Source organism: Nasonia vitripennis, chromosome 5, assembly GCF_009193385.2.
Source record: "Nasonia vitripennis strain AsymCx chromosome 5, Nvit_psr_1.1, whole genome shotgun sequence".
Lineage (NCBI taxonomy): Eukaryota > Metazoa > Arthropoda > Insecta > Hymenoptera > Pteromalidae > Nasonia > Nasonia vitripennis.
The window spans coordinates 5,566,723-5,638,811 of NC_045761.1; the positions used below are offsets into that span (position 1 = coordinate 5,566,723).

The 72,089-nt window shown below is 47.3% G+C and overlaps 1 protein-coding gene across 2 annotated transcripts; it reads right to left on the bottom strand.

Moving 5' to 3' along the window:
* Positions 1–22,971: 22,971 nt before the first annotated feature.
* Positions 22,972–24,342, bottom strand: LOC103318001. Of its 2 annotated transcripts, none has more exons than XM_008219001.3 (3): positions 23,919–24,338; positions 23,247–23,409; positions 22,972–23,172 (listed from the first exon to the last, which is right to left on the bottom strand). In XM_008219001.3, exons 1-3 carry the CDS (start codon positions 24,076–24,078, stop codon positions 23,100–23,102), a joined length of 396 nt encoding a protein of 131 aa, XP_008217223.1. In that variant the 5' UTR covers positions 24,079–24,338; the 3' UTR covers positions 22,972–23,099. The 2 variants fall into 2 exon arrangements, with proteins under 2 accessions (XP_008217223.1, XP_008217225.1); XM_008219003.3 differs by having other exon boundaries at positions 23,004–23,172; positions 23,967–24,342.
* Positions 24,343–72,089: the final 47,747 nt, after the last annotated feature.

A 72,089-nucleotide genomic window follows, 5' to 3' on the forward strand; every position in this document is an offset into this window, starting at 1 on the left:
CGGACAAAGTGGACCGCTGCGTGGATGAACGTGCAAATGTGTGTATATCGCGCGTCAAAGGGACACTCGCCGCATCACGCACGAGCGATGACGAACACCGCAAAGGGATTATCGCCTCTTGCTTTATTTGTGCGCGCTGACTTCTTTCGGCTTCCCGCGTGTGTGTGCTCTGGCTGTATTCATTGAACGGAAAACGTTTAGCGGAGCGTTGTAAGCCCCGATATCTGGTAAAATCTAGCCGGACATGTGTGCAGAGTTCGCAAAATGATCTGCGCGCGCCGTCGATTGTTAGGAAAATTTGTCGCGCCTCTGGCTCTCGTCGATACTGTCGAAGCATCCCTTTGAAGGGACATTGCGGTGACGTTTTTTTCGTTGGTGCGCTTTCATTCGATTTTCTTCGGCTCTACCAGATGTAAATTTTGCTACGGACGCTCGCTCGCGGTGGACGCGTTGATGGTCAGTTTTGTTTGCGTCGAATGGATTCGTTCACCGAACGCTGGATGTTGCTTGTTTTTGATACTTTATATCGTCAGATCCGTCGAAAACAGTTTCTCGCGTAGTTGTCGAGGTTCAAAAAGGAGAACGAAAACCTTCAGCCCGAAATTATACTCCGCGCAATTCAGCGTGAACGGGTAAGCGTTCCCGTCCGCGCCGAAAACTTTTTACTACAAATGAAAACGGCGAAAGTCCCGCGCAACTGCCACTGCATAAATCCCGCAAGAAACACCATAGCTAGAGAGAGGAAGAGAAAGAGCGCAGATACCTCAGTTCCCAGCGACGCTCCAAAGTCTCTATCGTTTTACAACAGGCGAACGCGCGCTGCTGCGCTGGAAAAAGCCCGAGCTAGTGTGTGTCCCTCGCACACCGTTTCGCGTGACTACTTCATAAACAAAAGCGGCTCGTAGCGTTGATCGCAATGGGCGATTCTTCTCTCGACGCCCCCGAAATCGTCGTCGCAGGAGACTAGCGCGCGCACCATAACCATATCGACGACGCAACTGACTGCCTCGTCGTCGTCGTCCTCCTGATTACTCGAAAACGCGCGCAGTCCTTACTCTCCATCCGAAGATAAACTAATCCCCGTAACCGTCGGCGTTACGTTTTAACGGTGATTGCGTCACAACCCTTTTGCCCAAGCTTCTCGTTCGGACAGGCGCTGCATCACACTTATCTCTCCCTTCCTCCCGATGGGAGGTGCACGGATTTCGGGCTGCGTGTACGTGTGCCCCGCACACTGGAGCTTGTTAACGGGCATTGTTAATTTGATTCGCAGTCTCGAGGCATCGACGAGACAACGATGACGACGACAGTGTTCTCGTGATTAGACGGCGACACGACGCGCCGTGCGCTGTTTATACGCGTGTAGAGCCTCGACTGATGAGGATTGCCGGGGCTAGGGGATAAGTCCCTGGAACGACGACGTCGCGGCGGATGGTACAAAATTGCCGATTTATACCGGGTGTACCGAGGGATTAGGGACGCTGAGACGGCCTCAGCGGGGGATGTGCGTCGAAAAAGAAATCGCGCGGACATGCAAATTGAATAGCTGCTGGATTAACTTTTACGAGGACGAGGGGATGGAAAGTTTTCGGGTTTCGTCTAATACAAGGTTGCGGTGTGTTGACGCTGGATAATTTTTTAATGAAACCGATCGATTCGTTATGAGATTGGACAATACGGTATCTGTTTATTTGAAAGCTCGAAAACAAATGTTTGTCTTCGATGCGATCGGCCAGCAGCTTCGCCTCCAGTTACAGCGCGCGGCTGCGTATCAACAAAGCCAACACATCAATCGCGGGCTATCGCACATAGCGTCCCTCCGCAAAGGGATGCGCTGCGCAGAATGACGAAAAGAGAAATCGAGAGGGAGCAGTAAAACGATCGGCAGATTATCGAACAAGTCCCAGCAGCGAAAGGTGCCCGAGGCTCGGTCGCGGTAATCCTCTATCCCTCCCTGAACTCGCGTGTGTGCGCAGAGAGACGACTGTGCCAGCATAGGTGCCCGGGGCGCTGAGTCTGCGCCTGTCATCGGTGTCCGAGTTAATTGCCATTTCCATGCTCGAATAAATTAATCAACTTGGCTGTGCGCGCGGGTCTGTCTGCGACGTATCGGTGACGATTTCGCGGCGCGAGCTCCTGGTCAGTTTTGTTCGACCGTCCTCTGCTGCGTATCGTACACACTTTATTTTTCTGCTCCTGTCGTTGAACCAAGTCAGCTGCGCTTAGCGTGTTGGATAAATCTGGTTACAGGTGTGAGTCTGGTCCGATGGACGGAGACGTTTACGTAAACGATTTTCAGCTGAGTATTTTTTGTGTTTTTAGGTGTGACCAGAGTATAATAATTTCACTTGTTCGATATTTTGAGATTGCGGCGTACCATACCGAGCCCATACCACTGATTGTGTGGATGAATCATTCTTGCTGGTCGTACTGAAGTGCACACCATATTTATTGAAGTGGTGATGGTCAACGTGCGTGACGCGAATTTTTTTTTGTGGCGATTCTGGTTGCGAATTTTTTTCATTTATTTCACCTTGATATAGCAACTGGGTTTGTATATATTCTTTTGAATTCATCTAGTTCAGAAAAAAATGATTGACACTGTCGGTTTTTGGCAAATTCAGCTTAAAAAAAGAAACAATTTCAACTGACATCAAATTCATCCCACGAATCTGTTTTTTGCCATTTTTAGACGAGCCCCACAGCTTATTGGAAACCGAAGTGGTCGCATCTATTATAATGATGTGATTTGAATTCATTGTTAAAGAATACATTGTTAATGCACAATAGAATCTCTAGAATATACTAATCAATATAACTCAACCTTTCTACTAGAATGGCCAATAAATAATGCCAGGGTGACACCTAAGTAAATTAGCGCGAAACCCCCAGATCTGCCTCGACTCGTCATAAGCCGAAACCAATTACATACACTTCACTGGAGATAATTAAAGACGCAAGGCGGCGAATATCCGCTGATCCTATAATGGCATTTGCACATCAATTTCTCTATACGCGCGCACCCGGGGAAACGTCTACACAAAGCGTTACAAATTTTCTCTCCTCTTAATAGACAATCGTCTTTTGTCAATTTCATATCACCTAATCCTTCGACCCGCGGCAAATCCTTGAGTTCGTCTCGAGTGCGTAGATCCAGGGAAAAAGAGAAAGACGAATGATTTATTCAGTGGGAGTTGCTCTCGCGTGGAAGCGACTCATGCATAACAAAGGTATGGCGCTTACGCGACTTAAGGGTGTGATTTGCTTGCGAAATAATTTACCGAATATACGGAGATGCGCGATCGGTCACGTGGATAGATTACACGGATTAGAGGGATTCATATGAAAGTATAATCTAAGTCCATGTTTTCAAACATTGTCATACGAAGTGCTTATTGCATTACGAGCTTATAGAGAATGCTAGGATATTGAATTATAAATACATTGTTTTAGCGATATTGATATCGATGATAACAGTTGACACGCGGACGTCAGTCATTCATTCGGTACACCGCTTGGATAATTCGTCAGCATTTAATAAAGCGTTCAGAATCACATTACGCAAGCAGATTTACATGCACAAAGCTAACGCGACCAGTGCGCACAATGCTAAACAAAAACCAGTCACGCATGAAATAACCATCGAGAAAGATATTTATATTTGAAGAATACGCGCGCGCATATTCGTAATGCTAGGAAAATCCCCCGCTATACGCCCCGTCCGAAAATCCACGCGTGCCGCATGACGGAGTGTCGTTATTAATCTCCGGACCAGTCTCTGTACACTCCCCCCTCCGATATATATCCGTTTTCGGCAGACACACGCGGCGAGCGCGCGCGAGCTTTCCGGATATACTTTCGTAAATTGCTATCTGGCTCGCGCGCGCGGCTCCTGTAACGGCGCGTCATTACTCCGTCGGCAATTAATCCGACACCGTGCGCGCGCGGGCGAGCGTCAGAAGAGAGCGAGCGAGCGAGCGAGAGAGGAATCCGGTGTATAATGTTACAAATGACATCGACGCGGAGTTCGGGAGCTCTGCAGTGGGAGAGAGAGTGTGTGCGTGTAAGGGGGATCCATTAGCCGCTGGCCGAGTGCGATGTCATTAGTTTTCGCGCGCCTAAACCGGTCATTAGTCGCGATTTTGGCCTTTTTCTTCGGTTCTTGATCGATCGCGTGCTTTATTGTCCTCGCGAGCGAGCGGGGATTGAGCCGCTAAGCTCGCCCGCTCAGCTTTTGTTCTCTACTTAGCGAGACAAAGCTTTCGAGTGATTTTTTTTTGTTTGAAAAAAGCTTTTGATAATATAGATGAGTTTGTTGCGAATATTCGAACGTGTGTATATGGAGAAATATTTTATCGAAATGCCTTTTGGTCTGACAAAACAAGTCGCGCGACTAAGCCCGAAGAAAGTTATCCGAATTAATTGGAATAAAGGCCTCGCCGCGATTTTCACAGTCGCGCGTCGTCGTAGCCGACACACAGCAGCTCCATTTGCAAGATGAAGAGCACACCGCCGGAAGCGAGCGCCTCTTTTCTTCTCCATCCACTTGGAACTCGGAATATATATCAATCCCGCACGTGTATAACATTGAAACTCTCGCCGGGGGCGGCGAAGCAATCCTTTCAAATCCTCTCGAGACCATTTTTCTAATTTTATGCTCGCTACCTCTCTGCGCTTGCTCGTCGCTTTTACTGTATGCGTATACCGAAAGGAGAATATACTACCGCGTGCGGGTTAGATTTTAGATGCGCCGCTGGCACTCTCACGCGGATTTATTCTTCCCGTCGCCGTTGCTCATCCCGTGCGCATCGTCTCTTTGCGTATTAGGCCGAGTCAAAGGAGGATTCGCTGAGACGAGAGTCGCTTTTGGGTATGAAATTATCTTGCTTCGATGCGCTGACCTGCCGCAGACGAACCTTTCTATTGTCGAGTTTACTCCGCGTGGAAACGTGTCCTGATTGTTTGGGAAATGATTTTCTGATTCTTTTGCTTTTTCTGTTGTCTTGGTAATCGCATTTACGGAGTATAATGAATTTCGAATCTCAGAGAATTCAAAATCTCATTACAGCGACTTGTTCAGAATCTAATCATTTCACAAGCTCTATCGATGGTCGACTGCACGTATATACGTTCCGTATACGTCGAATCGGACACAACCCCTTCGTGAATAATTCATATGAGCATCGCTGGAACGCTCTTTCGATCATATCCCCATACCACAGTGCGAAAACAGAAACACCTACTGAATATTTTAATTCATATCTACCTGTTTACATGTTACGCTTTTAATATACGCCCCTTTTTAGTGGAGACGAAAACGTTAATTGAAAATTGAAACTTTCCCTAGAGGCTGCGCATCAAACTGTCATTAGATTGAGCTCGCATCCCAAATATACTCAGCCGAGATTTCGCGGCCAGTGTGGTCGGCTCGGATCCACTCTGGGATTAGGCTCCCGTCCTGGCGGAACCTCCGGTTTTTCCCGAAGATTTCGGTGCGCCTCGGCCGGCAAATCCTATATCCGATAACGATGATTCGATATAGAGTTGTCGCGCCGCTGCGGATTGCCCAATCGGGTTATCATAATATTTTTACTATTATCGTGACGCCGCCAGACGCGCTTCCTCCTCTCTCGTGCCCTGTCCGAACTTTTGCACGGTGTTTTTTTTTTCTCGCGTGTATACACATATGCGCCGTATGGGGGAGCTGAAGGAAAGAAGGCGTCGCGCGCCGGACGTTACTCAAATTGAATAATCGTGTCGGCCGCGGGATATGCGCGCCAATGCCTGGCCCCCGTATTTTACCTTTCTTCTTTCGCTACTCGATTTTTCTGCACGTCTGGTTGATGGAATGCTATACTGGTTTTATTATTTTTATGTCCGTCTCTCGGATGCCCGAAGCTGGAATTTTATTCACGTTATTGGGGTTATGCGATTATTTGCACTTTATATATTTTTTTTCCGAGCTTTGTAGAGTTCGATGATTTGTTGTGCGTCAGTGAATATGTTCTGAATCGACGATGATGCTGATGATGATGCCTCCGATATATTGACGAACAGTCTACCTCTGCATGTATTTTACTATTGTGTACTGAACCGAGGTCAATATTTGATATGAAAAAGCGTACGGTTTGCGGATGGACAGAAAATTTCTCCCACGAATTATGACCGGTCAGTTTATCGCCGCATCACGCAGGGCTTACACATTGAACGATCATCGACACGCGTGGTAATCAGCCGTTGCTCCCGGCGCAATAACCTCAGGCGTGCGCGAGTCTCTCTATTCACATCACACAGCAAGAACGACGTCGCATACGCTTTTAAACATCATGTTCACACGGACGTTTTGAGTTCCTCGAGGGATGAAGAAGCGGGAGCTGCAGCCCTAGGGGTTTAAACTCATACATGTATCCCGGGCAACGAGCTCGTCGCGCGGCTGATAGGCATTAAAATAGCCCGAGCGCATCGATCAAAGCGCCACTGACAGATTTTAAATTGCGCAAGACGATGATGTCTTGTCCCCTCCCGAAAAACCGCTGCGGATTTTTCGAATCGGAGTTTGATGCTATAATAGTTTCCCGTGCCAACCCTGCGTCCTGTTATATATTATAAAGTATAATTTCCCTGTTCCCGAAGGAATATGAGATGTTCGTAGCCAGAGGTCATTTTTCATGTATTAGCCAGTTTTATCGGAAGTACACTGATATCGAGGCGCTTCACAAATTATTCGATATTTAGGGTTGTATCTCTGTCGGAATAAATTTAACGATATACGATAACATTTGCTGGATTTTCCAGGCAGATAAATCAGAAAAAAGAAAATTAAACTTTATCTATATACCATTTCCAGAAATGATAATGTCTCGATTATATCCCAAGCCTGTATTTTCGAGTCGACGTTGTTTTCGTAGCTGCAGGTGCTCATTAAATAGCCGCGCTGACACAATAGCTCGTCAAAGGCAAAAAGATACTCCCAAAAAAGGCCTTCGCTCCGACGACATTCAGGGGTTAAAGCCATCGAGTAGCTCGCTTTGATTCCCGTCGCATCTGCAGATAACAAAAGACACCTCGCCAGGAGTAGACAGAGACCATAAAGCGCGCCCTGCACAGAGGAGCATTAATTAACGTGCCTCTGACCGAGAGGTATATACGTCGCGACACTTTGATCTAATCCAGACTGCACGGCGACGGTTACAATCATTCGCACAACACACGCGGCTTTGAAGGACGGTCAAAGCGAGCAGCTAGCGCCGCGAGTCCGATTGTTTTTGCAAAACGCGGCGGCGGAAAGTGACGAGAGTTCGATAATGGCATTCGAGGCTAATCGGTCTTTGTGAGCGCACGCGCACGCGCTTGAATGAGTTGATTAAATTCGAACACCTCTGCTCCCTCGCGGCTCGCGCCACTGTCTCCCGTCGCGGATCGCATGCCGACGTCGCAAGCCCACGCGGTTTCTCTCGCGCGCCGGGCGTTCAAATATGCTTATATTGGCTTGTGCTCAAAGGACGACGAGCCTCCGCTCCTCTCCGCTGACAATGGTCACGCATGATAATAGCGTGCCATAGGCTTGCTGACCCCCCTCGCTCGGAACGCGCGGTCATTTGGAAGAAACGACGAGGAAAATTAAAAAATCCACGCGACGCCAGTTGGACCGCGCTTTATGACGCGATTCATATTTTTAGCATTCGCTTTTATTATACTCTGCTGATGGACGTTTTAAAAATTTAAATACGGGGTGACCCCTCTCCCTGCGCAGCCGCGTCAACATTTGTTTTCGAGTATCATCAATTAAGACATTTACCCGGCGGAGTAAAAACTCTTCGGCTAATGAAATCACACGCTGGCGGGTCACTCGCTCGCAAAGAACTCGGTTCAAGATTAATGAGAGGAGCCTCGTGCCGAGAGACCCAGAAAGACTGCGCGCGGCGAAGATAAAAAGTAAGAAGGAGAGCGAGAGTGGAAAAAAGCGACTCTATCGCCTCCCAGTCATTCTTCAGAGGAGTTGAAGCGACAACGACGCCGACGCGAAAAGAGAACGGCGCCTCCATTAGCGCACGAGATAAGAGACTTGCGCGCGCTAACATAGTCTAGAGTCGAGGCGCATAAATCCCCGTCCCTTAGCGCCAACGCACAATTAATGCGCCGCCCCCCGATTTTCGGGCGGCGGAAATTAGCCGAGGAGATGCCTCTTAATTTTTCATCGGCCGGCCATATAGCGCTTCTCCGTTTCTGTATCTGAGCCCCCCGTTTCCGCGCGTTCCGAGCTTGAATTAGAAGAGGCGCTTTTTCTACGCCCCCGCAGCCGCCGTATGGACTCGAGGAGGAAGCGCTGCGGCCCGACAGATAAGCTTTTTCTATCTGTGCGCGCGAGCCGCGTCCATTGTCGCCCGGAGCTGCAGCGGAAACATTGACTGATCTGCGAGACACCCTTGGAATATATAATTAGCGATCGGGAGCGCGCCGTGTCTAGCTCAGGAGATAATGGGAGAGCGTGATTAACGAGCGGATGGAATGCCACGCATTTCTGGGGAAATTCGGTCTATATTATCGATTATTATTGTTACTTTTTCCGCAAATAAAATCTCGAGAGCCAGTTGCGCGCAACACATGGGTTCAGTGAATTTTTTCCATCGTCAATATTTGAACTAGACCTAATCACGCGTGTCGACCTTCCATTCAACTTACAAAAACGCAGTCATCGCGTGCGCGTGGCTCGTTTTTCCCTCGGTCAAAAAAAAAAAAAAAAAAAAAAGGAAAAACGGCGCGAAAAAGCTCAGGAGCGCGTGCGACTGGTTGTTCTCCCCGTGTTCGATGCCGCTCGTCACGCCGAAAGTGACGAGGGGTCCGAGAGGACGCCCGCGGTGACGTCACCGCGCGCTAGCGGCGCAAAGAAAAGAAAGAGCAAGAGCGCGTGTCGTGATTGATTGGTCCATTCAAATGGTTATGAACGCCGGTAAAGGAGCGCGCGCGCTTTCCTCTCTCGCACGAACCGGAGAGATCGATCCGTCTTCCGTTTGTCATACGCGTGGATAAATAAATTATTGCAGTCGCGGGCGCGGGGCGAGAGAGCGAGAGCGAGCGTAAGCGAGGCTAATGGCGCGCTTTTTCTGCTGCGCGATCCTCTCTACACTCTCCGGGTGATTATTTTACGGTAGTTCTCGCTCTCTCGAAGGGTTATTGATAGGACGCTGATGAGCCCGCTCGCGCGTCGAGACGCTCCCGCGATGTTGGCTATTCGTCCAACTGATGCACCTTTTTTGACGAGGTGTGGCGGCGTTGCGTTGAATGCGTTGATTTGCCTCGAGATGCTGAGATCCATCACGAGCTGCTTGACGAGGTATCCGGAATGCCGAGAGTTTTATTGCTTGTTATAGATTCGTCACGTTAGGATCGGTTCTATTGGGATGGACAATTTGGTAAACGATTTTGAGTAGGAATTATTATGGCGTTGTTAAAGATTTTGATTAGGCTTCGTGTCTGTTACGATAGTTATAAGCTGAGTAATGAGTTGTTCACCTTTAGAGCACGAGAGGCAATGCGATAACTGAAATGAATTAAGAATAGTATGGTATACTGTTTAACTTTGGAACTTTAATTAAAATACCGAACTGTATAGTAACGCACCATCTTCTCTTGTCAATAAAGCTTTGAGAGCCTACAGAAACATCTACGATTGTTTGCACGATCCCCATTATTCACTGTCTACGTCGATGCCACTACGCTCGAAAACTCACCTTTTTATTATTCTTTTCTTAAACCTATCTCAGTTGCCATCGTCTGCTTTTTTCTTTCTCACCTAAGCAGCTGATTAATTACTTCACGCGTAACAACGTTGACCCTTCTTGTACATCTGGGTTAGAGCAAACGCGAATCAAATCGTAATAAATGACGACAGCTCGTGTGCTTTGCATAATTTCTTCAAATTCATCATGATCCGGTCGAATTTGCCATTATAGAAGTCACGAAAAATAATAAGTTATGCTTTCAGTCGATTTTGAGACATCTGAGGCGACATACAATCTGCGCAGCTTATATGTCCAATGAATATGGAGCCTCGAAATCAATACACCGCGAGTCCGTGGATCGACGTGAAATATTTTCCGATATATTATCGCTTATTACTCGACCACCTGCAACCAGCCGGCGTACTCTATTCGCTGCAGAAGCATCGCGTTGAGCCCATCATCCACTAGGAAAATGTATCGACCCCCCTTCCCATCCCCTTGGACCCGCGGAATTTCGCGAGGGAGATCCCAGTTTTTTTTCTGCCGTACACTTCCGAACAGGCGTCTCCCGTCGCGCAGCTCTTTTTTGTCTCTTCCTCCCTCGCATTTATATCCACGATGCGTATCTCCGCGAGCGAGTGCGCGCGCGCGCAGCCTATCCGCGGAACCAATTACTCTTCTTCCGTTCGGGCTCCACCGTTTAACGACTCTCATTTTTATTTCAGGTGGCAGCGCCGCCAGCAGCCTCTGAAATACGCTATCTCTCTCTTGCTTGCAGCCCGCGTACCTATCTGTACATTCGCGCAGGCTTGCCTATATACATGTATGTATATAAAGCAGCGACGTGCGCGAGCTCGCGATTAGTGGAGTGCATTGCAGTATTAATGGCTTTTCGCTTGACTGATACGCCTAGGATATTTATGGCTCGATTCTGTCTCTCTCACGCGCGAACGGGGCGGCGTTGAAGGTAATTCAAGGGATACAAATTACTTCGCTGGCTTTATGCATAAAAGTCAGCCCCGAAACTTTTAAATGAACGAAGGGTATTTCGAGGACTAGTAGGGTTTTTAGCAAAATTATGACGATATGATGAGAGTTAATAGAAAAGAGGTATGTGCATCAAAGAATACGTTTGTTTAAAGGCAAAATATGTTTTGTCAAAGTATTTTATTTCTTTATCAATGGTATACCTATGTTACAGAGCATATTATTTTGGTTATTATTAGTCGAAGTCAGTTTTTAGTACACACCATTTCTCGTAGTTGATATTAACATTAAAGGATCGTTGTCGATATGGCGCTGAAGTCAAAATGAAGCAATATTCGTTTTCACTGCTCTCAGTGCCGATAACATCGTAAGTCCTCTCCTCTCCTCGAGTTTTCTTGAGAAATTGACGTCCGTTGATGTAACGCACCCTGGATTTTTCCCTGTTAGACGATATTTTTTGTATTCTAAAGCCTCTGTATGAATCTGTCTTATCGGCTTTCGTATTCTCACAATCTCCAGTAGCCAGTAAAAGACCTCCATCGGCAGTGTTGTGCACAGCAATCCATTCAACATTCTCATGCAAATTCAAAGTTACGTTAAATGTTTGTATACCTGCGTTAAATTTAGCACAATGTACCACGTGGCGATTTATAAGTTCATGCCAACGGGTACTGTATCGATCATAAGCATTTGAGAACGCAGTCGTACGGAAAGGATCCGATAAATTTTGTGCGGATGGTTCGTTTAAAATATTTTTGACTGTGCCAGAAGAAAATAAATTGACATAAAACACTTGATGGTAGATTGGAAAGAATAATGAATCTACTTTAATTGAGTAAATAAAAAAACCTTTATCCGGTGACTAATCAACGGCTGGCATGATTTCACTATATTGGCCATTACTAGGACTTGATAAAGATTTGGACCTCCCTACTTTTTTTCCTTCAAAATCATAAGAATTCAAAAAAATCCGCATGACGACCTATCATCGCATTTATTAGGTTTTAATAATACTTCAAATCCCTTTTTATGTAAAACAGGAGAAACAATATCGAAATCAGCATCATCCTCGGCTTTTACATCGGCAAAGGTACATGCGGATATATCCAGAATACGTAATTTTTGTCTTGTATCTCTATCAGAATGATAAATAGTTCCAATAAGAATCCGTTCTTGTGGCAACATGTGCATTTTTACGTCGACGAAAAGCTCGTCACCATCAATTACCATACTTATATTTTCACACGTTCTTTTACTTGTTTCCCCTTTGGATGACCAAATTTCTTTTGTCACGTTGCATAAAGACGTACGGTCTCCTGACTTAAGGTCCTTGCAAGACGCGTATATAAAACTGTTTTCATTCTCGGCAACGATTGATCTCAATGCTCCTGGAATCAACAATGCACCGTTCGCTGGCTCCCATGTTTTCGAGAAACTTCGAACTGCAGGCCTTTGGGCGTCAATTATGACACTACCACTAATTAGCAAAGTGAAAATGGTCAAACTTGGCGAAAAAACAATCATGTAGTCTAGATCGCGTTAGTTAACTCCCTCGAAAGTCTGGAAAACTGAATAACAATAATTTAAAATTCAAGAAACCCGAACCTTTTCAAATAATATGTTTTAAATGTACATACCTCGAAGTTAATGTCACTTCTCTCCGAGTGTCTATGCTATGTGCTTCCTCTATTAAGCTTAAAAACGAACTGAAAGTACGCTAGCATATCCTATACGGATTGGACGTGATAATAGGCGACTGATTAGATAAATGGGCATAAAAAATGGGTTATTTTAACGATACTTATAATGCAGCGTAAATAAAAGTTGTGAAACGTCGTTTTTTTTCGAAAAGCAACGAGAAATTTGTCAACGTGTTTCCACAATAGCGTTCGCGCGGTTCGCTCTCCCCTCCGTAAATCGGGTAACGCACCCCACTGAAACAGGCGCCGTCAGTCCTCGCGGACCAATTTCCATTGATGATCTCGCATTGGCGCGGCTCACAGAGGAGCCCCCCCCCCGCGACTCTTCCGGCCGCTTGAGATAATACGCGCCGGTAATCCATCTAATTCTTCAAGCAGCTCGAGCGGAAAAAGTCACTTTTCGCCACGCGACGACGACAGACTGTCCGGCTCGTGAAATTGGGTCGCGCGCTATTTTTTTTCGCCTTCCTCTTCGGCTTTTTTCTTTCTCTCTCTCTTTCGCTAGGGGAAGCTTGTCCGGTGAGCAAAAAAAGAGCCGATCGAGGGAAACGGACGCCGGCTTTTTTCGCTCGCTCACTGTCAGCGCGCGAATGTCCGCTGCGACAAAAAAAATTCACTGGACATTTCGGAGTATAATCACGCGACGACGTAGCGATGAAAGTTCAGGGATGCGTGAATGATGGAAGAGCTCGCGATTGCGCCTAAATTTGGTTACGCGTCAGATCGAACTCGGAGAGATGATTGCGCGGAGACTCAACGGCGGCGGCAGCAGTGGTGCAATTGCATTGGATGCACCGGCTGATTCATTTTTCATGCGATTCGTGTAAGTAATTAATTGGGGGAAAATGAGCCTCCGCGAGATGAAACCGTGGAATTGGACACGGCGCTGCGGGGATTGCGTTTTGGATCGAATTCAACCAGAGATAATGAGGCGCGCGATGCGATAGAGAAATTCAATGTAATTCCGATCATAAAAGCGAGTTTCGATGAGCATCGAGTTTTTCTTGTATTGATCGACGGTCAACTTCATTCACGTACTACTGCAGTTTCCGATTAAAAAAGTGAATGCGCAGCGGTAATCCAATAGACGAGTCTCTGTTATCCACTTACCCGCTCTAATGTCCACGCACTTAATCAAACTTCCTTCGGACTGAAAGTTTCCCGCCGATTACAGGGAGCCACCTGACCTCCGCCATGTAAGTACGAGAATTTGATTAGCACTCTCCGTCGTGCGCGTAACAATCTTCCCCTGAATCTCGCGCACGCAACAGCTTGGCGCATTATCTCGCATCTGACTTTTGATCCCCCGTTCATTTTTTTCGCTTCCCGACTGCCGCGTCATTTACTCCGGCATAATCTCGTATGACGGATCGCGGCGATCGGGTCGCCAGGGAATTGATATACGAATTTACTTAGAAAGGGCCGATCTTGCGCTACCGGACGGTCGTTTGTCCTCTGCGCCTTATCGCTCCCCGGAGACGGGAGCCGGACAGCGGACGTATGAAGGTATAGTGCCGATACTTTATTTCACTGAATACCGACGAGATTCGAGCGAGGAGTTTTGTCGATTTTGTCCGACTGCCACTGGTATGTATTGAAGCCATTGAAAACGTATTAGGGTCGATTGTTCGCGTACGGGGATTCGTGTGTGCTCGCGATAAAAACATTTTCCAAAGAAATGTCAAAAATTTTTAAAAAAATATACTTTGAGTAAATGCGCATATCGTTAAGTGAAACACTCGCACTTGTCGCTGAAATAATAGAAACCCGCATTTCCATTCTTTCATCGATACAATTTTTCGGAAAGGTCGGGCGGCTATAGCTCTCACCCCAATGAATTTGCGTAAGGATGATGCACTTGTTCGCGCTGGGTCCAGTCGATGAACACAAAGAAACTTACTCGCTCGCACGGCCGCTCTCTTTTACGCAAATAAAGGAGGAGCGCGTCACGCTCGGCCGGGAAACTAGATCGAGTCTAGTTTACTTTATTCGTCCACCTGATGGCGTCGATTTCGCAGAGCTCGGAGATTGACTTGTTTTTCTTTATTTCCCGCTGCCTCTCTATCCGATGCGTATCTCTCTCTTTTCGATTGACGCGGAGGGGCGACTGTTTTGCCCCAAATGGATGTTTCTCGTGTTGTCTTTTCGTCGCTCCAATTTTTCTCTCCGAGGGTCGCACTGCACTGTGTATATGTTTCTCGCAGCGCCTCGACACGCGTCACTATTTTCGGATTATATACTCGGCGGATAGACACGGGGCTCGTCTGTCCGAGGACTAGCACTGTTTTACAGTCAGCAATCCTCTTCGATTCAGCGTCTATTCCACGTACGATTTTTCTGCGCAAACATTTGTTTTCCATCGGACTAAGCTAATATTGCGGGATGCGTGTTTGGGTTGGTCAAAATGCCTTATTAAAAATATTTCCGGGTCAGCGAATGTGCGCATTCGAGCGGATTTCAGCCGGGGATCTGCGAGGCTCTGTTAAATTTTCCCTCTCTTGCTGCTTTTCCTCTAATTATAAACGAAGTCTCGGGAGTAGCTCGAGCCATCCTGCGGCTAACGAGCGACACGTTCTCCTCCCCGGGATCTCCGAAGCAATATACTCGTCGCGCAAAACCGGCCACACTCGCCGGATCCGTACAAAGACAGCTGCCTGCACTCAGCGAGCCTCGAGTCTCTGCAGAGCGGGGTTATATCAGATCGAGTGGAAGTTGAGCGTGAGATTAACAGTAATTCGAGCCGCGCATCTCTCGTAATCTCCCGAGGCTTCGGCGCGCATACGTATTTCCCGCAGCAGCTTCGAAGCTTTGTGGACAGTCGGGGGGCGAGAGAGACAGAGACAGAGAAGACGCGCGGGTCGACGGTAAATAGGTGTTAATGCCAGCCATCCCGAGTATACGCGGCGAGCTTCGTGCAGCGCCGACGAAAGGACGGTCTTTGACGATTAGGGGGAGAGGCGAGAGCGAGAGAGTCGGCAAACAATGCGCTGCTGCTGCTGCTATGGACTGCAGGCTTCGAGGCGGGGCTCGTTCGGCAAAGTTGTTTATGCTAATTAGATATAGGGATTTTGCAAGCTCGTATTTTGCCCGACCGCGCACTGTAGACGCGTGTTTGCGGAAGTTCGTATATAGGAGAACTGGCTTTGGAATGATCGTGAGGTTACAGCTGTTTCCGTGTTGTATTAGGCTTTCGGTACAATCACGCGATTGATTAAAAAAATCATCTATCAGCTCTCCAAGTAGAAAATGCCCAAGCATCGCCAGACAGCGTAGTCGGACAAAGGCACATCGCAAGCAGCAAGAAGCTACTCGAGTGTTCCTCCGAAGCACATTGCTCGTTGCGGAGGATCAGTAGTGTGTACGCCGTAGAGAACACCTATAAGCTAAGGGATCCAGCACCGGCTGAAGGGACTCTCCTTGCCTCTCGCGCGTAGGGCTATTCTCTCGGGGATTATCTTAAACGCGCGAGCAGCAGGTCCCATTGTTTAAGGCTACCGAAGCAATCCCGCCGCCTCCGGAGAAGCTGCGCTGTAACGGCTAACTGAATCTGTCCGAGAGGATCGGCAGCCGTAGAACGCGTTTATACGTGTGCACCGGACGTCTTGAGCGATCGACGCGCAAGCTTAGCCTGCTTTGTCGCTGCTGTAGTGTGTACACGGATGACGATATTGTAATGTGCTGGGGAAGGTCGGATGCGGTAATCCCTGACTGAGAGGACTCGGGCTTTTTCACTCGGGCTTTAGGTGTAACGCGAGTTTCGAGGGAAAATATTCTGTGAAATCGAGGATTCGAGAGTTTAATTATTTTCGAGGAATTAAAAGGGCTCGAAGTTACGATTATAAGCGGATATCGAGTAAAAATACTGCTTTCGTTTGTGGATGATTGCAGCAAAAAAGTGAGAATCAGCATATAAATAGAGCTCTAAATAGGCCACACAATCGGCACGCGCCCCAAAGTAGTTTGGACAAAAACAAAGAACGTTAGCCAATAGTTATCGCGTCCACTATAATTTCCTCCTACGGTCTATTAAGCACGTAGACACCCCCGCACACAAACACGTGCGCGCACAAGAGCCGCGGCGGGTTAATCGTTTTCCCTTGCAGACCGGACTCTGAATCGGGCTCTCTGAATAAATTAACCCGCCATATAATTAAATAATGACTTCCTCCCGCTTCGATTCTCGCAACTCGACGCCCAATCTACTCCGGGCAAACAATCGCCGGACACTGCAGCCTCCTCGAATCTAATCAAACATTTATGCTAAATCACGAAACAATCCGAACGCAATCAGCAAATAAAAGGACGAGCTCCCCCTTTACGTCGATGCGTTGGCGGCGACTTAAGCCCTGCTGGTCATTTGACTGGTCGCTCGCATTTGCCGGCCGGACAAAAACTTGATGGACATTCCGTTCTCTGGACAAAAGGCGCTCGGAGATTCGAGTGCGCCTCTCACGCGCCGGCTCTATGTAAATTTCTAGGGGGTGGCATTTGCATGGGTCGGGACAGCCGCTATCTGCCGCCGCCGCCGCCGCCGCTACTCTTATTCTCTTTCACGTTGATTGCCCTCGTTTATTAAGATTAAACTTTTCTCGGAGTAATCTCGCCGCATACACGCGCGCGCGCGCGCGCGCGAGAGAGAGAGAAAGAGTTTAATGTCATCGGCTGGCCGACCGGGCTTTATAATGCTAGTGAGCGCGGAAGCCGGTTTCCTGTGGAGTCTCGCTCGTCGCTGCGCGATATTTAGACGCCCGGGACGTAGGTGGACGCTAATGAGATTCAAATTACTCTGCTTCTCTCTTTTTATACTCTTTGTTTGTGAAATGAACTGATTTTTCCTCTTCCATTTGAGTTTAAAAATTTTAGTTGCTTTTATTTATCAACGCAGACCTAGGTATCGAAAGATCGAATGTCGCCAGAAGAAGCTGCATCCAATGACATAGAAAATAATGTATAACAAGCAACGAAATCATCGCGCTTCTCAATTTACCAGACTCGCCTGTTATTTTTTTCAAATTCGTCGAGCTGACTCCCTCTAGAAAAACCGACCACCGAGCGCAGAAATAATAATCACTCGGCTGCCGACGGAAGCCTCTCCCAGCTGACGCGTATACTAAAGCCACTCGGTTATATAATACAACGGTTGATTACACGGCGTGTGGCGGTGGCGTGGGCTCACACCCTCGCGAAATAAAGTGCGCATCATTTATCAAACTCGGGCGGTGACGCCGACTCTCTCTCTCTCTCCCACCCTCTTTTCTCGTCTCGTCACCACGGCTCGTCATTTTCATCTGCGATTTGTATTATTCTTATCGCGATTCGACCGCGCTGCTCAATTATTCAAGTGTCGGATTACTGCGGGACGAGGATTGAATCGATGGCAAATAGATGAGAGAGGCTCTCTTTGGCTTTTTTTTAGCATAATGTTAATATTCGGAATTCGAAAACCACGAGAGCACTTTATTAGCCATCGAGATAAAAAGCCAAATCCTCGGCAATAAAAGCAGGTACATAATAGGCCCGACGTCGGTCGATGGAAGCCTTATCGGCCTAAAAATCGCATCATCCATCCGCACACTTGTTTTGCTAACTTAAAAAATAAAGCTCCGCTCTCGGGGCAAATACGCCTATTGTTCCTCTCGAAATCCTTGCCGGCGGACAAAGGCGGTGGATAATGCGAGCGCGCGGTGCAATATATCCACGCGGCCGTACTCCACAAAAAACCACGGTATGTATACGCACGAAAGCGAGAGAGAGAGAGAAAGAGTTAAGTCCGGCTCGAGAGCCTGCTAGAAGAGAAAAAAGAGAGGGAGTACAAAACTGCGGAACAAAGTGAAAGTCGGAAGGATTGCAGGGGGCGATGCAGCTATTAGATTTTCAAATGAAATCCGCACGAGCAAATCGTGCGTGCTCGAGAGGGAATCCTTCTCTGCGGCGGCTTTTTTCACTGCTGGCGCGCGCGCGGTGCAGGGAAAAAAGCGCCGCGACGAGGAGGGGCCACGAATGCGTTTTAGCGCGGATCAAATGCATTACGCGTATACCCGCGTCGACCTGCGCGGCGGCGCGTATGTGCGTATATAGGTGGAACGTGGAAACGAAAGAGAGGATATGCCGGGGAGACGGACTGGGAATTAACGTGCCGCGGTTAAATAGAGCGAGATCAGGTGAGCTTGCGTATACATTGCATGTTTCCCACTTTGTTTATAGTTTAATTAGTTGATTGTTTATTGCGATACATTGATTAATGATGGGAGCGAATAGTTTTGGTTGTTGATTGCCGGAAAAAGTATAGAATAGTTTCACCTGACAAACAGGCCTAGGGTACAGTAGTTGGCGTCGATCAATTATCGCGAGACCGAGAAGCGCGGAATTGCCGGTAAACAATGGCTGAACGAACAAGAATTTCGCGTGCGGCCCGTCATATAGATGCAGTGCGGCAGGCCCCCCGCTGTCTCGAGAGCTAATAAGCGCACAATGCGCTTAAGCCGAAAATCAAAGACTTGCAGCCATGTGATTCTCTCTCATAAATTATAGGGCTCTCAAACTGCTTTGGGGAGGGTTTGTACCGCGATATCCGCCTTTCAGCCTTTTGTACTCCGTTTCTGAGTATCTTTCTCCCTGGTTTTTAAATTCTTTTTTAAACGGTTAGCTCTCGATGAGCCCTCCAGTTTGGTCGACGTCGCGACAATAATGAAGCTCGTCGCGCTTTTTGTTCGGTTTTCATCGTGCGCAAAACTCGAGTGATCGCTGCACCGAGCTGCTTCGTATACCTGTAATTAATTCGGTGCTCGAGGTTATCGATACTGACAATGAGAATAGTTCGTTTTATAGTTTGATTAATAAAAAATATCGGCCATCAATGACAGAAAAGCTCAACCGATGTTGATGCCACTTGCTCGCACAGCTGCTGGAGTATGTACTCGATGCGTGCTTCGCTCTATGTGAACAAGGTATCTTCTCTCCACCATTCCCTCGTCTATTCGTTCTCTTGATGAAAATCATCGTCAGTCGTGACTCGTGATCAACAGGATCGGGAAGGATTACACCCCGTGGAACACCCCAGGATGGAGCAGAGCAAGAGCCTCGAGACTCGAGGAAACACTTCGTTCGCGAGAGATTCGAATCGCGAAAAAAGGGAGCGAACGTAGAGCGGATCTCCGTCGGATATGCGAGGAGGGGTTTGTTTCAAAGAACGAGCGACGTCGGAAATGTCAACAGGTTCGATGACGGTGAATCCATCATAAATTATTGTGCTCTTTTAATGTTGAAGTTACATAATAGTGTATGGATGCGGTAAAAAGTGTCGCCCTAGCAACGAAACAAAGGGCCACCTCGTCAGTCGTAGGCCAAGATGTGCTCACTGAGGAATCTCGTCATAAAAATCTGTGAGCTCTTAAACAGAGGAAGCGAGCGAGTAGACCTCAAGTACCCTCGAATCGTCTCTCGGCTCGGGGTGCTAAAATCCGGGACGTAAACACTGACCGCGACATAAAATGCCTTCTCGCGAGAGCATATCGAAAAATCTCCTTTCTCTCTCCACCCTCCCCTTCCATGCGCGGCTTTGTTCGGCATAAATCACCGTCACTTTCGCGTGTTTATATTCATGGGCGCTCGCGCGGACGGGGTTTTTTGAGCAAGATTGAAGAGGCCCCCGGGAGTTGGCGGCTACGCTATCGCTCGTAAAAAATCATCGTAGGGATGTGTGGTCCGCCGATCGAGACGCCGCGCGTGTTTCGAGTTGTTGTCCCTTGAGTTGCGGTTGTGCGCACGACCGGCCTTGTCTTGAGAGCCAATGTCTTGCTACGTGATCTACGATCGGTAGACGGTATTTCGAGGCGTCTTCGTGCTCGCGGTTAGCCTCATCGTTAGCCGCCTTGATATCTGCGTCTTAGAGAGATGTAGTTTTGCGAGAAAGGAGGTGTGCACGAGGATTATGCGGTGTTAATATATGATTCTGTAGACCGTAAAAGTGCCACGCCGTTGTATTGGCAGCTCAGCTGTTAGGATATTTTAGAAACTGCACATTTGCCTCGTTGAAAGTGAATCTTCGATTTCGCGATACAGTAACGCATTTCGTTTCCTTTTTTCAATCTAGATAACATGGAAGGCAAAGATCTGAGCAAGTAGTAATGCGCAGGATTAGTCAGGCACTTTCACTCCGCCATAGGCTACCCCAAAAGCCCAAGAAACAGCACAGCATAACATTAATCTCATTTCCACACTCGACGACATTCACGTCTCCCATACGTTTACGCGTCTACTCGCGACGGTGTAATTAGCGAAATAACGCAGACAGACGAAAACGTCGAAGCCCATCTCCGTGAATCAGAACTCTCTCGTCCATGCGCTATACGGTGCAGACGATTTCACGGGTCTAGGCGCGCACATAATCTAGTGCACGACGTGTAACGCGATTACGTGTATGCCCGCGTCGTCGTCGACGTCGTCGTGGCCGCCGCAGCGTCGTTGAGAGAGGGGCGTTAAGTCTGCGACCGCAGACTCGTAACTAAGGTCCGGCGGAAGTCTAGGCATGTGCGTGCGCCGACGCCAATGAGTAATGGGAGCAAGTGCAGCCCGTTGTAATTATCAATCGCGATGGAGCAAGGTGCATGTAGTCCTGTCGACCTGCTGTTGCAGCCTAGCCTCGTGTAGCCTATAGTGCATTCGTCAGTGATCGGCAATATTGGTAATGGTACTGGTGCGAGTGCTGCCGTCTATGTTATACTGCACAGTGTCGGCTGTTCGACATTGTGATAAATTGATATTTAAATTGTGGTCCGCTCTCTGCGTTGAATCGCGTAGACGGCACAAATACCTTGCAATTTTCAAGGGCGATACTTCAATCCTACCCGGCACACACTTAATAATAAAAATAATAATAATGCAGCGTTACACACCGCGAATTCGCGTAGCCCGTTTTTTTTCAGAGCAATTACGCGTCCGCAGAGAGACAAGAGAGGAGGAAAAAAATGTTTACATTGTACCGGACTTCGTAATTGCGAGCACGCTTCGTGCTTGTGACGCTGCTCTTTCGCGGCACGAGCACGCTCTCTGCTCTCGTCGTGCTTGATGACGCGTGAGTGGACGGTTTCACGCGAGTAAATTTTCGCTCTGCGCGTGGCTGAGGCCGCGTATGCATTATAAACTACTTTTGATGTTCGTTAATTCATTAAATCGTGGATGTCGTGTTTTACGATGCGAGGGTGCGTGCGCGGTTTTTATGAGGTAACCTGATTGCAGTTCATTTTCGCAGCTCTGATATATTTTTTTGAAATTGCTGTAATGCATAAGCGAGCCAGTCCATCCATTCGATGCACAAACAATTATAAAAGCCGCATATAACAGAATCGGCCAGCTCACTTACGCAAATACCGTATGATGAACGATTCTCCCAAAAGCACGTCTCCTTCACATTCAAAATAAGACACACCCCTCGCCAGCCGTACAATGACCTCCGATCTATGAGCCCCTCTCGCGCACTACCTCCACGCAATTCTCCTGAATAGCAAATGAGAAACAAATTTACGCGACTGCAGCGCAGCTCCAATTAATTTTCCATCAACCCACACGCACACACAGTGCTCGGAGACGCGCGCTCTCGATTCCACGTCATCCTGACTGTATGTACTCCCCGCACAATAAACAGACAGCCGGCAAAGACGAGCCACCACCGCGCGCACGCATAGAGAGAGAGAGAGAGAGAGAGAGAGAGAGAGAGAGAGAGACGCACACATTTATGCGTGGTATTATGCACCGCGTGTGTCCATTGTACACACAGAGGCGAATCTAGACAACGGCACGTGCCGAGAAGAGAGCCGCGCGCGAGCCGAGGCGTCGAGTATATAGTTCGATACTGCACTTGGTCCGTCTCTCTCTCCCTTTGACTGTTGCAGCTTTTGAGGGAGGAGGGTGAGACTGCAGACAGTGACGGATGACCGCTGTCCAGAGTCCATATAGCAAGTAGCTGCAGTTGTGTACATATAGGTATATAAACGTAGCGCGCGATTGCCGATTGATGCAGCGAGCTGCGAACTGGAGCATTTGGCCGGGCCGCGCGTGTATATGTTGCTTTGCAGTATGCGGTGTGTTCGCGCAGACGCAAGATGAGATGGCGGCTGCAGGTATTGTGGATCTCGAGTGATGAGGTTTGGTAGCTTAAGGGATACCGTTAAACAGTGCGAATCCGTACGGCACTGATGATAGTCAAGAGTGTTTACTATTTTATCCCATAATTTTTCGTACGAAGCACGCGGCGATATAAAAATATGAAAACCTCCGATAAATCTTTGCCAAAGTTCTTTACACAACTTTCGTCAGCCCACCGTGCAATTTCGTAGTCTCGTAAGCACCGCGCGTACCATTATCTCCTCTTAATTTTTTTTGCGCATCACCCTCGCCTTAACCGCGCGCACGTGCGCGGGCTTAAATACCTCATACGCGAATCTTCTCGGCTGGCTTTCCCGCAAGCTCCGACGCGGGTGCACAAATTTGACGCGCACTGAGCTTGCGATCACGAATGCAATTTCCGCTATGGGATAGAGTTGAGAAGTGGAGGCGCGAGCAGATTTTTGTATGCATTGTAATTCATGGGGTTTTTATAAGGAGCTGCGGGAGCGTGATAAACGACTCTTTATCGGAAATACCACCGTGAATACTAATTCTACGAACTTTTATAATAATCTTTTTTTTAAATTTAACCTTTGTTATGTAGTTGTATAGTGTCCTCAGAGGAAAGTCTAATGGTGTAAAAGCATAATGATTTCACCCTGCAAGTCACAAAGAAAACTATCATCAATCTTTCCAATTAAATGCGGTTAACGATGCAAAATCATACCCTTACTTCAATTTGTCGGCTCTACACCATCCGCATCTAACAGATGTTTGTACTGCGTAGATAGCTGTTGAAATCAATGAAGAGTGAACAAAATCTATCGTCTCCATCCATTCCAGACTAATGACTCTATTGCAGTGATACGTAGACATAACTGCATCTTTCTCGAATCCTAGAAGGTGACAAGACAAATGCAGCCGCGTTTCTTTTCTCTCGATTTCGACATGACTCAATTAGACAAAAAATTGGCGCCACTCGTAGAAAAAGTAATTCGATTGAAAGCCCAGCAGTGGAAGGGAGAGACAGAGAGAAGAGAGGGCGCACGTCCGAGATAAGCGAGAGAAGATGCCAGTCATTCCCTGGTAATTAGTCAAGGGTAGATTTCGCTTTCCGACTCTAAGCGTTAGGAGCGACGGGAGTTGGCGCATCGCATTATCCTGAAGTCGAGGGACAGAAAGAGAAAAGGTGGCGGAAAGTGGGAGAACAAGACAATGCGATTCGATCGTTCATGCTGAGGATTAGAATTGTACCGATTGAACAGTTCTTAATAAGAATGTCTGATAATGCTAATGTTTATAGGTTATACTCAAGTGATAAACTTGTTGGATATACATCGTTTCTCATAGATTATATAACGTATTTTCTTGACACTAGCAACAACCGAAATAAAACAGTATTCACCTTTATTGTTTTCACTGATAATAGCGTCGTATTTGATATCCTCCTTACCACCTTTTGGTATTTGAAGTCCATCAATGTACAGTTCCTGAGACGCTTTTCCATTTGCAGCAACTTTCTGTACACGAAATCCCCTGCAGAAATCTGTCTTTTCGAATTTCATATTCTCGCAATATCCGGTAGCCAGTATAAAACCTCCATCAGGCAGGTTACGTAAGGTTATCCATTCAGCGATTTCGGGTAACTCCAAAGTTACCCTAAATTTGTGTATTTGAGTGTTGAATTGAGCGCAAAATAACTTATGCGGTTCTATCACTTTATAATAACAAATACTAAACAGATCATGGGTAGCCGAAAATGCAGTCGCTCTGTGAGGAGCAACAAAGTTTACTGACCGACTTGAAATTAGTTTTATTTCGTCTGACGACGATGAATCGGTAAAAGTCACTTCAAAATCATCATCGCTCTTTCCCTCAAACGAGTCATACGATTTTCTCTTTAGCACGTAAAACCCCTTGTCCGTTGACTGATCAGAAGCTGGAATAATTTGTAAATATCCGTTATTGTGATGCATGAATGACTTGAGGTATCTGATTTTTTGGCCTTCAAAATTATAAGAATTCCAGTTCAAGGATTTGTTCTTAGTACCGTAGCCTTTTTCAGTTGATAATAACATTTCAAATCCATTTGTATGCAATGCTGGAAAATAAAAATCAAATTCGGCATGAGCGTCTGGTTTGACATTTCTGGTAGTACACGTTGACATATCAAGAATGTGCAATTCTTTGCATTCCCTACTGGTAGAAGAAATAGTAGCCCCTTTGATGGTTAGGTTTGACAGGTACGAATTCCCAATGAGTATTCGTCCTTGCGGTAAGAGATACATTACCATAGTATTAGAAGCCTCTATTAGTTGATTTGCTGATATCTTTATATTCTTACACATCTTTTTATGGTTTCCCTCCTTGAATGGCCACGTCTCTATTGTCATGTTGCACCGTGAAATGGATTTTGAATCCAAATATTCACAAGATGCGTAGAAAAAGCTGTCTTCGCCCCTTGCTTATAATTGAATACAACGTTCCTGGAATCAAAAATGTATCATCTGTTCCGTTCCATTTCTTTGAAAAACTCCGAATGGCAGACTCTTGAGTTTTCACAATAACACTGCAACCACTCAAGAAAGTGAAAAATGTCAAGCTTCGCAGAAAATAAAGCATGATAGACAAATGACGTTGTTTAGTTTACTCAAATATTCTATTCTACGTGTTTACCGAGTTATTGTTAGAAGCGAACTGAATTCACTAGAATTTGAGGATAGGATGATAAGCATGATGTATAAAAAAATATACTACAAAGTTTTTCGCCCGGAGGAAGTAATATATCTCGCAATACATGTGACCTGATTAGATAATGTTCGTGAGGCTCATTAAGCACATGGAACTGTGAAATCCCAAAATATACATGGACATTTATGAATTCCGCAAGCATGATATTTATAGTAAATCATGTTGATTTGTTTCGATTACGTTTTTTAGAATTATTGAAGTTGGTTCTTCCTTTCCACACAATTAAACGTATCATGGTTGATTTTCATTCGTTCGTCTTTTGCCCGGGTGATTGTCTGTATCTTGTAGTTTGCGAAACTTATAGAGATTCAGCTCGCATCAAGGGTATCAGTCCTATCATACAATGAAGTCGTAGACGATAGCGACTTTGATTGATTAGCCGAGCGCAAAAGCAAGCAGTATCCCCTGGCGTGTATTTCCTGACTGCAAGACGTATTCTATTAGTTCTCACGTCAAGAAAACAATTTAGAGATGAGATTAACAAATTTCTGACATTTCATTAAATGCAAACAATAACATACCAAATCTCTGTGCGTTTCTTCAATCTTCTTCAATTTTTCCGTCAGCTTTCAATTTCGCCAAGGAGAATCTTCTTTTTACTGCGATCGTCACGTGTTACGGTATACACCCCAAGCCCTGCAGATCCAACCTATACATCAGCATGCGTTAACTTTAAACGCGCGCTCGCGAGACACGCGCGTAAATATAAAACGGAAAAACAAAGCGGCTGGGCCACTTAGTCATAAGCCGGCTCTCGAGCGATTTTACAAAATTGGGCTCAGCCCATAAAGCATAGTCTCGCCTGTCTGCCTGCCGTCGATCTATTTTTATTGCGCACGAAGCGCGCGTCCTCTCGTCTGCAGGACGCGTAAAATCTTTATGCGCCGCGGCGGCAGGGAGAAGAAGCTGTGGAGCGAAAAAAAATTGAACACCGCCGTCTTGAAAGACGGTGTGCGCGGCAGTGGCGCGGGTTCCGCTTATAACGACTCCGTTGTATCGCGAGGGCGAGTCTCCTCCCTCGCGCGGAAGGACTTTCAATTTAGCATTTTACGATTGTTGATAATAAGGGAGGGCGCGGGGTGGGTCCCAGGTGCCGGTGACGCCGTTCGCGTTCTCGTCCAGGAACCGTTTGCTGCGCGGAAGACTATCGGGAGAAGGCGGAATTAGGAAAAGGGGAGGGGGGGGGAGGTCCTTTTGTAAACAGCTCTAATGCCTGGTTACGACTTTGCGCACGGCAAACTCGGGTCCTCACGGACCGAGGACTGTTCTTTATGATATTGCTGGATTAGACTGAAATATTTCACACTTGGATATGTCTTGCATTACGTTTTACGAGGACCGCTATCTGAGCGCGCGTGTATGCTCCCTCTTTATCCACGGACCCCTTTTGCGCGATACCGGAATCTCGTAAACGAACTAACTAGATGCGCTTTTGCGCGAGGAACAGAGAGAGATGGAGAGCGTCAGGGCTTGAAGATTCATTTTGACAAGGGCCAATCTTGAGCGTAACGTTGAGAGCGAGTAGTTTGGCGCCTCACGGAAAACAAGCGAAGTTCTCCTTCAGATTTGGTTTATCGTGTCTTCCATCTCATCTGAGCTTTTAATACTAGGGGCTCGTTTAAGTTTTACGAGATTTTTAAGAAAGTCGGATCTTGAGATAATATGATTAGATGTTTGCGCGTAACGAGCATTTGTTTTTCTGTGCATATTTATAATTACTTTATTTTCATTCCAGAGAACATCTCATTCGCTGTGAAATATTTTGTCGGAGGGAATGATAGAGTATTAAATTGCCAACTGCGGGCTTTCTATTTCCTCGGTTAGACACAATTTCCGGTGTCGGCGCCAGTATTGTTGAAACTTCCTCTCTAGCCCGGCCGAAAGTGGATTTACCACCGCATAAGATTTACTTCTCCTAAGATACTATGGGTAAGTTATATTATATTACTAAAAATCTGTTATATAACATTATTTGAATACCAAATTTCAACAGATATTGAAAACCAACAAAAGCTCATTTAACGTGCGGTCATTGTCACCGATAGTAGAATGAATAATTGCATCATACTAGTTGCAATAATACATCGTACAACGTTATCAGCCTCGACGATGAGTTATAACCGTGAAAGTTCGGCTGGGCCTTGGGGTAGATCCCAATCTCGCGTTGAAATCGTATTTGATTACCCTTCTGTTGTAATTACCGTTAAAAAAGAAACCCTTGTTGTCTTCTTGGCTATGACGAATGTCCTTTGATAAGATTAAAAAACGCCTATATCGTGTGGATGCCTGATGGATCGAGCAATAATTCAAGTGTATGCGCAAACCTTTCGAATTTAAATAGAAGCCATATTTCGTAACGGTTAAAAATATGAAGACAAATACACTGAATTAAATTTACATAAATCCTCCGGATAGAAACGAGGCACGCGAAATAAATAAAAACCCGAGCTCTAAATAGCAGCAATAAAGCGGGAACAATTGAACCTCGTACGCGATCAGTCATTCACATGTATTCGCACACGGCGCCCGTATCTTCTCCCCTTTCGTCCAAACATCTAATATTACGTAGGCAACCGCCGCGCGCACGCGAATTACCGGGCCGCCGCACGCGGCAGCGTTGTATACGGACAAACGTATAGAAGGACCGGAGAAGGCGGAGGCGAATATTTCCGCGTCTGGAAAATGAAAAATGCCGCGTCCAATTTCCCTGATGATGTCCCCGAGGGACGCGCGCGCTTTTCTGTCCCACGTCCTCTCTTCCCTTTCCGCCGCTGCTGCCCTTTTTCCACCCCCTTTCCCTTCGGCAACTGGTTGCGAGAGCGAGCCGCATCGAAGACAAATAGCCCGCGAGATAACGCGAGCGACGGCTCGCCCTTGCAGCTGATTGACATTTCTCTCTTTTGCTCGCGTCACCCCACATTGGCTCTTGTTTTGTTTTGCTTTGCGCCGAACGTGTGCGTGTGTCTCTTCTCGAGAAAAATGATTCTTTTTGCTTAATTTTGGGCTCGGGCTTGATGAGCGACGCAGCTCCGATGTTAATCGCGCGTAGCTCTGAATTATTCATCGGGTTGATTTAGCTGATTTAGTTGCGGCTGTTGGAAATTAGATATCGCTTGCGGGATGCGTGTAATTCTCTTTGTACTCGCGTGTTTACACTTTTCGGTCATTAGACGAACGTCATTAGGTGAACGGCTACTGTACAGCTGCGATTCTCTATTATATTTTTATTACTTTCAACTCAATCAAGAGGATTCCAAACGATCCACGAGTTTTGTAATAGCTCTGGAGTCAGGAGTATAGCGAAACGTGTCATTAAACCTGTGCCGGCATCGCACTTTTGCAACTACGCAAGACGTGCGCGTGGGGCAATAATATGGGCTGAAATTGAATTAACGAAGCCGCTCCTGAGTTTGACCCTTTCTCGCTGTGTGTAATTAGACGTGCGCGCGGCGTGACACGCGTTTTACTCCGCGGTTACGTCGTGTCCAACCTTACACTCCTGTACATATTGCACATATACGTGCACGGCGCGTGTGCGGTCTCGCAACTAGTATTACACGGTAATTTCGCGATATCTCTTACGGTAATGGCGATTCCGAGTGGAGCTTTGAAATTAATTTTATACACATGCAGTCGTGTTATAACAACTTGTTTCCACTTACTTTCGAACGAAAAATACGCGATAAAAATTATCAAATTAACACTTCTGTGGATAAACTTCACAGAATGATTAGTTCTCGCGAAAGTATAGTCTGTGCAATCGAACCTCACCTTACACTCGTACGAACCTGTAACAGCTCGCGCTGTGGTCATCTCGGTAACCGCGCGCTCCAGACGACTAATTAAGACTCGGATCGCTATTGCCGTCCACGAACATTTAGCACCGAGGCCCAATAGTAACGACCTACGGCAGAAACTACTGCGCGCGCGAATAATATAATCCCGGCAGCGGCGTTTCACCTAGGAAGTGCGCGACATTAAACTCGGACTTAGCATAGCGGCCGCGAACAATGAGCTGACAAATGTCTCGACGCCGGGAGAAACTTAAGCCGGACATCGGTTATGCGCGTAGGTGGCTGTGCGCAGTTAAGAGGGTCGTCGTCGTCGTCGTCGTCGTCGTCTTCGCGAATGCGTCTTCGCGAGCGGATTATTCCGCGCGATTGATTGCGCGCGCTTCGCTGAGAATGGCGCTTGTTATGCGCTTAGAAACGACGTTAACGCGCCCGGGACACCCCCGTTCGTGCGCCTTCGTCTTGCGCATTAATTTATGGTATTTGCATTTTCTTAATTCCTCTTTGGCGTTTCTTTCGTGGAAATGTTGCGTGAAATGTTTCGCGCGTGTACAATTTTCGTGATTAATTAACCTCGGGGCGATTAATTCAATTTTATTGTGATGAAATAATTGATAGAGGCAGACAACGATAGCAATAACGCGCGTATAAAGTTAGTTATTCATAATCACGGTCTGAATATCCGCGGTATTCCCGAGCGAATGTAAACCGTCCGATCAATTAATTCAAGCAAAGATTTTATGCGATAAAGCCCAACGACATATCCGGCTGTACGCAGCGAATTCCTCTCGATTTATTCGGCCACAAACGAACATCAACGAGTTCCCGAAATTCCTAATCATTCCACCGGTGCACTTAAAATTCATTCATTCCGAGAAAATCATCGCGCCCGAGCCGTGCACACGCTCACACGCGCAATTCCGCGCAGCGCTGGTCATAACGAGCCGCCACTTAGCCGCGCTTATAAATAGCCATATCTGTCGGTTATCAAGGCGAGTTTCGCGTAACGAGCCATTGCCGCGAGTTCCAGCACATGGGGTCGCGCGATCATTTTGGAAAGGGGTCGGCTGCACACTCTAGGCTCGAAAAAAGAATTTAAGCGGCGCGAGCTGTGCTCTTATTTCTCGGGCCGGCTGTATTGGCTCATTTTTCGAACCGCGCGATTCCAATTTAGTCCATTACAGCCTCGGTGCGCGCACAATGCGAAATCGTACAAACGTCGCGTCATCATTATTCACCGAAGATAAATAAAGCATCGCTGCGCCCCCCTACTCCGTTTGTCGCTCTCCCCTAATGATGTTCGGAAAATAGCGAGCGAAGCAGTGTATAAGCCGCTCGACACGATGTTAATTAGAGAGCGAGAGAGACTACTCCCTGTACGCTCCTCGGAGACTTAGTGACTCGACTCGATTTCGAGATTTAGAAGCTCCCTCCCCTGTATACACACATACACTTTTCGCTCGAAAATAGAGGGAACGGCTTGCCGAGAAGACATAGCTGTACACAAATCCCGCAGGAAGTTAGCGCGGATTACCGCAGACATCTATCACCCGTCTTTTCTTTAGAATCGAGGAAGCGCGTGTTTCTTTCTCTCTCGCATTGTTCGCGGGTGTCGAGAAGCTTTTTCTGGTGTACTGGCTCCTGATTTCCGCTTTGCCGAAGCCGAACAACCGAAAAATCTTGGGACGATTAGGTGTACGAGTTTGGGTTCGGGCGAGTTATGTGCTGGGTGAACACTGTCGAGGGTCACAATTATAGCTGCTGTAGGGAATCCTTGACACCAGCCGGCAATGGTCTGATTTGGGTTTTAATTTACAGCGGGATTAAAGTGTGGCCAATGGCTGCCTACCCGCTGATTAAAAAGAATGAGACGCCGCGGCTACGCGTGAATTAGTTGGCGGTTTTAAATTTACACCCGCTTCGTTATTTACAGAGCATCATTATGTTGGGATAACCGAGATTACCCGTTCGGGATTGTTGGCATGATCGTCGTAAATAAATACGGTGGTATATGTACATAATAGGATCCAATCAAACAAACGTTGACGCCTTATTACTTATACGCCGTTTCCACTTTCCCAAAAAACAAAAAAAATCATTAAACCGCGATTTATCGCAGCGGAGCATCGTTCCACACCGTATGATTACGCGAACAGCCGTTTTTGTTAGTAGCAACTCGGCGCCACCATAAAATACAGCACACGCATTACACGTCCACTTTTTTTCCTACACTGGGTGTGTACAGAGTGCACGACGCGAAGCCCGATCGGATCTGCTTTTAAAAAGGCATTAAACCTTGGCCGATGATTAGTCGGGCGTGATTCGAGAATAATATCTTATAATTAAAGCAAGGCTTACTCTTTCTCACTCCTTCTGCTATCAGTTAGACTTAGCAGGACGATCCGTCAAACGGGCGGAGGGGCCATCCGGAAAATCTCTCAACCCTTCCGCCGAGGTCACGTGACCGACCGACGGCCGTACGCGGGTGCGACACGTGACCCCCAGCTTGTGTTTTAGATACGCGTGTCAAATCCCGAAACGAAGCTCCGTTTCTCTCCCTCCTCTCTCTTTCCTGGCGCTTTTTGCCCTCTCGCCCCGCACCGCGTTTTTTCCGTACCATCATCTTTCCTGTGCTCCTCGATTCTTTTATATTCGCGACTTCTCGGCGCGCGCGCGTGTATGGGGTGTCTTTGTATGCGTCGGGCTCTCGATCTGTAATTCACACCGTGTGTGTTTATGCCGCTGTGTTTTCGATTCGCCCCGCTAGTCTCCTGACGAGAGTCGACGTGCGCTCGTCTGTTGTGTTGCGCTCTGGAGAGACGGAAAAAATAGGCGTTCGCGAAGGGATGATACGGGCGGTCACAAATTATGTGCCGGAGATGACAATGCGAACTGTAACGAGGGTTTTCGAGGCGAGAGCGAGAGAAAAAACGCGCAGAGAGGTAGTAAAAAAGAGCGGTAAGTGGCTATTGATGATACGCATACGTGTTTGGGGATTTTTTGTCGGCTTTTTATGATGTGAGAATCCTTCGATTTATTGACTCGGAAAAGGTCGAAGCGCGTTGCTTCTGGGCGTTTTGATGCTTATGTGACGTACTGCGCAGCTGTAAATATCTGTTCTTTGACCTCAATGATCATAGCGCGAATAATCAAAGTACAAGATCCAGCGGACAATAGGACGTTCCGGCGCGTCGAGTTGCATTCTCAATCGTCCCATTCCAATCAGTTCTCGAGCCTCGTGTCCTCTCAAGGAAGTCCCTAATCCACAACTATAGATGGCGACCACGCACTTTTCTCGTGTACAACATACCCCTGGTTCGTTGTTCGAGCCGCTCCGAGAAGCCAGGGCTTTCTTTTCGCATGGAAATCGCGAAACGTGATCGGTGTGCGGCATCGAGAAGCCGTCCGTCGTGGACAATAGCTGGCTGGCCGCACGAGACTTTACGATGAAGGAGAGGATCGCTAATTCCTTAGCAAAAGAGTTTCCCCCCGTCCCTCCTACCGGCCGCGGCGTCCGTTCTTTTTCTCATCCAGTCCAGTTTTCTTTGGTGAGCGCGCGGCGGAATCGCGGAAGAGACGCGGCGCACGTTAATGGCCTCGTAAAAGTTAACGACAATGTCCTCCGCCTGCGATTTTCCCCTCGGACTTTCCTCCGCTCAGCTGTCTCTCGCCTTTCATGCGCGTACGCACGAAAGGAGTACGTTTCGAATTATTGGCGCGGACGTGGAATTAAATTTCCGCGACGACAGACGCTCTTCCCATGGTCCGCTCGAGAGAGACAGAAAGAGAGAATTATCTCTCTTTATGTCTGCGCGCACGCGTACATGCACGACGTACGGGAAAAGTTGCACGGGAATGGACGAGCGCAGAAACGCGTGGACGCTGCGCTATACCGTCAAAGAGCATTTTTCACGGTAATGGATCCTATTGTGACATTTAATGCGCAGCTGATGTGCGAGTAAGAGTGATTATTATTTTTAATGCATGATGGTGTTGCTACGAATTACTTTTTTTTTTAACCACGTATCTCCTATGAGTATAAGAACGACGATACCCTATAGTCCTTTCAATTTTAAGCTATTTCCGGATACCCCTGCAGGTCGAAGCCCATAATTTAAAAAATCTCCGCGCGCCAGACGTTTACGACTTGCTCTATTCCAAAAAGTTAAATGATTACCCCTTCTGTGAGTGTAGTCGCAGTTCCTGCAGCGACAATTAGAAGAAGGCTTAAAGCATATTACCTTTTATAATCACGAGTAGCAGTAGCAGCAGCATAGCCAGTTACTAACGGCGGTTTAAAGTCTCTAATAATTTCGAGTCGCGCTTCACCCTTCGTGTCTCACCTCCTAATCACCCCAAAAGCCGCCATGGGATACGTATAGGGCTTAAGGGTGAGACCAATCTGCTTACGACCCTCTTAGCTTGAATAATTAACCGAGCTTGCGCCTCATGACTCTTTCTTCCTCTTTTTTGCGAGCGCCGCGTGTCATTTGTTACACGAGCTGGCGCGACGTCCTCGTCGTTTTGATTTGACTCCGAAAGAGAGCAGGTAGTTGTATAGACTTGCCTTCGTGTAGGGTTTGATCGATCGTCCCGATATGCATCTTGCGCAAAGCAAACAGTGTGTATTTTTTCTCGTTGCGCTCGTGTACACCGTTTATGCCGTCCCTCATTTCTTGACTATTCGCAACCCCTTCGCTAACGAGTGAAACGTCAATCGCTAAGCCGCCGCGAGTCATTAGTCAAACTCTGCGCGCACATCCCCGTGGAAAAACTTATTAGCATACGAATGTGCGCGAACGTTTGATCTCGCGCGCCGTTTTCATTTGCCTAAGCCGCGCGCTGCTCGGATCAACGTCGATTTTGAATATTTAATTAGCACACGCGGAAGGAAGAAGCGCATGTATACGTTATGCGACGCGTCCTTTTATGCGCCAAGATCGTGCCTTCGGGACGTTATCAAATGTTAATGTTTGTTTTTCTTTTCTTTTTTCAAGGATTTTCAAAATAAACGTTAGGGAGCGTGGAGGGACTCCTGAAGGTGGGTAAGGGGATACCTTGGGAGCATGTCTCGAAGGAAATAATTACGCGATATTTGCAAAGTGCGCAAGTATCAAGTTAAAAGGCACGCGGTTTCGTAAACATTTTCGCATTAAGATATTGAAATACGCTTCCTGCACTTTGCTGTTGCGTTACCTCGTAAGGATATCTCCCGATACGCGTGTACCTTACACTCTACTTCGCCCACTGTTTATTCTAGATTCTGTATAGGCTTTAGTATAACTTCTTAAAATTATTAAATTAAAATAACCGCACTTTTGTATCGCGCAAATTATCCGCAATCCTTTTGTGAAGAGTTAAGTCTTTTTAAGCTGCTCATGGCCGGTGATTCTTTTGTTCGTGGCGAGCGCGTCTCCCCCGTTCATAACTGCTAAAAGCGAAATATCGATCCCAAATAATATGCACGGCGCAGCAACGAGTATAACATAGCGAGAGCTCGCTGACTGCAATTAATCTCCCCGTAGGAACGGCAATTATCCCGATTTGTCAAGTGTCCAAAACGCGCGCACGCAAGATCACTGAAACGTTACTTTTAATCACGAGGGTCGTTAGGTTTATTACAAATTTCGCGGACCCACCCACGCGCCTTATTTCCCTCTCGCTCTCATCTTCACGCTTGAGATGCAGTCCCGGTGGCTGTCGAAAAGATAGAGAGAGGTCTAAACTGCAGGAATTCGCGCAATCCCCTCGTGTAATATTAATTAATAATCGCGAGATTCCGAGAGGATAGTCACGAGATATAGGAGCGGGTCTCGGGAGTAAAGTCGCATGGCTACAACTCGACTTCGGCGCCGATGCCATTCGCAATGATATCAAAAATGAAATGTACATAGAAAGATATTTTATTATTAAATTATATTTGAATATTATTAATATGCATCTTTGGACCAATTCTAACCGCCCCGCTATGATCATACGCTGTGTGAGGGAGTGAAAAAGTAAAAATTTGAGAATCGCTTTAACTCGGGTCGAACAGTTTAATCCATGAAATTTTAAACGTGAACCCTCGCGCTGACCCCAAACCCTTTGCTCTTGTCTGGCACGCCGACTGGGCAAGTACAATCGCTTTCAGGTCGTACTGTACTCCGCAGCGAGCCCACGAGAGTCGAGCCAGAAGGGGTAAAGGCACAAGATCATTATCGGAGGCTTAACCACGCGAGAATTTTTAATCAGAGGGTGCGCATCCCTTCGACTAGTGCCTCTGCCTCCGTAGCAGTCGACGAGGAACAATTGTCCATGCGCCCGTTGGCTTCGCACCAACCGAAGGGTCAATACTTGCTCGGGGGATGCGAGTAGGTGCCGTACTATATATCGACGGCGGCGGCGGCGGCGCATTTGACGTGGACAAGTCATTGAAACCATGTGGCTGTCTCGTAGCGAGCAGAGCCATTGCCAATTACCGCGAGGCGCTTTAATTCCTTTTTGCAGCGGTGTTCTCCCGCTTTATGCCCTTTTGTGCTTGGAGCCGCTGATGCTTGTTGCGGCGACGGATGATTCACCGAACTCGCGTGCTTTAATCTTTTGCGTGCGTATGTAACTTAATTTAATTAAAGCGTGCTTCTTTCCGCGCGCTAACTTCTCCGCCGGGTATCAAGATATGTATCAAATCGATCGGTTCGCGAATCGCGGTGGGCGCGACACACAACGGAGCCGTTGACAAGCAAACACGGGTAGTCGATGTTAACTTTAATCTCCCGGCGCGGAACAGCCCATACATACGTAATGCCGGGGGCCGTCGAAATTCCCGCTCCATCTCGTTAAGTGATGGCATTCTCCTCGAGCCTTGTCCGCGCGTTTACAGGGCGTCTCGCGAAAGCACTAAACCAAACGAACCGTGGCTTTCTCGAGAAACCGAGCAAGTCGTCGGCCCTGCGGAGAATTCTGATTAGCATCATCTTAAGCTCGACCCTCCGGCATTCATATGCAAAGTACTGACCAGATCGCGCACAAGTGGCATTTACATAACGTCAGATTGACCGTGATTTCATTTGCTCGCGCCCAGCAGTCGGTATATATATATATATATATATATATATATATATATATATATATATATATATTCGATGCTTATTACCTAGTCCTTTGCTCGGCGGAGTATAGTCGAAGACCTACTCTCCGCAGTTTCCCGGCGGCTCTTCGTTTCGGTAGACGCGTCTGTCTTCGCGATTGAGAGAGGAGGGTAGTCGAGTGCTACTGCTGCTGCTGTTACTGCCTTCGAGACTTTAGATGCAAATCAGTAACGAGCTTGGGATAGAGCGAGGCAGCTGGCTGTCTTGGCCAGCCAAACTGTAATTGACGAACGCGGTGACGCTCAATTTCGGTGGCTTATTGATTTCGCCGAGTTCCTCTCATGTAATATGCATCCTGTCGAACGCCGGATGGACGGGTGCTATCGCGCACTTGAGTATTACGGGCTCGTGTACGCAGATGGGTTCGGCCGTTTGTAACGTGAATTGTTTCCCGCTTCGAACTTCTGATGAGTTAAAAATGCACTAAATTTTGGGAAGCGTGTATCGAGTCGCGTTTTCGCGTGTTTATATCGTGTACACAAGCGTATGACAGAATCCATCAAAGAAAAACTAAACGTATTTGTCCAGGGCACAGTCTCACTAGAACGATTTTAGAGAAACTCGCGCAAGCTTCCTCGCGAGTATTCGTGCGGTTGTATACAGCGCGTGTAATCTTCTCCTGGGAGCACTCGAGATCCTCGGAGTTGCCAACATCAAAGGACTACCTCCTCTTTTTTTTCACTAAAAAGACGAAGAGATTTCGCGGTCTGCTCCGCTAATCCTCACAACTCTCATACATGCCTCTCGCGTTTTCCTTTCTTCCCAACAACGGAGACCTCCGCGTGAATCAATACGACTCGTGTTATATACTACCGGCGGCTCACATTCCGGAAGCCATGAGATTCGCGGAGCCGTGAAGAACGGCATTAGCACGAGTATATATACGGAGCCCCGATCTCTGATTGTAACAAATGATGGGAGGCTTAATGGTTTTTCTGGGGGTCGTCGCGCGTATTTATCTCGACACTGCGAATACACACCGGTGCGGCTAGAAGAAGTTCGTGACTCTTTTGATTGATTGCCTTTGTCACTTGGCTACGCCGACGAGCCGGCGCGTTACCGAGACGCCTGTGCGGCGTAGAGATTGCCCCCATTGTATACGTTTTAATTATAGCGCTCGATTATCTTTCGGGTCTTTAATGGATCTCGCCGAGCGTAAAAGGATTGGATCGAGCTCTTATGGATGATGCTGCGCGCGCGAGGATCTTGGTTATTAATGAATCTGTTAAGAAGAGGGATACATAATTTTTACTGCCTGGATGTGCCGCAGCCGTGTAATAGACTTGTGCTCTTCCCTTGTTTTAACAGCACCGTTCGATTTATATGCGGAAACTTTCCTTTATCGCGAAAAGCTTGATTGATTGATCTGATCGAATTCAACTCATAAAAGTATTACTATCGTAATGATCGTGTGAGGAAAATGGGATCATCGATTTCCCCCAAAACAAGTTGATTGTGTCACGAAAATCTACAGTTTCACGCAGTTCACGTACGTTCTGATACATTCACAGGGGGATACCGACCCAACGCATAACGTATCCGTGCAATCGACATTAACAACGAAGGAACACACGAGTTAGCGGTACGAGACTCTCTCTCTCTCTCTCTCTCTCTCTCTCTCTCTCTCTCTCTCTCTCTCTCTCTCTCTCCTCTCTCGCCATAGCGCGGCGGCCCGTCTTAATACTCGTAATTTAGCATAGATTACGGCAGATCACAATAAACCAACTTGATAGGGTCAGTCCTGCGAGTAGCGTAAGCCTTGATTAACGGATTTAATTATGGGATTGCGAGAGCGAGAGAGCTGTCCTGGGTCAGTCATTACGCTTAGACTCGTGTGTATGCCGCACGTACACAAACGCGGCGCGCATTGTCGGTGACGGTGCAGGTCAGCCATACATATTTATGCGCCTGTAAGCTCGAATAAACTCGTGCGCGGTGTATACGCTTGGGAATAAGATTTCGGATGCTCGCGAGAGCCCTGTTTTCGCCGGCTGCACGAGTGATTGGTCGCGTATACGTTACTACCGGGGGATCCGGGCACTCATGCGTGTCGCGGGTGTGTGGCGAGAGCTAGGTGAACGGGCAATTAGGTTGTCTTCGGCAGATTTTTCGGGGATTAAGTTTTTTCGCTGCTTCTCTCCGGGGGAGGATTCTGAAATTCAATTACGGTGCTATACGCGAAAGCATTGTTAAATTTTATCGCTATAATGTTTTCCTGCAGTCGTACATGGAATAAAATAAAAATGACATTTAAGTAGAAAGCAATAAGCTTGTAGCTCCTTTTCTTCGTCGATCCGCGCCTTGGCTCCTTAAAATTAATTGTCCGACTTATCTTTTCGCTCCAGCTTCTCGCCGGCAATATCAGCCCCGTCTTCCGGCTCGCGGAGTAGCTTATCGATCGCAGCCTTTTCACCTACACAGTAGCGACACCTCCCGCGACGCGTTTCGTCAGCTTCAAAATGACAGGAGTCGAGTATCTCTGGTACGCGAACGCGGAAGAAAGCGAAGGCCAAAGTGTAATTGGCACTGGAGTGCTGCCACTTGTCTTGGTTCATTAGAACAAAATATCCACCCCATTGTCGAGAGCGAGCGCGGAATTATTTTTCGTCGTACTTCCTCGAGTGGTCAACGCGCGCGCCCTACATCACCCTCGTGTTCGCTTTTGTGCGTGGATGTAGCGGGGAGAACGAGAGGCTGATGATTGTCGAATGCGAACTGAAAACTACGTGGAAAAGCTCGCGGCGGTCTAATCTGTTCGAGTGTGCGTCGGCGGAGAATAGCTGGCCTGATTCACGAGTGGATTATTCTCCTGCGCAGGGCTCCGATTGGATTCGAATTGACCCGAAACAGCCAGTTAGTCTCCTTGCGACGACTGGTATTTCTTTCTATTCTCTTTGGCCATTTGCGCTGCGTGTCTGGGACTTTTTTATGGGATCATCGATTGTGAGCGAGCCGCTTACTTTTGATTCGTCAAATGCGATCGCCTCTTCTTTGTTTGCTCGCGTCGAGTGTGGCCTCTTTGAGATATGAAGTTTGATGAAGATTCTACGTCTATTGTTGCCCTTTGATACATTATGCTTTCGAGGACTTTTCCGTGGGCGGTGCTTTGTGTGATTTTAATCTGATTACCGGTTGTATTCCAATGTACTTAACTTGAGTAGTAACCGTCGAAATGGTCAGTCGACGCAATTTTTCAACCGACGTTGACGCGATAACTCTCCGGCAACCGAGACGACAATTTGAATCTCATTTCACCTACATAGCTCGCGCATTTCGTTCCGGAGAGCCCTTGCCACCTCGTTCACTCCCTCGTTCTCAAGCGCAAGACTAGGCGCACGGCACCTTTAAACACCCCTCGCGCAATGTGTCAACGCGAACGGCCCAGAAACAAGAGCACATGAATGCGACGCGCAAAGAGAAAGACCGGCATCGTTATTTTCCTTCTCGCGCGGCAGAATTTTGCATAATGACCAGCATGTTTAGCCAACAGATTCCCTTCCGAGCTCTTGTATCTGTAGGGATGGCTGAAGATCAATCGTTAGATCGACGAGTATGCGCTCGTGGGTTATTCTGCAACCGCAGCGCAAAGAAGCCAAGAGCAAAGGGCATACGGGCGAGCCTCGAGAATAAAGGGGACGGGTACTCGAAAGGATGAGTGGCTGCTGCATACCTGCATGCCTGGACGAGTTTAAACAGGGTGAAGGCACCTGTTGAAACTTCTGAACTTCAGGCTCTTGAAGCTCGTGCTTCACTTGTGTTCGTCAACGCAAAGCAAATTTTCCGTATATTAAAGTATTATTATATTAAATTACAATATCAAAATTTCTCGGAACGTATACGTTATACAATAAATACATTCGCGCGCGACGCTCCTCAAGCCGGGAGTTTCAAAATAGAGTCACAGATCCCATCCAATCTCAACGGAACAGCTCGAAAGCTAAACGAAAACATCTGCCGCTCGCGACGAGCGCGTATAAGCGGTTAATTGCCGGGCGCGCATTCCCCCGCCGATATTATTTATAATCAGCGCGAAAGAGCGAAGCCAGATAGTGTACGGGCACCTGCTAAATGACGGGGTTCCCATGCGACCTGAAATAACCGCGATAAAAAGAGAGTCAGTCGAGCAACTGGTCTTCGCCGTCGTTTTCTTCGTGCCATCTCCTTCTCTCGCCGCAGCCGCGTGACAAGGTAGTGCGCGCAGCGCGGCGAGTGCGTGCTGCTAAATATATAACAGGTGCACCCGCTGGGGGCGCGCGCACGAAAATAGCCCTCCACGGTATTGCGCTGCGGCTCTCCCACGAAAGTACGACGGTGATTTATACGCGCGTCACTCTTTTAGAGCCGCGCTCGTTAATGCAACGCTAAGCGCGCGTATTTAGATAACAAAAGGGCTTTACGATGACTGCAGTGCAGCGGCAGCGGCGGTGCTGCTGTACAGTCGGCGGGGGGTATAATTGGACGCGCGGTTAAATGTTATGTGTTGATTTTTGGCTAAATTGGATACAAGCTCGCTGGAAGGAAAATATCGCGTGTTCAGTTTCGTCGGAGTTTTAGTTTATCTTGCACGCACGTCGTCGAATGCTCGCGTTCCGGGAGAGGCATTTTTTCCTGAATAAACGGAGAACCTTTTTATCGCCGGACCGGTTGAGTTTACGAGTTTTCCGCTACTCACTCAGTGCGCGTATAACGGTGGTTTGAAACAAAAATGAAAACAAGATCGATCATTCGTCCATGGTGGAAGATTCGCGATTGCATTTATCACAGCGCCGCGGTGTCGATAAGTCAGAAAAGCGTCATCAATAATTCGCTCCCTATCTACGGCCACTCCTCGAAAGATAATCAGAGTCTCATAAAACTCGCGCAACTTATCTGACCATTCTTCTTGTCCTCCCGGCGATCCCCCCCCGAACGCATTATAAAATAAAGCCGAGAGTAAAAAGCCTATCGTCCAGCAGCGCGGCTTCCTCGTTCGTGAAAAGACATAAAGGATGCTCGCTCCCGTCACGTCGAGATGAAGAATCGTCCCGCGGTGGCGGTGGAAAACACGAGGCGGAAAAAAGACTGCGTGTGTACATGCGCACGTATAGTACGTATAGGGAAGAATGACGCATAGAGATGCGCGGCCCGTGATAAAAGCAAAGTAGCGGCTGGCACTCCAGCCCGGCAGATCCCGATATGGATTTTATCCGATAAAAAGCGGAGGAGAGCGGCTACGTGACGCCTCATTACCCCGAGTCTCTCTCTCTCTCTCTCTCTCTCTCTCTCTCTCTCTCGCGGTCACCCCTAAAGACTAAAAAAGCCATGTGTTACATTGAGTGCGCGACCCTTCCACACGAGGCATAAACTCCCTCGCCGCTGGCCTTCCCCCCTGCCCCCTGGTCAGCCGCCTTGCGTATTATAAAACCATAAAACGCACATTTTCGCGGCATCCGTTTCGCTGGCTTCCTGAAAAATGGAGCTCTTTTGTCGAGTGGCTTTTAGAGATATTACGAAAACTTGTCCCCGCCGCCGCGGAGAAAACTGAAATTCATTCGATTTTACGCTGGGACATCGGCGGCAGCAGCTTTCGTTTCGGGAGAGCGAATCGCATTAGGAGGCAAGAGTTCGTAAAAAGAGTTATGAGGGAAGAGGGTGAGAGCTGCGGGTCAGAAGACAAGGAGCTTTCAAGTCCTCACTGATGAGATTTGTCGGGGACGGCGGCGAGACACTGTAAAATCGGAAGATGCAATGATGGCTGGCTTCCGTCTATTCATACCCGCGGCTCTGAAAACGCGATTTAATTATCCTCCAATCAATTCCATTAGTTTGCGAATGGCTTCGCTATTTGCACCGCACAGTGGTGTACATCGCGTGGTATTATTAAATCGCCCGCTAATTTAAGATTCTACTCGATGAAAATTCATTGCCGTGCTCGCGGTGTCCATGTTCTTGAAAAATACAGAATCATCCTTCGACAATTTGTTTTACGGACTTATTGAGATACGACAGGTCCATTCGCCATAAAAACATCGAAAGGCTCGTAAAAATCAGAACCCGTATTGTGCTACACTTTTAAGAGTCAATCAACGTCACTTACAACCTCTCATAAAAAACGCCCTTCCCCGGACTCACCTCTTCTCGTCTATATCCCACACACCTATATAATACGCACGGCGGCACACGCTCGCGCATCTCTCCGTTCTCACAGCCTGGGAAGCACAGCAGAAATCAGGGACAGGTGGTCCTCTCTCTCTCTCTCTTCCTCTTGCTTCTTTCTCCCTAAACGTCTTCAAGGACACTCCGCCGATCTTCTCGCACAATAGCCGCGCGGCATATCGATATGAATTTTCTCATCGCATCTTCTGCGCGTATATAGAGTTATACGAGCGACCGAACGAGGTTAATCCATTGAAAGGGCTCCAGAGGCCCGAAATAATCCCATGAAAGGGAATTAATATCTAATTGTGCCGCGACGACATTTTTTCTGTTAGCAGCTGCTTTGACTACGAGACTCCGTGTGCCACATGGAGACCGCTGTGTGGAGTAATCTCCAGTTCCAATGTATACTCGCGCGCGGCCAAGGATGAAGCCGGTGTGTTCTTGGCCCGCTGAGTATACAAGCGAGAATTGCACTCGAGGATCCCTCGCGAGACGGCGGTTCACGCGCTACCTCTGGGAGTTTGCGCGCGCGCGCGACAGTTGTGTGCGTGAGCTTAAACGGATAGTTCACGTTGTTGGGATTCTGTTCATCAACTACTGACAATATGATAACTGTTAATTCCCGATTTCATATTAGAAACGAGCGCGCGTCTTCATTATTTTGAAACTCAATAATTCACTCGCGTCATAAATGTCAAGCAGAGCCCTTTTCCCATATAGAAGCGAGTAGGCCAAACAACAGGTCGAGTTGATCTTTGTGACTCACAGCTAGCATCTTTCGGATAAAAATATATCGAGGTGCTTGTACAAACACGGGTACACGCGGAATAAAGCCCACAGCTCTCGCTTTCATCGCAAGCGAGAGCCTGTGACGCAAGGAGTTCACACGCCACCGACGCCAGCACGCAAGTGCGCCCAGTGCATTCCTTTGATATCGATCTATATCTTTTGCCCGCGCGAGCTCTTTCTTCCCTCCATTCTTTTCCGGAAAGATTAGGCGCGCCTCAGAAGAGTTGCGCGGGGGCCTTTGTCGCGAGCTTTCGAAATTCCTCGCTCAGACATCGGTTTCCTCTGTACCGGGCGCTTGGAAAAATATCAGCGATGGGACCGAGGCGCGCATGTATAACTATGGCCGTGTTGATTCTTCTGATCGCGAAGGGGTTTCTTGCTCGACGCTTGGGTAAACTGTGGCTAATGACGCTGACATGTGTTTTTAATGATTCTAGAGATAAAATGACGATCGCATGGAAAATCGCAGCTACTTCGAGTACACGCGGACGGCGAACGCGTCACCGGAATTTTGTCACTAAAGGCTATGTAAATAATATTCGGGTTCGAGATGCCAGAAGTTTGTCTTTTCTGGAAGCCGTAAACTTTTTTTTGTCTCGAAATGGAGATGACGCACTAGACAAATATTGCGTGAATCATAAAGCGATTTTACGATACGATAAATTTTAAAAGGCCCCGGGAAAGCATTTTCAAAAAATATCTTCCAAACGAGTAGCTAATAAAGTCTGAAGGTATAATACGTATACGGTAACTCTCTCACACGAAGTATAGCGATCATCGCGAGGCGGGAACGGAAGGACATAAATATATCAACAATGTAAGCCTTGTTTGACGTGGATACTAATGATCAGCCGTATATAAGAGGCCGAGGAGGTAGACTCTCGAGAAAACGATGGACCGTGCGCGCACAAAGGCCCCGACAAGAAATCGGTGAAATTGAGCGAGCGAGCCTTTGAAATTTCAGTTTCCGGTCGGCTAACTGCGCTGGCGGCGGCAGCGGCTGCTTCTAATGATGGGAAATGACGGTTTGTGTGCCTCGCCGACAAGTTTGATTCATTTCGCCGGAGGAAGATCCTCGGAGTAGATTCACGCGCCAGCGAGCACGGATTTTGGGACTTATTGTTCGAAACCGAAATCCCCGCTATTGACACTGCGCGTTATTGCTGGCTTTTTAAACCCTTTTGAGCGGAGGCGAAATATAATGGAGGTGGCCGGGAGAAAAGAAAAAGCGCCACTCGTCGGGGCTCAAGCGCGCGTCTGAGTAGTCATTTTTCAGTTTTCACTCCCAGGGTGTTTGGGAATCGGCCTGATGGGATGTACGTGCGTGTAAGGGTCGTGTGATTGATATTTATCTACTGGGTGTTAAGTGCCAATCTTCTGTCAAAGAGTGAATCCATCGGTGTTTACCTTGGAAATTAATGGGGCGTCGGAAACGTTGTAACCAAGTCTCTGTGTGCGCGCGTTATGAAAATTGCATCACAATTATCTGCGAACTCGTCTTAGCCATCGCCGCATAAGTAACTAGTCTGCTACCGAGACAGCTTTCTCCGCTCCAATTTAAGTTGTCCAAGAATCGTTAGTTAAAGTTTTCTCCCGAGCCGCAGCGCTTGCCATAGTTAATACAGTCCTCAATCAGACATGTCGAAATTACAGACGCTCGGCCGTTAATTATTTAATCGACTCACACTAGCGCGACAAGCATGGCCGCGCGTATAATACATTATACTCCAGACGGTCGTCAGCCTCTCGAGGCGACGGCGATCGCGCTCGCAATAGACTCGCTCACGAGCCTCTCGGGTGCACTGACGTCGTCGCCGGACACGATCATTGCCGCGCACTTGACAGTCATTGTCCTTATGTATTTTAAATTGATTTCTGTATCGGCTCGCGACGTAATAGTCGGCGTGTTATGCGCGCCTGGGTTCATTACCGTGACGAGCTTGTAATTGAATTTCGTTCGATGGCGATTCTCCAACGCGTGTAATCGAAAATTTAATCAAACTCGTGCGGTATCGAACAAAATAACGAGTTCAGTAAACTCTATGATTAAATCCCTCCTCTGCACTTTTCATTCCTCGATAAAGAGCGAATTAACACTCCCTAGCTCGTTACGCGAGACGACGACCTATCCCCGGCGCTAATTATAAAATGCCCTCTCGTTACAGTTGGCATTAAACCGCCGCGAGAAAAAAGCGAGAAAGGGCCGTGCGCGAGGCTAGAAAAGAAGCTATAGAGCGAGTCGGCGCTGCCGCCTCCTTTAATCGCATTCGCAAACATAAGAGCCAGAGATTTACGGCCAATCGGCGGATTGCGCGGCGACGGCGACGGCGTCCGGGGCGCGATATCGATGGCGACAAAGCCATTATATCGTCTCGTTGCAGCGCAGCCTGTCGTCGAGGCTCTTAGTCACACAAGCCCGTGTCGCCGTCGGGGCCGCGGCTACTCCTGCACCTGTGTTCGTGCGTTTTATAGCAGCCCGCGCGCGCGCGCCTCTCGAGTTATCCGCGAGCCAGCGCCGAGGCACACCCACGATGTCCATAACTCACGAGAAAGCCCGACTGTGCCTAGATGGCCGAGTCGGGCTCCCGCGTGCGACTACCGTACCTGCTGTGTTTATGGGATATGCGCGATGCCCTTACCTCGCCGCAGTCGGATGTGTATGTGTATGTGCGGTTGCGAAGTTGCATGCGAGACGGAGAGAGGGAGAGCGGGGCTGTGTTTCAAGGCTTTTCCCTTTGCTTTTCTTTTGTTTCGGCGCATTGTCTTAAATGTAACGGCGGCTTTCGCCAGATAACGTAAGGTCGCTAAATACACCTCGACATGACTGGCTGAAATCGTCGAATTCATGCAGAAAGTCTTGCCATAAAATATTACGGAGAATTGCGCTGTATGCATTTAATTATATAATACTCATGCTCGTTATTCTAATCCCGGTTACCGCGGTATGTCGCTGCTCTTTTCCCTCGACGATTAATCAATCGGCGAGGCGCGGTTTATTGTATTCCGATTACAGAAATGAGCCGGATATTATCTTACGAGTTTGAATTTAATTCTTAGCTACACGATAGCACAGGCGTTATCATGTAGTAAAATTTGCTCTTTTGCCACCATCTGAGAAATTCTCTCGTTATTTTCGATTAATTCTAAAATGAATGTCGGGAATGCTACCTCCTGGAATCCATCTCGCCCTACGCCATCATCTAGAAAAACGAGCATCGAGAAAACTTCATAAAACGAAATGCTTCTATGAAATACGTGGACTCTCTAAAAGCGACAGGTGTTGTTCGTCCTGCCTTACCCGAAAATTCACAGCCATAGTCGAGGCTGCAGCTTAATAGTCTGCAAGCACGCGACGCAATATCGCGCGTCTAATGGTCATTTGAGCTCGGAAAAAAGGAACTTTGTGAAAAATTTAATTACGTCTATAGCTCGTCGGGTTTCTCGAGTACGTCGTGTTTCGCGCTCATAAAGGTTCCTGACGCTATTCATAAAAGCAGCTGCGAGAAAGCTTGTTTGGCGTATGTGCGCTGGCTTTAATCGAAAATTGAGAGAGAGAGAGAGAGAGAGGAGTTTCTTTTTTAAACGAGAAGCACACGGTACTTTGCATTTGTCAACTTGTATTTTTAATCATATAAATGACACGAGTCTTGCGTATAGTATCGGAATTGAACATCTTTGTATAGCAGGCTGCAAATTTTAATTCTCGTGAGACTACAGAAGAATGACGTTGAATTAAATATCGTTCAAAGTGACGATCCGCGAAAAAATGGTTCAACAAATGTCGAAACGAGCAGAAAAAAATATCCGCATCGCTGCTATTGCTACTGTCGAGTGGCGTAAGCACACTCGTGACGAGTTTTTTTTCACACAGGGCTTGACCGGAAATTGCGTTTTTAATGCCTCTACCGCGCGCTACCCCCTGCGGTCCAAATTGAAAAATACAAAAATGCGTGCCACTCTCCGGTCACTCGAGTGAACACAGAATAAAAAAGAAGAGAGAGAGAGAGAGAGAGAGAGAGAGAGAGCGGGCGATATTCCTTTGTACTGGTCGCGAGCGAACGAAACAATACGTTGCTACCGTATGAATGCAGAGTTGAACGCGTACTGAATCCCGTACAAGCACGTGTGGTCGGAGTTTCTGGTTTTCCAAGTAGGTCTCGGTACATGTATCCTGAATCATGGCCGAGAGATATGTTTGGGTAATACAATTATTTATTCGTAAACTGTATAAAAATTGCGAAATCAGCTTCCGTTTTACATATGAGCCTAATTTATTAGTTGCACTCGCAGATCGCCTCGAAAAGTGCAACAAAAAGAAAACTAGCCGACCGGTATCCCATAAACACGCCCATCTCGGCGCCTCAGCAGCCCGGTCAAAACGCTAGCACCGCGTCCCCCTCACCATCCACTTCTAGTCCACTATAAGTGCAGTCCGTACACAATACACCCCTCACCTCTCCTCGCATTGTATGAAGCAGTCACGTGTACCCCCCATCAGTCGAAGGGTGACTCGGAGACGCTTCTCCACTATAGGTTTTCTCCCATGGCGGACACACTTATACTATACATCGATACAAACCCACCGTCCCTCCCGTGGCGTGAGGCGACCGCCGATCGCCGCCTCATTAATGACTGATGACCAGTCTCACGCGGGGATGCTGCTACTGAACAGTACCTGTGAAAAATGAGACTCGATTGCGCAACCGGTAGTGCGGCTGAGCCGAGCGTGCGATATTTATTTCGCGCGATTTATCCCGAGCATCCGCTGACGGCTGATGTATCTGTCTACGCCCGAGAGTCGGTTTCTGTATATGAGAGAAGTGTAATATGTTTGTAATGCGACTGAATGCTGGCTATAATAGTCGGCACGCTTTGTTATTCTCGTATTGTTTGCTGTGAGATTTGGCATTTCGGAGTCGATGAAACGATTATTAATGAGTCCGTCGAGTACCGATGGTCACCACCAGTATACGAATGAGCTTTGTTCTGCAGGGACAATGCGAAGTGTTAACAGTTGATAAATGTGAGAATATAATACATACTTAAGAAAATATATTTTTGGCGAAGTCCGTTAGTTTCAAATTTAAATTGTCAAGATTTTATTATTCGCGATAAAAGTAACAAAGTCCCTTGCATTCTTCACACTCGCTTCACATTTCCCCGCGGCGTCCGCGATACCATCAGAAAACACAACCCGCTGCGCTGCATCGGCCCGACGCATCGCATAGATACGCGCAACCAAGATCATATACCCCGACTCCGAGGGTCGGAAAAATTAGGTACGTCTCTTTACGGGAGAGCGCCAATATAAACACGCGCGGTTCACGCTCCGTGTCGCCTTTGCGTGTGTACACAAAGCTCGAGGACAAACTCTACTCACCGGGGGTGTGAGAGAGCAGCGGGATTTTTCCACTCCGAGTTGCATACGCGACAAGATAAGCGTCTGCGACGCAGTGTGCCTAGCTCATTTATCACTTTCTTTACTGCAACCGCGAAGTCGCGATGCTCATTTGCATTCTCTGTTAGCGTTTGTAAGGTAGTTTTTAACTTCTAGAGCTTGTGTAGGTTCGCGGTAGCTTGTTATCTTCGCTTCTTTTTACATACGACGGGTTAGTTGTTTATTCAAGGACTCGAGAATTGACAGTCTACGTGGATGTCTTTGTATTATCCGACTGAGGTATAGCAAATAAGGTGTGCAGCCTTGAAAGGTTGATAATGGATTTCGTCTATGCAAAACCGGAAACTCCGACTCGCGTTGTTAGATCGCGTATAGTCGCAGTTTTAGGGTTCGCCGGCAAAAAACCAAATGCTTCGCGACGAAAAAAGGGGACGAAGAGTGTAAGGAATCGTGATCGATCGTTTTCGGGCAATCTGCTTTGTCACCCGACTTATTAATCATACGCGCGTCACGTGTAAAGAGATTTTTTTCTGGCTCGAGCAGAGCACAGCCTACCGTTTATCGAGAATTTTGCCAAATTGTGTTTTTTCATTCGTCAGCCCAGGAGAGGGTTGCGCGCACGCTGTTGCCTTTTTCTCTCTCTCTCTCGCGTGTATTCTTTATGAGTCAGCAAACGTCATTAATCACGAGTGTGTTTTGAGCAATGGGTGCATTTTCGCGGTAACGGCGACGGCGTTTGTTCTTCTTTTGATCCTATACGGTGATTCTTACTACTCATACACGCTGTATAGAGTCGCGAAGTGGCTCACGGTTTATCGGCGCGTGAACACAAGCAACGCAAACTGCGGGTTTCGTAAATAAACGTCTATGCCTTCATTTAGCGCGACCGTAAGGCAGTAGTATATGCCAGATTTCACAGCAATGATAAAGTCGAAGGCAAATATGTACTCTTCTTTCACTCAAGACTCGTATTTTCTTCGAGTAACTACGTGACAACTAGACCCGGTATCCCACGTGACAAGCGCCGTCGCGTCGGGCCTAATGAAGCCGGACGATCGTGCGAGCGCAGGAAACTGAATCGTCTCTCGTGCGGCGGATCACGACCAATCGCATTACCGGCCGGTGCTTCCCGCTTCTTTAGTATACCTATCTCCGTAGACACTCGATTTTTCTCCTTTTTCGCTCCCGGAAAAAAACAGTAGCGCCGCACGCGCCAGGAGGGAACGACGACACCGTTCCATGCGAGTGACTGAAAAATGTTGCGCGAGCCGAGACGATCACCCTCCACTAGCCGAGGATTCGTGAAAAATTGGTCTCCGAAAATTCTGACAGTTCGCGATTTATCAAGCCGAACGTGCTTAATGTACGCACATGCGCTTAGACACATGATCATCATTCTGATTCTCTCTCTCCGCTTGTTTTTGAGCACTCGCCCCTTTACATTTTTATGTATCAATATCGTCGCGCGCGGAGAGGATGTCCGCGAGGGTTGGGACGAGTACAGTGGATAGACGTGGAAAAAGGAGCGACCAGTGTCTCGGGTTTCAAAATGATTGGGATAAAATTGAGGGTAAGCCGATCCTCGAATTCTCTCGTTCCCTCGCTTCTTTCTCGGTCCCTGTGCGTTTTTCTCCGTTGCCGCGGCTCTGCAGTGTATCTTGTCTCGCGACGAAGGGTGGGCACGGCGTTTGACAACGGTATATGTAGGTGCGTCAATTTGGTACTCGCATGCCGAGATAGAAGAAAGGAATCTTGGAAGTATACCGTTGACTCGATCCCTCTTCCCGTAATGATCAGTGGAAGAGAGCCTGCCTCGAACTGGACAGGGCAAAGATGAAAACCGAGACTCTCTGCGGTCCCATTGCGTCTTGTCCCGGTTTGTTTCACGTTTCGTCTGCTAAGAGAAAAAAAGAGCCTTTTATACGTTACCTTTAAAATGACCGCGAGCTCTTCTTGGTAATATCGTGCGGGCATATCGGGGATTCTTCTTTGCGGAACAAATTACATAAGATTGTATTCATGAACCACGTGGTATCGGTGCGAAATCTGATTCCTTTGTCCTGGACACGACCCGCATCTGTAAAGGCTTGCGTTATACTTCTAGCTCCAGCGAATCGAACTCAAGTCCGAGCAGCGTCCGATTCGTTCCCAGCGCCTTTCGATCCCCTACGGAAGCCCGAAAAATTTCTCCTAATTTTTCAGCGTATATCCAGCACACGAGAGCTAACGAGGTCCAGCGGCGCTCCTAAATACGTGTCCGTAACCCTTCAGCGCGGAAATCAGCCGGCGAGGCGTGCATAATTCCTGCTGACCGCTGACGCTCCCCGACCTTCTACCGCTGCCGATGTGTATAACCCTCTCGACTGACCACTTACGCCTGAGAAGAGAAAAAGCGCATCGGATCAATGGGCCTTTCGAACCGGGCGCACACAAAGGTGCGACAGCGCGCTTTTCGGCTAAAATCGGCCGCTTAAGCTCGTCACTGTCACCAGCGCAACTGACCAGTGGTCAGTTTCTCATGCGCGTCGAGTGGAATGTTAACAGAAGTAGAATCAGCGCGCGACGCGTGGGTGCGCGGATGTGTGTCTGCAATATGTAGGTACAATGCTAAGAACCGTGAGACGGCCGTGTCTTTGCGCGTGTAACCTGTGTGAATGAGAGGGTGATAATTGCAGATGTGGAGTCGAGTTTTGAGGGTGGAAAAGGCTTTTCCGTTTATTTTCACAGGCGGCGGCGCATCAGTGCCACGTGGATGCTGTCGATCTTCATTTGTGGCTCTCGGTGTGCTTGTCCCGTACTTGCAGACCGTTGTGTGTTTGTACGTCCTTGGTGCGTGTGCGATGAATCGACATGAGAGACATAAAATAGTTAGTTAACAAGGGATGAAGGGGTTGTTGATCTGTTGCCGAGAGGGTCGCGTTTCGGGGTTCGCGGCACAGCGATAATATTTGCTTTTGCTTTATTTTTCCGCGTTTTTGGCTCTTTCCGTGAAACTCGTATAAATTTTTATCAATAACATCTGATAAAACATCGAGACGGTAATGTTATTCTGGTACAGAAATTTCCACTCCGCAGCAACTCCTCAGCTCTTTCGCGTCGACGGAGCCAAGTATATGCGGTATAGAAAATTTCACGCGATGGGCAAAGATAGAAAACGAGAGGGAGTCTCGAGTTTCATCCGACACAGAACGAAGGCGAAATTCAATTCCCCGATATCTGAATACGAGCCAATTACGCGTGATGTATGAACACGGGGGGTTCGGCCGACGTCCGCCCGTTATATGTATATTTTTGTCATCTACTCTCTCTCTTGCGCGCGCTCGCCTCAGAAATTTGAATGTCATCTCCCGGCGGCGTCGCGTAACGCGCACATTTCTCAATTTATTCCGACTTTGCGCGCGAGCGCACGTCATATACTACGCGGATGATTTGCATTTTTGGGAAAGCACATTTGTATACATATGGGCCGGCGCTGCTAGGGTGCAGCTATACTAGCCCATCGAAATTTCGGTTGTTCCGACTTCTTTATGCCCGAGCCGTATTGTTCGCGAGTACAAAAGTTTCGCGCAACGACAGAGTTCATCGCGAGATGACTGGGGAGGCGACGATACGACGCTTTTGATCGATTGAGCGTTTTATTCCTCGAATCATCGGTTTTTGTAATTACCGACGCTGTCAAAAGTATGCGTTCGCGAGATTTCCCGCACATCTGCATTCATAACTTTGTATCGATGCGTTTTCCGCATTTACGGTATTGCTATTGATAGAGACGCATCGCGAAAGTGATCACCCGGAAAATTCTGTTGTCTGCCAGATGCTGTTGAATACGTATGCAAGTCAGATAGACGTAAAATTCGATCGTAGGCGTGCTTATAAAAAGTCACGAAAAATTGACGCGAGCCGCTACAGGACACAAAACGAGATCTATAGTCGCAGCATCGTTCGATTAATTCGACAATCTACCGAAAATTACGATAAAATATTCAGCTCATTTCCGGGGAAGTCGAAACTGCATTGCATTGCCCCGCGTATAGCCATGTCAAATATGCCTTTTCCATGCACCGAGAGACTTGTTTATGCCAATCCACATCGAGCGATTGAAACATTGTTTGCGGTCGTTCGAGCTTCGCAAAAGTCCGCTCGACCTCTATACGTCCGTATAACGCGATGCATTAATAAAGCCACGGCAGAGTGTGCGCAGGCAAAGATACAGGAGACACCGATCGCGAGCCGAATATCTCCCTCACGTGTATAATGTTTGCATGCGAAATTAAATGTCTGTTTGCGAATGTATACGGGAATTCGTCCTCGAAAAGATCACCGCCGTTGGGCTCGAGTCTTCTACACTGCGCATACATACAGCCCCCCGTGCACACTGGCTTCCGCCGCCAGCGCGCTGTGTGATATTCATAGAGAATAACGTATGTGCTCAGAAAGCGGACGGGATGTGGATAGCTGTATAGGGCAAGAGAGAGGGAGAGAGAGAGAGATAGAGAGCGAGAGAGAGAGAGAGAGAGAGAGAGAGAGAGAGAGAGAGAGAGAGAAAGAGAGAGTCTCGTAACGCATTCCCTGTGATCTCGTGAGGATCCCGTATGTGGAGCGGCCGATTGCGGCACGTCGCAGCAATCTGATTTTCATAAAAAAGGAAGCCTCGCTTCGGGTAAACGCGCCCGATGCGTCGGGGTTGAATAAATTCCCCGGGATTCTGGGGACTCGGCCGCCTGTCTTCTTTATTTGCTGTGAGGTTTATTTGACTGGATGATGGCTTCTGGAGGAATTTATTGCTCGCGATTTTGTACAACAATTTCATTGCTAGAATTCAGTGATAGTCTTAATGAAAATTGTAAACTCGGAACGATGCGTATTATATTCGATATGACTCTTCGATTTGCATTGGGACGCAAAACATCAAAGTTAATATTTTCTTACGGACCGCATTATGTGCGAATACCGCCCAAAATATGATTTATTTCCACGAGCCTCTCCATTGAGGTATCCGGCTCCTTTGAAGTGAAACCAGACTTTATTGAAGGTGGTTCTGTCGAAGGATTTCAATCAGAGCCCGGGACCGTCTCCTTCGCAGTCTCTAGATTAAGGGGGAATTCGCAATTACGTGGATTACGATTTGCCGCTACTGCGATGCGGAACGCACCGAATTTTATATTCTCAATGCACGAAATTACCTGGCTGATGTGTATTCCCTTTGCGCGTATTAGGTAAATCCGAGCGTTTCTTTTTCCTCCGTTATAATAAGCTATATCGCAAGAAACGGTGCTGGCTTTGTGATGCGAGCAAACAATGGTAGGTTGAAACGTCGACTTTTTTAATTTAGAGTCCATAAAATAAGCTAGGATTAGGTAATTTTATTTCATTTATCCAATAGCGAAACAGGGAAGAATTTTACGACGATATAATTTCGTCACTTTATTATCGTCAGTCAACTAAAATGCCATAATACTATACTCAAAATCTGAAATGTGCACTTATCGAGGAAAAAAACGGGCGACTTCGAATAACCCCGGCACTCGCGCACCGCACGGATTTGAACTACCCGGCGAGTACGGCCAGAAAAAAGCAGACAAACATCGTATTTCCCAAACTTTTTATTTCTATACCTGTCAGCTCGTCACCAGACACCGCAAGCAGTATCGCGCTCACACGAGGCCGTATTTACCTTCCCCGCGTGTCAAAGCGCGCAACCATAAAGATTCGAGCCGTGCAAAATGAAACAAAAAACGTGACACACCCCTCTAACACGAATAGGAAGACATGTGGCAGGTATGGTAGCGCATGGTGCACGTACCGCTGGAGATACAACGGACATCGTGGTGCAGATTAGAAGGATCGAAAAAAATCTCACCCTTGGTGGTTATACGGGCGGCATTTTGTTGAGGAACAAGTTTGACGAGAAGCGAAGAAAGATCGTAAATTTTACATTATTACACTTGCTAGTTCGCGTTTATAACAGGTCCTAGATGTGATGAATAATAATTCGGTTTGGTCAGATTCACTGAAAAAATCGACTATAGCACCGAGCGTAAATCCGCAAAACAGAGCTATCATTGCCGATTAATCATGAGTTCAATAGCCAACGCCCCGGCGAATAAAACCGTCACACTTGAACTCGCGCGCGCGCACCGATTCATTAAAGGAAAAAATCGATCCAAGTAAGCCGACCCCCGTAATAGGTTTCGCCCCTGCGTGCATTACGACGCCGAGAGGGAGCGATGTAACGCAACGCGAGCACTTGACGCAATTCGACATTCCGGCAACAGGACATTTTTAATCACGAGAGCATTTTCGGGCCGCGCGCGGCTTTAATATAGCAGGAGCTATGCGATTATACGCTCGTCCGCCGAGCGATAAATGCCGAATGAAAATACCCCGGCTAAAAACTCCATCTGTAGGCAAATTGTTTAATTACTGGCTTTTCGGCGAGCAGTCGCGCAATGAGCTTTTGCCTGGGGAAATAATTTTTTGACGAGACATCTGAATTTTTCCTCTCCTCTTTGCCATTTGCTCAATTTCAGTAGCACTCGTATTCGCAATTATACGTTCGTACACATCCACGCGACAGGCGACGACGAACATTAATTTGCACCTCGTTTGAAAAAAGAGCGGGACTTGCTCTCGCAAGAGCAGTGTAAGAAAACACACGCTAACGAACAAATTTACATTTCCGCACGTATGGCAATAAAAGAGCACAGTACAAAGCAAACGTTTACGATTCATAAAAAATTAACGAGTCTGCGGCGGCGGCCGGAGTTCTTAATCTCGCGTATACACATTACGCGTATCATGCTCCTCTCACGTGAGCGAACGTGTCGATGCTGCGGAAGCCCTTCCCTCTCTCGAGCAAAAAACCAAATGAATGGCAAAAAGGGCCGCTGTCGGTTAACCGCATCTCGCCCGGCTGTAACCGAGCCTCTCTCTCTCTCTCTCTCTCTCTCTCTCTCTCTCTCTCTCTCTCTCTCTCTCTCTCTCTCTCTCTCTCCCTTGCAGAAATCGCCCTTCCCCCAAGAGTGATTAAAAACAATTACCGTTTCGACGGTTCCATCGCAATCGCGCGAGCTCGGCAACCCATGCGCCTAATGAGAGAGAGAGAGAGAAAGAGAGGCTGTCGTCGCTGGAGGGACGGAGAAGACGCGGTAGCAACAGCGAGCGGAGAAAAAAGAGGAGTAGGGGAGAGAGAGAGAGAGAGAGAGAGAGAGAGAGACGCTTCCTATCCTCGTTTCCTCCACGCACATTCGTATGAAAATGTCCGTCGAACTCTAGCGCATACACGACACTTGCACGACTACCCGCAGTATATACATTAATTAATATGCGCGAAAGCGAATTTGTTTGCATATGCCGGCGACGGGCTTTTGTCTCGGCTCGCGCGCGCTTGCGAGAGCAGAGAGTTGTCGTGGGAAAATAGCCGACTGCGCTCGCGGAAAATAATGACGCGATTTATTCCTGAAATTAAAACAACGTCGCTCTCGTATACATACCAGTGTATATAGCAGCATCGTCCGCAAGCGTGTTTCCAAATTTACATATCTCGGTAGCTTTTGTTCGGCCACGAGGGTTGTACATGTACGTGTAATCGAGCAAGGGTTTGAAGAATGAATTACGGTTCGCCGCAAAGGAAGCTCGTCAGAAGATGCGCGCGTACTTTTTCATCCAGTTATTACTCGGCTTCTCGCTTGTTTCGGCATGTCGAGAAGTATTTGCTCAGCCTTACGTATGTACATGCGCGCGCGTCCGCAGTTGGCCAGTATAAGAGGTCCGGAATAATATATAACAGTCGGGGGATCGTCCGGTCACTTGTATGACCAGAGACACCATGCCCGAGCGCAGCGCATCACGGGGATTCTCCAGAGCTCTCTTCCGTGCCAAATCTCAAAATAACTCGGCGCAGTTGCGCAAGAGGGTCGCGCACTCCCTCCTTCTCTTTCGCTCTGCACCTTTACCTATCTCTGTATATTGTGAGAGAAAAAGAGAGGGGATACAAGGCTCGAGTTGTTCAGATGAATTCCTTCGGGCCTTCGGAAATATCATCTCACTAATTAACAATTACGCGGCGAGCAAGAGGAGTCCGGACGCGGATGAGGGAAAATAGAAGGCGGAGATAAAACGGAGGAAATGAGAGGAGAAGTGGAAAGGGCGCGATTAATTAACAATCGCTCGGAAAAGGCAGTGTCGTTTTTATCCTACTCTAAAAAAGAGAGAAATCATCATTCTATTCGTTCTCTGATTGGTCGTCGGTTGGCCAATAAGATTACGAGATAAATGTCGCGTGATAGTTTGTTTCTAACCTATAAAAATGTTTAACATAAAGCAGAGCGCGCGGAGCGCGCATTGAACTTTCTAGTTTTCTAAAAAGTACTTCGAAAAGTCTCGTGTTTCGCCCATATGAGCTTTCCCGAACGTTTTTAAAACTCGTCCGAACGATCGAGTCGTCAAAATTTAATTTCGAAAATGAGAAGCACGCGTGCGGAGTTGCCGGGCTAAATAATTAATTTACTCCTAATCCCGGGAGAGGACTGTGCGAGAGAGCAAGTTACTTTGACGTTTCCGAGAGAATCGCGTTAATCGAGCTGAACCCGAAGCGAAATAGCGAGAAAGCCGAGCAAAAGTTCGCGACAACAATGGAGTCCACCCCTTAACGGTTACGATTATGAATATGAATGGAGCGAGCGCGCTGCTGTTCTTCCTCTTCCGCCTCTCTGTGCTCTTCTTTCGCTTTTATACACGCGCGCCTTTCTCGTCACTTTGTTAAAAGTCGAGTTTCTACTCTCGCGTTGTTTATCCAGCGGTTTTTAACCTCATAGTGAGGTTTATGATATTTTTAATCAAACGCCCGCTTCGCCGAACTAAAGTAAACGTTTCAACAGCGAATCAAATGAACATTCCCGCAGCGTATGCGCGCCACAGTATCAATTACACACGAACGCCGCGCAGCGCATAGTTATCGCTGCAGCGACGCACGCGAGCCGTAAACAAACAATTTTTTCTTCCCCGCTCGGAGAATTCGGCCGGCGCGTGATTCATTGCAAGGTTTATTCAGAGGAAATAACGCGTCGGCGGCAATCATTAACGTCGTGCTCGCGCGCGCGGAATGTGATGTAAGAGAGCGCGTTACATAAAGCTGCTGCTGCGATAATCGAGCCAAAGGCGACCGCAAAACGCGCGCGCTCGAATATTGTGACGCGCGGACAGTTATTCATTCGAGCTACGCCGAGCATTCGATTTGTCGCTGCCGCGGCGCGAGAGTGTGAATTTTGCGTAAAATTTGGGAATGATCGTATGCACTGCCAACTCAATGGGCGCGATGCTTTCGGTTGTAATGCTCGTGGAAGCGGCTCGCGGGATGTGTGCGGCGCGAGTTATTTCGAGCGACTCGATATAACGCGCTTCGCCGATTTAATGATGTGATTATTCTGTTATGTTGTGTCGGAACAAAGGGCTTCGCGGAACTTTCGGATTTATAATTATTAGTCGCCCCTCGTACGAACCCGATGAGCAAGACTTATTACAGAGAGTAATTAAACTTTTCTACCCGCAAAATGTTGTTTGTAAAATTTTAAGGCAGGTCAATTGCAACTTTGTGCCTTGTCGAATTAATAGTTAGAAAACGTCAGAGCTCCGAAAAATCGGCAACACGTCAGCGCAAAATAAATCACACGTTGGAGGGACACATTCAATTTAAAGCTCTTTCCTGTGCCGCGTAGGCAAAACACAGCGTGTGATTTTTTAATTTCGACAAAGGTCTTGTGCAGCCACAAAAAAATTGTCAACGCCTTTTCGCCCCCCCCCCCTGTCCAACATTAAGCGCCGTGACCACGTCGTTTGCAGGCCAGTTGTCCATCCCCGAAAGCTCCGGCGTCGGCAGCTGTCAGGTCATATAGCTACCTCTGACTCTGTCTCTTGGGTGCCAACTCTGCAAACGGCGAGCGAGTCGAAATAGCTGGAATTGTTGCCGGTCGTGTCGCGCGACGTTGAAATTCAGAATACCGAATGCCACGCTCTCTCTCTCTCTCTCTCTCTCTCTCTCTCTCTCTCTCTCTCTCTCTCTCTCTTTCTCTCTCTCTCTACGGTCTTTAGCCGGCCAAGCGAACAATCCAACTAAATATCCGCAACTAGTTGCCTATACATATACCCAGCGGGCTTTGACTACGCGGCCGAATGTTTCGCCGGCTCTTTCGAGAGTGACCCGCCCGCGCAATTGGGAAAAATATGCGTTCTATCAACGCGGCTGACTATAGAGCTATTTGCTGCTTTTACTCCTTTTTTTCGCCCCGAACGAACCTTTTTTCCGACGCGTTTTTTTATTAACAAGCGCGCCTGCCGAAATTCGATCATGCGGCTTTATGAAATATCGCCCACGCGCGCTTTCTGCTAATTGCGTTTCATTTTTAAAGCCGTTTTCCGCTCCGAGACTCGCCGCACTGAAGCGAGTCGCGCTATACGTATACGACCTAGTTTGATTTTGATTATTGCACAGAGCCACGTGATAATTAAAGAAAAAATGCGGCGTTCCGCTGCACGAGAAACGAGAAAATAAAATATCAACAGCCTCCGCGGTTCGAAACAAAGTGGAAAACGTGCGCCTGTCAGGCGCGCGTTAAAAGTATATCCCAAAGCTCGCATTCCATTATCACGCCTTTGTGTGTAAAAACGAGAGGAAATTTCGCGCCCTGCGTCGGTTACGGTTAGATTTCGGGCGTCAAAAATAGTCGCGCGCATGTGGGAAAGAACAAAGGCGCGAGATAACGAACTGTCAAAAGAGCGAGCGAACGGGCGGTCCTTTGAGCAGGACGAGTCATAGGTGGCGCATTTTATTTACAAAAAAAATCCGCTGGTTTCCGAGTACGTGCTCAGCCAATGGAGTTACAACGCGCGAATTTGAAAAGCGCAGAGCTCCGCAGTAGCTTGGTTCAACACTTCCATTTGCGGAAACCGATGGGACAGAAAGCTATGCGAGCGATTTCCTCTGTAATACGCGCGTTACAAAGTACAATTTGTCGCGCAGCTTCGCGGGACCGTGTAACGCGTCGCGCGCGGATTATCGCGGACTACTCTGTCGCTTTGTGTGGACGCGAGGGCGATTTTTCGCTATGCGACCGGCGTGATAGGCGCGAGTTTACATGATTGAAGTTACGCGGAAAGATGTGCTTCGTGAAGCGAAGAACAAACGCGCTGAAGTTAAATAAAAACGAAGGGCTGCGCGAATAGCTGTATAGTAAGCAAAGCGGGGGTTGGTTTTTCACGAGGTTCACACTGTAGCATGGCTTTCCTTTCGTACAGGAAAACGCGCGACGTCTCTCGGCTGAGAAGTTTGTTGTTTTCACGTGACATCATTAGAAAGACAGCGCATATCGTTCGGTCGAATCGGGCCGTGAGAGGGATGCATTGACAGCGGCAGTCACGAGTGGACGGCTTATTATTTCTTCGTCTCCGGGACCTTTCTCTCCGACAACAAACGGCACAATGCAAAAAATGGCACGTGCCGTCTCAAGACTTCCGATCAATTAACTTCGCTTTCGGAACCGGCCCCTCGCAGAGAAACTCGGCTGCTTCGATCACACAGACACACGGAGCGGCCAGTAGCCCTCTCTTTTCATCGGAGACTCCGCCGACCGGGCCACACGCACTTACGGCATTACAAAACGGCGTCGGGGCGTGCGCTCGGATACACGCGGCACACTTGAAGCCACGCAAGTCCACTCGAACGGATGTCATGGGTAAATATTGAATCGCGCTCGTGGAGTCATCTGAAGCAACACGCACTCGGCGCGAGAAGCAGGAGTGCTAATAGTTGTCGCGAGTACCTGATAATGACGATCATCGGCGAGGAATATATAGCGCGTATACGTATAGACGCTCACATTCAGTGCCTGCACGAGTCAATCGACAAGCCCTGCGATTCGAGGATGTTTTGACGGGCATGGGAAACACTCGAATCCTCGTACGGCCGCGCGAGTGCGCAGAATGTGCACGTATACGTGCATATAGGTATACGAGTAGGTAAGTGCTCCCGGCCCATTGAGTAATCGAGTGCACGCTCGCGTTTTCGATGTTTGCATTCGCATATGCGCCGAGCCGAGGGGAGGGAAAAAAGTGCAGTCAAAAAGATTCGCGCTTGCATCCGTGCTCGTTCCCGCATGCATGCGGCGGGTATAGCTTATACTAGGCTTGTTCTTTTGTTTTTCAAGGGTTGTCGCGTCTTTTTTTCGCGTTCGACGATTGCGACGCTTTTTACGCCGAGCTCCGAGATTTTTAAGCTGCTCGATTGTTGGAGAGTTTTAAAACAATTTACCGACTAAAACATGTACGTTTTCAATGATCACATAGATGAGTTGTATACAAATAGATTTTCATTTATAAAAAAAAAAACGTTCGTTCACACTCTAGCACGCGATTTTCCATTTCAGTATATGAATAATCATTTGTTTACTCCCTTTTTCGCTTCTCCGCGATTTCGCTCTCCACATTCACCCAGTGAATGCGCGTGCGTTTGTTTTGCCGTTGTACAGGAGCTCGCAAGCTTTGAAAGTAAAATCACTGCTTTTTTCTCCTGCTCTTCTGCTGAAATAGCGTCAATACACTGTATTCGTGTGCGCACTTCCTATACGCGTTCTGTCATGCAGTGCACCCCGAACATTTGATAGATTTTTTTTCGTAATAAACTGCGTGCATCGTGCACAATACGTCAATAAGGTGATTGAAAAATGGATTCGCCTCGACGTATAGTGCGGTATACTGTTGTACCGCGAGATTCGGCAAAGGACTCCCGGGTTAATCGATCCGAATATACGGGGTGGGTTCGCCGAATATGACTCTGCGAAAGCAGCATTCCGAGACTGAGTCTCCCCCTCTCTTTTGCTCAGCGCCATTGTTGCACTTCACGATAAGGTCGTTAGTGCGAATGACGCGACATAAAGCGAAATAGCGCGGGCTAGGGAAATCACCCCTTGCTGCCTAGGGCGGCCAAAGACTCCTTTTTTTAGGTGTCGTTGGAAGTTCGCGACCCAACATCCGATAATAGAAATGGATTATTTCGCGGCAGCTTTTCCGCTGACATGCCATGTGTCATGCGCGTGCATTACCGTCTCACTTTTTCGCCAACCTTTTTTTCGGAGTCTGACAATGGAAGGCTCCGCCATATGTTTATTTTTTTGTCTATTTGGGCGAGTCATTGGAATCGGTAAAACGTAATTATTGGTTATGAATGTTCGATTGTGTCGTTTCGGCTTGACATATCATCGTAAAAGTTATTGTCTTGAAAGCTTCATAGTCTACTTGTACATAAATATTACTTCTGGAGTGAGCTTCGGCTGTATGCAAGCCGAATCGTCAACAAGCATTAACGACAGAATCATGAACTGCTGTAACCAAAGTATCTGCGCTTTGAACATCGTGAACCAACACAAAATCAGTCGACTCATGGTTGCACTTACCAAAAAACTATAAGCTGGCGAAACTCCCCCATATCGTGCCCCAAGAGTTAATCTATCGATAAAGCAGTAGTTACCCATTGTCTGAGCCGGAGCATCACCGCACGCGACCAAACCGCGCGGCACACAAAGTCAGTCAGAGTTTTACTCGTCGTTTCTCAGCTCCCATAATGACGGCATATGTTTCACACTGTGTGTTTGTTTCCCGAGAGAGTGAGAGACGATCGTCCAAGCAAACTTTATAAAACACGGCGCTGCGGGAGGCGCACAAGTCGTGTGCGTTCGCGGCGTAAATGAATCAGAAAAGCGCTTCCCACACGTGTCAGGTCACGTGCTGGATAATTAGATATTCTTTAGGCCGGCTGCATTAGTCCGCTCCGCACTCGAACCTTCATTAGTCCTACCGTCGACTCTCGACTGTGCGTGCGCGTGTGTGTGCCCATAGGCATGAAGATTTCGCGCTCGATATGTGCTATCCTAACCTATATATCCATCGGTCCATTACTATTAATCGTCGATGGATGAACCCAAGAGTGAGAGAGAGAAGGGGAATAACGGCGCGATGACGCGAGGAGTCGACGCGCTTCGATTGTGTGCGAAGCGCGTGGAAATTTTAGGTGTGCTAGCTCTTGACGAGGCGTCGAAGCAATATATTTGTACAGAGGAGCTGTACGCGTGCCGCGTGGGAAACGACGGTGCACTTGAAAAATATTATTGTGTATGGACTAACGCGGCGCGAAGTAGTAGGTAAACGTTTTTTGAAAGAACTCGTCACGCGCGTCATGCATTAACAACGCCTACTGTTTTTCCAACGATTCTGTTTATTTGCAATATACAACACGCGTCCGCAGTAGAAATAAAAAAAGAGCACAATCAATCATAAAAATGAATCTAGATACCGATAATCAGTATTCCTTAATTGACGTCCTCCGGCTCATCTTGCGGCGGCACCCTCTTTGCAATTACCGTCTCGGCCAGTCGCCTGGTAATTTTTCCTCCCTGCCAGCGTCCGCCCCCGCTTTTTTAAATCGAATTGTCTGCGCGACCCCCTCGCGAGCGTGCGTATACGTATACGACGCGACGACCCCTTGGCGCTGCTTCGCGTTCGGTGATTGCTGGTATTTATAAGCGATACCCGGATGTCGCCTACGTAATATGGTAATAGGCGCAATGGCCCATATTGACATGAACGATGCTCGCCATTAGCGGCTGAGTGCGCGCGACTTGTCTGCGCGAACGTTTTTAATTTCCTCGCCAAGTGAATTTCGTCCCGGCCGAGCCGAGGGTTGATATTACTCCGAATCATTCATACACACGCGACGATCCCTTTTTCCCTCTTGGCTCTCTGCGGATGACTGCCCGTTGTCTCGGTTTTACGTCTGATCCCTATTTTTCAGAATAACGCCGAGCTTTTGTTCCTATCCCAGGCTTTTGTTTTGCTGGGATGTGTGCGTAAGATATCTCATTGTTGGCTTAACACATTTCACGGTTCGATATAATCTTTTTTTTTTGTCAACATTTTCGCGAATCGCTAGCAATAAATTTAATCCTACACGAAGCCCGCTTTGAATTACTTTTTTAATACGTCGTGCTCGGTTACATGTAAATAGCTGTGAAAGCCTGAAAGCGAGAAGCGAAAAACGCGCATACCTCGATCACACTCTTTCTCCCTCATAGTACTATCCGGAGATGTAACTCGAAAAGTAGGTAAATGAAGCTCGCCGCGAGTTCGTTAACGCGTAGAACTTCAAAAGCAAAAAAGCAGCAGAGCAGCATTACGCGCTCGCAGAGGGAACGAGTATTAAGGGCGAAAAGCAGAGGGGCGTCGCGTTGTAACGAGTAAAGTCGAGAGCTGCGAACGAGGCCGAATTAATTACAGCGGCGTAATGTGTGCGCGTATACATATACGTGCGATGCGGGAGAGAAAGAGAAAGACGGAGATTGTATGGCGCGACTAGTGTAGATGTGCAAACCGTAAGATTCCATCAACATACATCTTCGCGTAATCCGGGCTCTGCCCCTCCGAGGATTAACGGCCACCTATTAACGAGTACATTAAAATGTGTCTCCGCGTTTACGCCGGGCGATGATTCATGCCAGCCCTGATTGATAGCACCCTATTAACTTCGAGATGTCGTTATCAATCAAAATTTATGATTTCCTCAGCTAAAATGTTTATTCGATAAAATATAAAACTCCATTACGATTTGAATTCGCAAAGTAGTCAGTATACTCATAGCCCTTGAAAAATACTGTTTGCAGCAAGCGCATGAAAGGGAAAAATACAGGATCCCCAGTCATCAAAAAAAGAAACGAGTAAATTAGCAGGTCCCGTGATTGCGATAGCTCTTGTAAACTTTGCTCGAATAATAATTCGCGTACGTGGATTTTAAATTCGCTTTGCAAGCGCTCACGAATGATTTTTCGCCCTTTCAGGCGCACTTCAGCCGCGGTAATCGCGAAATCTAGCGTGTTTTTAAAATTCGTTTCCGAGTCTTTTATTCGCTGCTGGAGTGTGCTCGATCGTATAATCACGTGCTGATTCAAAAAATCCACGATTCTCAGCCTCGTTCTGCGTGCAATAATTTATCGTGAAAAAGCCGTAGACTCCATAAAAAGCCAGTCTTTTGCGTCCCTTATCTACAATCATAAACAGCGAGTAATTTACAAACAATTAAAAGCCACCCTCTGGTGCCAGCGACAAAGAAGGAATCCACGGGGGCCATAGATAATCCAGAGCCCGCACATATTCGCTAGGTTACTCAGAGAAAGGGCACCTGTGTGTCCGCGCGATATCCGAATGTGCCGAGTAATGGTGATTTAATTTCCGAGAGGGGCCAAAAAACGCGAGAAAGATATAAAGAGGTAGATTGGAATCTGTCTGCCGTTGTTGCGGCGTCGGCGTCGCGACCCATTCCGGCGGGGGGCGAACGCGCGTTTTTTAATGCTCACTTGACGCGCCTGTGTACGAAGTCAAGCGCGCGCAGGTGTCCCTTCTCTTCCCCCTCTGCGTCTCTTTCGTATATATCTGCGCCCTTTTCTCTCTCGCCCGCTATTTTTGGTGTCCGATGACATTGCTGTCGCATAGTGCTCGGCTCCGTTTTTTTCCCTCCCGCTTATTTACTCCCCTCGTGCGTATGTTTTTTGTGTGGCTGTGTGTGTGTGTGTGTGTGTGTGTGTACGTGTGCGATATAGACGGTGCAGTTCGGGGCCGAAAAAAGCGACAGTGATGTAGGGATACGCGAGCCCCAGCGAGCGAGCACTTAGATAAGATCTCAAGCGGAAAAATGATGTTTCCGAATGGATGTCTGATAAACCGGCTCGGGTAGTGTTCTTTTTTTTCCTTCGTTTTTGTAACCTGTTGGAGGTGATAAGAACGCTACCGCTGCGTCGATGCTTGTTATTGTTTTACGACAAGATAATAACCCCGCGGTCGTAAAGAAATTCGCCTGTGTTTATCTATCGTTAACGAAATCTGTCAAGTTAGGTTCGGCCTGTGGGGACAGGACAAAGGCCTTAAATTAGTAAATGCTCGTTAAATGAAATCTATTTTTCTATCTCGCACGGCCTGCGCTTGATTAATTGATTTGTGTCTCTGATTCCGGCAACAAGATAACAGAATTAACGTAGAATTTTCGTAATTAAATCCGAGATCGATAAATATCCTTGCGGTTGCGATATTAATTAAAACTTCGCGTTATTTGTAAAAATTTAGCTCTAATGAAATTCTCGTCAGACGTTATAACTGTAGAGCACAGCACTGCTGCACTGCATATTATGAAATAGTCGAGCAAGCCGAGGCGGAAAAAATGCAGAAGACTCTTTTACGCCCCTGACATTAGCAATTTTTGTTTGGAAGAAGAACTGCTCCTCGTGGCAGAGTCAGCAGCTGTAGCGTCAGATTACTTACGCGCTTCCGTAAAAAGCTCGTAAAGCGTAAAAGCCCGGTTTAAAGCTTGGTTTTTAATGACGCCTACGCTCGTATAATATGCTCTGCGTGCGCGCGCGAGGAAAAGAGCTCAGTAGCGGACGACTGTTTCCTACCCTTTAGCCCGCGAGCAAACATAATAACCTCCCGAAACACTAGCATAATAAAGCAGCGCTGATTCATGCGAAAAACTCGCTTCGCTGTCGCGATGCGGTATCCGTGCTTATGCGTCTTCATGAGCGGTCGGCTAATAGCATCGGCAAATGCGGGGAAAATAAGTCCAGTTACTTTTTATTCCGTTTGTTTAGTACCGGGACAAGTCTTTAAAAATGCAGTCGCTGAAGCAAACAAAGCGCGATTATTCAGAATCCCTCGACGAAGAAATCAATTATGCTAAATGATCCGCAACGAAGTCTATACGCATCAATTTCGGTACGAAAAATAGTGCATCCGCTCAGCTAGATTTAATTACCTTTATTCCTACTGCACCAAGCTTATGATATATACCTGTAACCCACGGCGTAGAAGGATCGTTGCAACGGTGCACGGCAGATTGCTTCCAGGATCTCGCCTCTAACGCTTTTTCCTGCTCCCCATCAGTCCATAGCTGCGATTCGTTATAATACGCATACAGCCGCGAGTCGAAGCGTCAGACTCTTCGTGGAAATTCGCCAGCACTTATCCGGTGTATTTACTCGGTGCCATTAGGCCGCGAGATTTGCAATTGCTGTTGCTGCTGCCGCTGCTGCTGCCCTTCTAAGCTTGCATCGCGAGGCTCGAAACGCGGCGCGCATTATTCCTTAAATTACGACGGATTCACTTCTCACTGCTTCTATACGAGGCTCTGTAAGAAGGCGAATTGCTCGAATGCATTGGGGGAACAATGAAACGCTCGACTGATTATTCCGGTTTTGTTGTCTTCAATTTTGTCCCGCTCGCTCGAGGCATGAGTACCAGAGAAAGAGAAAGGGAGATATAGAGACTTCTGGCGTTATTTTGATAATTTCAGGCGAGCCGGATGAACGGTGCAATTGCTGCTGTAAAATGTAGATGCATTAGGCTTCTCCGATTTTTTTTTCGTGATTTCCAGTCTCATAAGGAAGAGATTCCAGGTATTTCCACAACAATGTAAACATGTTGTCCGAATATACACCGAATCAACGGTTTCTAAAATTAAAGTAGAAATTGATTATGAAAAATCATATCATTGAATCAGAGCACGTTCATCTAGGAAAATAAATATTTGCTTAAAGCACATAATTACAGTTCCAACGCGCGCAAGCCAAACATGAGAAAGAAAAAAATCGCCGATCGCGGAGCGCAGAAAAAAATCCACGGCAATCTACGCAAAAAAGGAAAAATCCTGGACGCGGCTTTCCCATTAGCGCTATCTTGAGATCGCGTACTGCCTGCGCAGATTATAGAGCACACAATAATAATCACCATAAAAATTCGCGCTAGCTCGCGCTCGGCTATATCAGATCCGAGACAGATTTGGCGCTTGCGATTTACGCAATAAAAATTTAAAATTTACCCAATCACCGTGCGCTCGCCGTATATTATGTACGAACGGTCGCGGCTTTATTCGCCACGTGCGCGCAGTCTTAATGATAGGGTCGTTATCGCGCGCATTTATCGGCGAGAATGACATTATCGCCATCCCTGCGCGGCGTATACTATACGTTCCCTCCTCCTAGTGTGCGTTAGTACGTGTACGTGTGCGCGAACTTTTTTTGCTTGATTATTTGCGATGTGCGCGTTCTTCTTTCACAGACGGCCTGTCGCGCGTGTAGTCACGGGATCCAAAAGGAAATACAGTGAGCCGCGCGTTGCGCAATACGTCGTCTGCAACTTCGCATCGCAGGCTCCTCTTATCTGTTGGTTGGATAATTTTTTTCTGAATTAATCTGATGCGCGTCGCGTTAGAAATAAATTATATGTTCCGCGTTTCTATTTCGTTATTTTAAGCATCGCTTCTGCTTGGCTTTCATATGATAATATCGTGTTTCGAGTCGAATAAATCGAAAATCGTTGCTTTTTATTTCAAACGATTCAAGCAATATCGCCAATTAGAAAATCTTCTGAAATACTGACCCGATCAGCAGACGAGCGAGCCAGAATCGGGCAAAAAGCAGGGGTCAAGCATCAGCAGCAACCGTTTTAATCCCTCGTATTCCGAGCAAGTGTGAACTCTCCTCTACGCAATTAGCCGTTTTCTCCCGTATAACGTAGCCTCAACTGCAAGGGGAGCGATCGGTGCGAGTGATGGGGATTCGGGAGCAAAAAGTCCTGCCCAGCCATCAGGAGCGACGGGCGACGCGCTGAGTTTACAATCGCCGCCGGACGTACGCGAGGAAAACCGGATTGACTTGCTACGCGGAACCGGCTTCGCTTTTTCACTCGCGCCGATGGTCTTCGAGGAGATCTGATATTTTCGAGCGGATTACGTGAAACGAGAGCTGCGATATCGTCGCTCTCTATAAGCTCTGATCAAACAAACCCCCGAGACGGGCCCCCCTTTGACTTATTTTAGAGAACGAGAGGGGTGAGGAGGATAGGCGCGCCTTTTGTGTCCAGCGTCGTGGGGTTCCTGAACGAGAGATTTTTTCCTCGTTTTTAGAAATCTGACGAGCCCGAGGGGGTCACTGCCTGCTACATACGCCCTCGGGCGATTGTTTGCGTCGAGTTTTTTGCCTTTAATCGGATTTTTCAGAAGAGAAACCTGCTGCTATACTGTTGCCATTTGGTCGGATTCACATGCTGGGGACTACTTATTCAATTAAGAAGTATTATATTTTGATACGTTTTATGATGGCTTTATTTCTATAAGCTAGCGGATATTACTGATTTGAATGATTTGTCACAGAATCAAGTATCGTTTCTCGATCCCCGTTTAAACATCATTCGTCTTCTCAAAGCTCCGCGAACCTGAAAACAGAAATTAAAAAATTTGCATTTTCTAACAAGCGAGGGAGAGACACTACCCATTGTATCGTCATATTATTTCATTAAGCCTCGGCCGCACCCGTACATGCCACTGGCGGCTCATCGCATAAATAGGATGAGAAAATCTCTTAAGGTGATTCGACTCCCCTCCTAAGTGACAATCATCCACAAAAACCTTGAACATCCTGCGCACAATAGCCCGGCTCGCAAATCACGGCTTAGCGCGTATCTAGTGTGTTCCAACACTTTTACTGTTATGGCGAATATTTTATGGGGATATTGTAAAATTAAAAAGCGGCGGCCCCCGCCCGCGCGCACCCGCGGATAATACGGGGGGTTGTTGTTGTGTACTGCGTAGGCTGGCTGTACTAGGACGCGCCATATGCCCCGTTGCTCTTCTTTTTTCCGACCGGTCCTTCGTCTATTTTTCCCCATTTTAAAGGCTGCAGGGGTGCGCAGAGCCGCTATATTTGACTTTCATTACGTCTTATACGCTCGCGCGCGTCTCGTCAGAATTTATCGCCTCTCGCGCTCTCCCTTCTCCCGCTTTTTGAGCAAAGGCGTATAATACGTGCAGTTTTTTCAAACGAGAACCGGGCGAATTAATATGGAATTTTTCCACCAATTTGTCGATCGACTACTCCCACATTATCTCGCTCTTATACTGTCGAATTACGTGGATTCGCGTTTTTTAGTTCCACATTGTCAGATATTCATCAGACGGCGAAATCGATGCCGAAATGATTCGGCACTTTCGAGCAATGCTTTCGCGGTGGACACATTTACACGTGCGTGCTACGCGGTAACATGTCTGAATCCAGTAAATGGGAAAAGATATATGGATTGTGCCGAGCGATTCGTCCTTCGCGCATAAAAGGAAGCGCGACGTAGAGGTATGTTTTACATCGATGCAATGACCTTTGTCTTCATGAATTATTCACTGTTCCCCGTCGCGGATTCAATTTCAGTGCACAAAATGGTTGGGAAACACGCAGATACGTCATATTTGAGATTGTATGCATTGAGTCAGTGTAGCTGCGGGGCTATCGACTCGAGATTATGATCATTACAGTGATTTTGCAAACAGTATTTACTAAATAATTGTAAATCATTCGGTCGTAAACATCGTTTCTATTCATATCAATGACAATGCTATAGAGATATACTCGTATGTGTGTGCGTAACGTTTAGGGTTTCAGAAACAATATCGCATACGAATCCCTACAATAAATGTAATTAATTATTCTGATTATTAAAAGTTAGAATCAAACACCGAACACTCGCTTTGCGCCAATAAGCATAATACTATCTCGAAACGCAACAAGCCTCATCTGCATCATTACGAAATCGCGATCACAGCATTCACAATGGAAACCCCTAAGCGCAATATGACATGGCAATGAACGTACCGTCGGACTATAATGATACAAAAGCATAGGGAACATCGTCATTGGAAATTCGCATAAGCAGCGACGCTGACTTATGGAAAATCCAGCATAGGTAACCTCGCGTTGTACCCGGTTTACCAGTTCGACGTACATAATACACAGTTATAGAGATTCATAGAACGACGAGCACCCCATGGCTCAATAGCCATATTCGCGCAGGTGCACGAGAGGCTAAGCTTCTTTGTTACGTTTTTTAGCGCGCATCCGCGAATATTGTACAAGGCACTTGTGCGTACCGTAAACAGAGAGTACGTGAGCATTCGTATAACGTTACGCTTGAGCGCTCGCTAATTTTGCCATTAGCCGATTTGCCGAGATGTATACTTTTACCTTCTTTGTGTCAGATTTTATGTGGGATAAATGTTGGTGTACGTGTGCCGTGGTTATACGGTTTATGATAGATGGTATAATAATCATTTTGACATCGCAAATCACAATATTCCACAAAATTGCGCGTTCGCGTTCACCCCACGACACAAGCGTACATCCCTTCAACTCGGACTTTGATTAAAGATCGGTTTACGCCTCGCGTTTAATTAAACTTGATGAATCATTAAGCTTGCCCAGTCGCGATAGGCGCACAGCATCGCTGCGTTCGGTATTTACGCGCGAAAAGATACTCACTGCGCACCCGGGGATCGATTGCTCTCGGGCATGCCGTCGTCATCGTTCGGGGCATTTCCGTTCACGTCGCGCAGCCCCTCAGACAAGGGAGCAATTTGCCAGTTGTTTAAGTGCCAAGTGTTAAGTGCTGCCGCGCGCTACACGTTTATGTTTCGCCATTATTGTTTTATGTTGGACCCCCGGCCCTCACTCGCGAAGCGTTAACCGCTCGACACTGGCTGCTTGTATTACGAATATGTGGAATATATGGCGTGGTTGTAGGCGAAGGTGAGCGGATGTCGCTGGATGAAGCGTGTTGGAGGCCGATATAGAAAATTAAGTCGAGCTTTACGGCGCTGGTGAGAATTATGCCCGCCCGCAAATGGATGTACACCACTGTCAGTACGGTTGATAAGATGAATGAACTTGATTCCTATGTTCGTATGCATATTTAAGTGACTACTAAAAAATGTCCCCACACCTACACCGAATTCACTATCGCGTTGTGAATTCTCGGCGCTTTGCATATTTCATTTTCTATTTCATTTTACGAGGCACATAATAGCGTTATAAACAGCAAAGACAGCCGGAGAAATCAAGATCGTCTGATCGTCCATCGAGATATGATAATCCGGAACAAAGGGGAGACGAGCCGTTCTTGCACACCCACAGGACTCTTGCACGTGTAGGGAGAAAAAAAAAACGAAAAAAAATCGGGGAAATAGTAGGCCGTTTCGCTGGCCAAGCGATTTTTTGTTCATTTGCAGATGTATATACGCGCCTAAAGCGCGCGTGCACGAGATAGGCAGCGGAGCCGAGAGTTTCATTTCACTTTACGAGTTTTCAAGATCCGCGCGCTCCGACGCTTCTGGGAAATTGGGGGCTGCCGCGCTGTAAAACATACTTCATATTCTTTTTATATGCACGTGGGCGGTGAGCGTCCCGAAAATTTCTCGGGATCGTCGCGTGAGAAAAGAGAGGAATTCGCCGTGTGTGCGGCAGCGGCTGGAACGGGCTCGTAAAAGAATTTAACCGACGTGTAATTGAAATTTCGACGGCTTTTATATTAAAGGAGACTCGCTTAGAACAAATTAGTCGGGCGTGATTATATTCTGGCCAAGCTTGAGGTTTCTTTCCACATTTATACCGATGTTCGGGATGCAATTAACTTTTAATATTTATTGTACAAGTGATTTCGAATCTGGGAATTAA

Excerpts from the sequence above, each read along its gene's own strand:
- LOC103318001 (XM_008219001.3), bottom strand. The coding sequence starts at position 24,078 with ATGAAATTCGAAAAGACAGATTTCTGCAGGGGATTTCGTGTACAGAAA. Across the intron at positions 23,410-23,918 it reads TATCAGTGAAAACAATAAAG|GATTCGAGAAAGATGCAGTT; the intron begins GTGAATACTGTT and ends GTCACCTTCTAG. Across the intron at positions 23,173-23,246 it reads TGTAGAGCCGACAAATTGAA|GGTGAAATCATTATGCTTTT; the intron begins GTAAGGGTATGA and ends TGTGACTTGCAG.